Genomic DNA, 72,089 nt, shown 5'->3' on the forward strand with positions numbered 1-72,089 from the left:
ATAGCAGGGTAGCTTTCTCATGCTGCCACAAAGCAGAACAACAGACAAGCACACATCTGGTAAGGCACAATGAAAGCAATGCATAAAACTATAAACAATAAAGCAGACAATGAAGATGTACTAAAATGCAATATACTATACAATCTAATGAAAGAATTATACCCATATATCGTACAAATAATGTATTTTCTGATAGGACAGAACAGTTTATACCCCAGGAGGGTCCAAATCTGACTAATAAATCAGTATCACTGAATAAACATAATTCTAGTACATGGGCATACTTCTTCCATTTTGCTGCTTCAGTCCAATTTATATTTCTCATTTTAATTGGACAACCACAACACAACACAAGTTTATTTATGCTTGGAAGGACTTATAGAAGGGAAGGAGTTATCGAAGGCTACATCTACCTCCTCCAGTTTCAAGTCTCCACTAAGCTAAATAAACTGTCTGGAGTTAGCAACAAAAAACTAAACACACATCAAAGGACTTAAGTGTCTAAACAATTAATGGTATTGTGAAATCAAGACAAATATACCGCCAGGTCCTCATTTAAAGTCTAGGAACTGTGCAGGTAAAATACTGCTTAAAAGGGAAATAACTGTGGCCCTGGAGATGCCCTTTTCATTTCATTCTTGACATCTCATGATTTTATTCAGCTTAAGATGGGCATTTTGAACTGGAAGGGTTAGATATAGCCTTAATAAACCTTTCCAGTACAAGAGGTCTTACCTCAAGCTGAATAAACTCACATCAATATGAATAAACTAAAAAGGACATTACCTAATTTCAGAGGGTTGAGTGAGATGTACTGAGCTTTTAGCTCAAGGTAGGGTAGTGGATGTTGGAGTGGCCCTGGTGAGAGAGGATAGTGTTTGGAAACTCCCTGTACTGTTGTTTGCAGATGATACTGTGTTGTTGAGTGAAGACGAAGGGGAGCTGCAAGGCATGGTGGATGAGTTTGAGAGAGTGTGTAAGAAACGGAATCTAAAGGTGAATGTAGGGAAGAGTAAAGTGATGGTCTTTGAGAGAGGTGAAGTCAGTGAATGTACAGCGAGGTTGGATGGTGAGGAATTGGAAAATGTGAGTACGTTTAAGTACTTGGGTAGTGTGATGAGTAAGGATGGAGGTTTGGAGGGTGAAGTGCTTGAAAGGGTACAGCAGGGAAGAAAGGTTGCTGGTTCTTTGAAAGCAGTGATAAGAAACAGGGAAGTGAGCATGGAAGTGAAAAAGTTACTACATGACAGTATTGTGATACCAACTCTAACGTACGGAAGTGAAGCTTGGACGTTGTTGGAAGGACACAAGTCAAGAGTGAGAGCAGTGGAAATGAGTTATTTAAGAGGAGCCTGTGGAGTCACATGGAGAGACAGGCTGACGAATGAGGATATAAAGGAGCGTTGTGGTGTTGATGTGGATGTGATAGGAAGCGTTATGAGGAACACACTGAGGTGGTTTGGCCATGTGGAGAGGATGGAGGGTGAAAGACTGACGAAGAGAGTGTATGTGAGTGAGGTGGAGGGGGAAAGAGGGAGGGGGAGGCCGAGGATGAGATGGAGAGATGGGGTGGAGAGGTATATGAGAGAGGGGGGTGTGAGTTGGGAGCAGGGGAGTGAAATGGCAGGGGACAGGGCGACTTGGAGGCGATTTGTTTGTGGCCACCCCAAACGGGATTGAGGCGTCTGGCAATAGATAGATAGATAGGGAAAAAAAAAAAAAAAAAAAAAAAAAAAAAAAACACCTCCACAAAGACTCATAAGCAACTTTTAGGAGAAGAAAAGGTATTATTTCATCAGCAACTTAATGATAAGATGACTTTATATGAAACTACGTTAAATAAAGACTACCTGTACTTAAAATGTCATTCTCAACATGAACAAACTAATACAACACACCACATATCTATCTAATGACCTCTTCAGTTACCACTAGATGATTATTCACCTCCAGAGTGATATCTGGTAATGAATGAGTTAGAAACACTCTTTATTGACCTATTTAGTGATGGTCTCTCCTAAGATGAACACAACCATCTGGTGGTAGCAAAGCATACAATAAAATAAACAAGAAACAAAAAGATTGGTTGATATGAAACACAACAATTATTCCAGGGCATAACATAAACTACCAAGCATTCTTAACCCTCTCACTATAAGCTCTCTCCTAGGCAAAAAAAAATCACCTGGTCATAAAAATAAAATATAAAAAGATATCATACAGGGAAGGTACATATTTTTTATTTCATTCTAGTTATCTCCAGGCATTTTATTCACTTTTGGATAGATAGAGTATTTCAAAATGGAGAGGTTGAAGACAGCTGTCACAAACAACCTCACTACTAGCATGCTCTTGTAAAATAATAGCCTGGTAACAAATAAAAAAAATAAAATACATATGATGCACTCATGGTGTAGGAGCTAAAAGGATGGTTTGTTTGCATTCTCACTCAATCACTCACATTCATAATGAGTTTGGAAATCAAAGGCAAAGCTCTTTCATCCCACCAGTGATGTATACCAGAGAAAAAAAGAACTAAATACTGCCTCCCCCTGCTACACAAAGTGCTTCATGATGGTGTCATCACATCACTATCTCAATACCGCAATGGGGTGGTTTCCATTCCCACATTTTAGTTGCCATTTACAACTGAATTCTGTAATACTTGGATAGTACAGTATTCTTATTCCTAATTCCCAACGGATAAATGGAGTTAAAATCACTTTTTCTTATGATGGCTAACTTTTCTTCACATGGATTAAATTCCTAGGAAATAGGTAAGAATGCTGGACAGAGAAGCAATCTAGGTGAATGATAGAAAAAGTGGTAACTGTTAATGATCTACCTTGCATATGTAATTTTCCTAGGAAATGAGAAGTGAATATCAGAAAAACGGGTGAAAGCTTATTCTGTATTAACTGAGCAACTGATATAATAAAGATTCCAGATAGACAAAGTTTAATAGTAACACAGTAACATATGAATGTGTTTTGTACTTCACTATAAATTATCAACCTGCTAAGATATAATGGTATAGCAAAAATTAATTCAAACTTAATTCTCAGTTTATTGCAGAAACATAATTCAATGTAGACATGAATTTAGCTTTTACTTTTAAGACATGAACAATGACTAAAACTGTACAGTATTTACTGAATTATAACAGGGGCTAAAGGATAAGGTATCTGTATGGTATGAGTGATGAATGATTTTTCACTAGATGATATGAAAAAGTGTACACTGCAAGAACAATGACAGTATTTTGAACCTTACATTTACTGCTTGTATTAGGATGTAATTTTAACTTTGGGTGCAGTTTCTGGTGTTTCGTATTCAATCTCCAAACGTGCCTTTCCACGCCTCTTGACACTCTTAGGGTTAACAGGCTTCTTGGCAGCTTTCCTTTTTTGTTTTGTGGAATATGATGTCGATGGTTGTTCCCCATCAGTGATGTCACTTTCATCATCACTCTCCTCCTCATCATCATCAGGGCCAACACTACCACCTTCCACGCTGTCACTTTCATCGGAGTCAGAGTCATCTAACGAAACATTCATTTTGTCTGCTGCATCCTAGAAGAAGAATAAATAAATAAATAAATAAATAAATAAATATTATCCTTGTTCACAGAAGAATTTTACTCAACTTCGAGAGTGCCTGTATAGTGGAGATATTAATGATTGCTACATCAAACTCTTCCTGTGCCAAATACCTCCATTAACGTTACTAAAATCACATGAAGACACCAAGAACACAATAGAAATGGTGTCACTATTGTTTTTGTTGTTGTGGCCCTAGGTTCATCCAGACATACTGAATGGGTTAAACAAGAAGCCATGAAGTACAGTATCTACAAATCATCATAATTATCAAAGCCATCCTTGCCTTTTTCACCAACACACAATAAGGTGAGATTGGACCCAGAAACAAGGGCAAGAGAAGTGTGCAAGTGGGATACCTATCAACAGCAAACTCAGTGAAATGAGCCACAATCATTTCATGCTGCCCACAACCACAGAACCCATGCTCCAAGAACACACTCCTCAACCTTCAAATGTATATAATTACCGGTACTCATATTCTGAATTAAGGATGAGTCTAACACACCATTCACACAGTTGATGTACCACTGCCTTCTGGTGACTACACTGAATGAAATGCCAAATGGTTTCCTCTAAACAAGGAAACTATTCACTGTGTTGGATGGTAACTGTATAACCTAATAATGTCTGCTGGTCTAGTGGGTTAAAGCACCTCAGTCAGACTGGGCATGTAAAGGTTTTCAAATGAGGGGTGGTTGGGGTTTAATGCTCACTCGTGCTACTCGGGCAAGTGAGGCCACTCACTCTTGCCTTAAATGTCAGAACTGAGTAGCCTAGCCCTGGGTCCCAATATGCCTAATTGGAAAAAAGAAAGGAATGGATGAATGATAGAAAGATACACAGACAAAGAGACATGGAAATATGAACCACACAATAAAAAAGTATGAGAAGGAAGGATACTGCCTGACATTCAGGGAGGAATAAGAAATAAGGATGGCAGGACACAGTTGGCAGAGTACCATCAGCAAACTTTTGCTCTTGAAGGAACACTTACTTCCAAGTTCAAGTCTTCTTCGTCACTTTCATCAAAGTCTGCAACAAATTCACGCTCCACTTCCCCATCTTCTTCTTCATCATCATCATCATCATCACTATCCATCTATGTAAAAGAGTATACAATGTTAGTGTCATGCAGGAATTTCTCTTATGCATAAATACTCAAGAGGGTACATTACTATCAAGAAGATCTGACCTTTTTCTTTTCTACCTAAAGATGGGGTGGGGTTGGATCTACAGTAGAAGAAAATGAAATACAAACGTGGAACACAGACAATCATTCACACAGTATGTTCTCTTCACACAGTATGTATTCAAACTCTCACAATTCTGGCTTCACCTCACAGGCCTAACTACCTGCACATATATTTTCAGATGCACTTCACATATACATGACAGATTTACAAATTCTGAAACTGCTGAATCAATTTGGAAAATGTGAAATAAGGCCCCTCTAATTCCCAGGACCTCAAGTCTAAATCCCTCAAAAGACCAGAAACTCAATTAAAATGGTCAATCCACTTCAAATGACAGGTCCTTCTAAACATATTTTCTTTGCTTAACTCCTCTTACTCCATTTTCTTTTTTTTTTTAAGTAAATGTCATAGCAGGCCTACATACTTAGCTCTGGAGACCCCGATAATAATGAAACGGATAATGGAAGCTTTCGGGGCTGTCACTACTATCTCCAGTCTTAAAAGTTCCTCTTCAATGTATCTGAACAAAATACTGTTATCTGTATCCTGATTAATTTAAAATGATGTCCTGGGGCTGAAGGGATTAACTTAACCCCTTCAATCAAATGACATAAATTTTATTTATTCTTGTTGATTCCAGATTATTTGACCAAACTTATGAAGAACTTTTAGTACTGCAAGAACTGATGATGGCTGTGTCTACAGAAAAATAATAGCTAATAATAATAATAATAATAATAATAAATACATAAATAAATAAATAAAACTCAAAATCCTCTGGTTGGAGCAACAACAAGACATTAAACATCACAGTGAAGAGGTGAATCACTGGATCCCCCACTCCTGCTTGTCTCCCTCCCCATCCCCCTGCCTTCTCTCACTCTCACTTGTCTCCCTCCCTGCCCTCCCCCAGAAGTCCAGATGTCACTATTAACGGACTTCAGCTTTTTTTTGGAGGATGGCTTGGGCCCCCATTAGTCCATTATAGTGAGGTTTTATTGTAATCTATATATAGCACATAACCACATGGCACTCACCTCTCTTCCGTTTTCCTCTGCCACTACTTCTTTCTCCAACTGACCCTTTACATCTTCATCAGTCTCCACCTCTTCCTCCTCCCTCTCATCCTCACCTTCCTCTTCTATGTCACTTTCAATTTCCTCTTCTTCAACTCGTACATCAAAGGCCTCTTGTGGGAAGTTGTATATTCTCTCATACTATAAAAAAAATTATCATCATCATAAATTTCTTGGATGAAGAAACATCATAAAAATTACAAAGGAAGCATCAGGATCAACTTGATGCTGTATACAAAATCAAGATAAAATATACAGCTATATACTTTAATGGCAGTGTTGAGATGTAGGAAGACATCAGAAACTGGGACTTGAAAATCCTTCCCTCCTCCCCAAACCTGACTGGGCTAAAAGAAAGAACAAGAATTACATTACTTGAACTGCTGAATAAAAAAAGGGAAAATGAGATGTTGAAAAAAGTGAAGTACTGTACATATCTAGTGGCTTGTAAAGTTCTCATAAATGTCTCAAACGTGATGAAAGAGAAATAAAACTTCAAAGAAGAGTGACTGGGAAACAAAGAGCTGTTTGGGAATAGCGTGATGTAGATGGGTCAAATAATGGAGTTAACTTCTTCAATCTGATGATGTACACAATACAGTATTTTATATTTTATTATTTCTATCACCAGATTACTCACTCAATGTAGTGCTGCTCTCATGTGACTGCCCTTTACTCTCTTCCTTCCTTCCTCTTCTGTCTTTCTTTCCTTCATTCTTTCCTCTTCTTTCTGTCTCTCAGTGACTCTACACTGAGTGACAAGCCAAATAGTTTCCTCTACACCAGGAAACCATTTACTATGCTGGGTGGTAACCATATAACGAAATTATGGCACCTGGTGGTTTAGGGGGTAATTAAGGCGCTCCAATCGGACTGAACCTAGGCAGGTTTATATTCAAGGAGTGGTTGGGGTTTATTGCTCAAGTAATGCCACTCAGGCATGAGTGACGGTTGCTCTTATCCTAAATGTCAGGACTAACTTGCCTAGCCCCAGGCTCCTATGCTCCTCATGCGCGACACAGGATTAGATGATGATGGTCTTATTCAGCTTTGGTGGGATTTTTTGACTGGAAGTTAGCTAAAAATTTCATTTACTGCTTCACTAGTACAGTCTGTCTTAAGCTTGGTAGTACTGTAGCAGGAATAAGAAAACACTGTACATTCAAGAGAAAAGGATTAAGATACACCATAGGATATAAGTAACTTGAAACTATACAGAGCATGAATTTCTAGCAGTCCATAACACGTACAACAGCGGACTGGAAAACACTCAAGAAGGGCTTGAGGCAGTGGATGGATAAAACTTGAAATCTGGCCTCCTATTGGCTATGAATAAGTTCCTGTGTGTGCAACGAATCAACCTCTCACTTCCCAATCGGTGTTTAGTATTTTCATTCACTTGTGAGTACAGTATTGAACGTAAGAAATCTACCAGACAACAGATGTGACCATGAGTGTGGGGAGGTAGAAATGTCGATAATCTCAGGTGGTACACCAGCCAGACAGCCAAAGCTCATTCCCTATGATAAAAGGAAGGAGAGAAAGGTACTGGAAAAAATAAGTGGTGGGGGACAAAATGATGCTAGAAATATTACAATGTAGGTAAAACATAGTATGCATTGTATGAAATCATGTGTAGTACAGTACAAAGGACAAACAACTGCTAAATTGATAAAAACCATGGAAATAATGCATGGAAAACTCACAGTTCCATCTTTCAGTCTCTGGAGCAGCTGCTTTTCAATAGCATTATCTAGCTTGGCTGCTATAAGTGCCTTCTCTTCACGTCTCTTGATGCGCACATCAATCTTACGTTGAATAGGAATTAGCTTCTTTCTGAAATGTACAACAAGCATAGTAGCAACACTGTGGATGTACACATTAGAAGAAGTATCACATACCGCGACCTGTCCAGTATATTATAGTGCTATGCAATATCTTCTTTTCTTCTACGCTTAGCCTACATTCCAAGTCACTGATTTCAAAACTCTTGCACCTTCCTTCACACTGCATCCTTTCCTTCAATTCAATGTCCATAACACCACTGTAGTCCACAACACTACCAAAATACTTAAATCTATCTATCTATCTATCTATCTATAGCCCGACGCCCTAATCCCACAAAGGGTGGCCGCAGACAAAACGCCTCCAAGTCACTCTGTCACCCACCATTTGACTACCCTCCCCCAACTCACCCCCTCCCTCCCTCATATACCTCTCAACTCCATCCCTCCACCTCATCCTCGGTCTACCCCTCCCTCTCCCTCCCTCCACCTCATCCTCGGTCTACCCCTCCCTCTCCCTCCCTCCACCTCACCTACATACACCCTCTTAGTCAGTCTTTCATTCTCCATTCTTTCCACATGTCCAAACCACCTCAGTGTATTTCTCCTAATCTTATCAACCACATCCACATCTACCCCACAACGTTCCTTCACTTCTTCATTCGTCAACCTGTCCCTCCACGTCACTCCACATGCTCCTCTCAAGTAACTTATTTCCATTGCCCTCACTCTTGACTTGTTCCCCTCTTGCAAGGTCCACGCCTCACTTCCATACGTCAGGGTAGGGATCACAATAGTACAGTATCATGCAGTGACTTCTTAACTTCCATACTCACCTCCCTATTTCTCATCACTGCTTTCAGTGTACCAACAACCTTCCTTCCCTGTGCTACCCTTTCACACACTTCATCCCCCAAAGTCCCATCCTTACTCATCACACTACCCAAATACTTGAATGCACTCACATTCTCCGTATCCTCACCATCCAACCTCACTGCACACTCTGTGACTTCATTCCTCTCAAACACCATAACTTTACTTTTGTTTACATTAACTTTCAGATTCCTCCTCCTACACACTGTCCCAAATTCATTCACCAAACCTCGCAATTCCCATTCATCTTCACTCAACAATACTGTATCATCAGCAAACAGCAACACAGGAAGCTTCCAAATCTCACCCTCATTCACTAGGGCCTGCCCCACATCCACTGCCCTACCTTACACCTCCTTTACAACCCCATCCATGTATATATTAAACAGCCATGGAGACATCACACAACCCTGTTTCAGTCCCACACTGTGATCAAAGAACTCACTCAGCTCACCATCCACTCGCACCGTAGCCCTAGCTCCCTTGTATGTACATACTCTTCACAGCACTCAACAATTTCCCCTCCACTCCATATATTCTTAATACCTTCCACATACCTTGCCTATGTATTCTGTCATAAGCTTTCTCCAAGTCCATGAAGGCAGCATACACTTTCCTTCCCTTCTCTAGATACTTCTCCACTAAACATCTTAGAACAAATATCTGATCTACACACCCTTTTCCCTTCCTAAATCCCCCCTTGTTCTTCTCCAACTAGCTCCTCTGTCATATGCCTAACCCTATCAATGAGTATTCTACCATATATTTTACCAGTCACACTAAGAAGGCAAATACCCCTATGGTTACCACATACTTCTCTCTCCCCTTTTCCTTTGTATAAAGGAACAATTATACCTGATTTCCAGTCCTCTGGAACCCTACCCTCTTCCCAAGCCAATCTACACAACTTCCATATCCACTCCACAACGATCTCACCCCCATACCTAAGCATTTCACCACACACTCCATCAATTCCTGAGGCCTTTCCCAACTTAATCTTTTTCATCGCTTCCACTACTTCCGCCCTACTGATCTCTTCCTCCCTCCTCTCAGCTCTTCTTCTCCCAGCCATTCCCCAACCACTTATACTCACACTGCTCTCACTCTCTCCATTCAACAAATCCTCAAAGTGCTCCTTCCATCTCCTCAATTTCTCTCTCTTCTCCACCAACAATCTATTATTCCTATCTTTCACTCCCCTACTATTTCCCCTTTCACACACACAGCCTTACTTTCTTTACCTCCTTCCAAAACAATTTCTTACTCTCCCTCCATTTCACACTCAGATTCCTCCCAAATTCTTCATCCACTTTCTTCTTACTCTCCTTCACCAGTCTCGTAACCTCCCTTCTCCTGCTCACATATACCTCTCACTTCTCTCTCTCATCTTCTCCCCTACCTCTACTCGCCAACCATTCACTATATGCCTTCTTCTTTTGTTCCACAGCTTGTTTCACCTCATCATTCCACCATGCTGTCCCTTGCACACCCTTGCATCTCCTCCTCACTCCACAAACTTGAATACCTATACAAATTTCATCTGCATATCAGTATCACACAATCATGATATCCTTTTCAGCTCTACCACTTCAGCTCTTTCTTGAAGTAATTAACTACTGTCTGAGTGACATTTTCAGTAATAGTAAAACTCATAATTTTACGTATTAACTTACGTTTTGCATACTGTATGAACAGTAAAGTATCTAAGTATTGTAAAATCAGTGATGCATCTAAGTCCTCATTAATCTTAGATTAGAAAAGAATGACTTATGGGGGGAAAAACATGTGCTGCAAGGGTAATAGGATTATTTCATCACAACAAAACCAAGAAAACTCTGCCATGGTAACTTACTGTCTTCCAAGTTTTAGTTTTCTCATTCGAGTTAAATACTGAGTGATCTTCAGTAAGCGCTGTCTGCATTTTTGGCGAAAATATTTTGGCCAAAACACCAGATTCTCATCAATCTGCTGAAGGGCCTTAACAAAATTGCGGGAGAGCTTGATCTTTTCCCACTGCTTTGCCGGAAAGAAGACCCTGAAAAGCAGAAGCTAGTAAATGCTAAGAAATTTCTGATGAAGGGACAACCAGTTTACATATTAACCACTGGAAATTGTAAAACTGTACCGTATATAACCTTAAAACTTTAATAATTCATTATATACAACTCATCTAAACAGGCACCATTTAATCCAATTTCATGAACTTCTGCTGGATCAGTTTTCCTTTTTATACATCCTTAAATGAACTGGCATTCCTTCAGTGTAATCTGGTTAAATACATGCTTTAAAGCCTAGTTACAAACATGCTGTTCTAATGAAGCTTACAGCAACTGCAACATTCATAACATCCAATATCCTTCTTGACATATGATTAGGTTGTTCTGTACTGTATTTCCAGTGTACATGTACATTAAAGAAACTGGCTAGAGCTTCATCTACATTTCAACTAATCCTGTGCTGCCTCTGAAAAGAGGAGACAGAGCTAACTGTAAAAATTTCTTGTTATGAATCCTAAGAAACATAATTTCCTCTGTCTTATGCATGAAATAACTATTTATAAACAATACATCAATAACACTGGAACAAACTGATTGCTACTCAGCACTCAAGATGAACAGTGAGGGGTCAAAGAACTGAAATAACTCCCACAGCATACACACTATCCAGCATTATTTAAAGTAACTTCTGAATTTTCTGGGGACATGAATCTGACGATAAATTCGAGGTATAATCTCTCCCCCTCCTGTAGCATACATATGAGAAAGCTTGTAATGCATGTGCTGGTCAGTATGGTAGCCTCATCCTAGAGCCAGCAATTAATTACATTCAATATATGCTGCTGCTGCTGCTGCTGCTGGTGATGATGAAGACAATGACAATCATGTACTTCTAATAAACTAGCTACAGGCACTGCTCACTGAACATAAAGGATGCATTGCAGAACATCACAACATACTCAATACAACTGGTACGGTATTGTAAATTTGGAGAAACTAGATATTCAGCAGCAGAGGCAGCAATGAAACATGAAAAGTGATATTTCTGTGAGCTGCTGTGCATTTAACTGATAACAAGATTTTAAAAAGCAACTCATAATGAGGACTTATTATACAAGGGAAAATCATGTGCTACTGCACAAGATGCAAAGTCACAAGGTAAAATAACCAATAGGCAGTGTATATCTGGATTATGGAATGTGAGCAAGAACCTCTTGAAAATGAGAATGTCTCATATTCTGAACTACCAACACCAAGATGCATATGAGGTGCCTATTATAATTAAGAAACCATTTCATATTAACCCATGACTACAAACAATACCATTACCCATTCTGGCTACTGCAATTTTATGATTTTTCACTTGAGGAGGAACCTCTCACACCTATGGGGACTTAAAGGGTTCAGAACAATTAAAGAAAAATTTAACAGCAGTATCATGTGATCCCCACCTTTCAACTGTGCGTATATAAAGGTACAAGATGCCTTTCTCTTCCCTGATGGTGGCATACTGTGAGTTAGCCAGAGGGCAGGAACCACGATTACACAAGCCTGTCAAGTTGAACTCATTTCGACAGAACTGTTGAGTCTTGGTGCTAAAATAAAAGACAAATAAATAAATGTAAGAAATATATATCCATCCATCATCCAATCCTATGTTGTCCCATGGGTATCAAAAAATAGTAAAAACTGTTAATCGTCCAATCTGAGTGACAGCAACTGATTTCTATACCAGTTAGTTACATATTCATACTGATGCAAATGTCGATGGAAACAATTATTATGGTAGCTCTAACTACTGTATAATATAGTACTGTACCAAATACCCTTCAATATGGTTAAAAAATAATCAACACAGGAAGAAAGTTTATTGGATAATAATACTCACTGTATTTTAAAGGAGCAAAATGATCTGTTGATGATGCTCCACGTAATCTGAAAAGATATACCGGTAACTGTACAAGTTATACAAATGCCTAGTAAACCATCACATCAATTTCTGAAATATACTATACCATATATCATACCATGTACCATGCAGTACTAAGTCATCCTCATAAGGTAGAATGCATACCTAAAAATGAGTCAGCTGCAATGTACACAAATATCAATTTCCAACACAATACACTAAAAACATATAAAAAACTCAGGTTTCATATCCAAGAAGATTTGGAGCTGAATTTGTCCAGGTCCTAGTTTTGACTGTTATTTATCGTGTTATACTATACTAGGGTGGTAAGGTTTGGCTGAACTGGGTTGGGTTAAGTTGAACTAGTTTACATCTAGACCCTTTAGAAGATTAAAAATTTTTATAACCCTGTTTTTAGTACCAGTAGCTATGATGGAATCATTTTGACACCAACTCCCACAAAAAGAAAGACATTAATCAAACCCAGCCCGGCGTCTTCACAAAGGGTCAGTAAAACTACTTCCATGTAAGATATTATTACAATACTAAGCACATATAATCAAATATGAACACTATGAGAATTAAATGTTCATTTGTGATAAATGTTTACAGAATAAATGCTGCTCTGAGTAACAGGATAATAATGCAGGCCTACTGATTCTTTCCAATATGAGCTTGGTGGAAAAGAACAAAAATCTCATTACATTACAGTACGTTAGCACAGATTAGTTCATTTTGAAATTACAGGAAAGCTCCCATGCATATAATTTACAGCTTTATTTTTTTCTTGTTAAGCTATAACCTAATCATCATAGTGATGGATTTTGTACGTTGAGGAAATGCACAACTTTGAGGATATTAAATATACAACCTCAACAATTTTATATGCAAACCATGGCAAATGGCTGCGGGCCACGTTGGGCTTTCAAGCTGATTCAGCTCTATGGTCAATCTGTCATTAATCTAACCTTATTTAACCTAACTTACTCTAACAACCTAATAGGAACAATGTAAGTAGGAATGGGTTTTGGGTCCAATTCAACTACTTTAGGCAACTGCTCTCTGTAGGATAACACTGTTGGTATCAACAAACCTAACTTTGTGCTCTTAGTATCCTAAATGTTATTCCATGGAATTTGCATGTCATAATTGAACCAGTATAATTATGAAAATTAATTCAATAATTGCCTAGCAGATGCCCCAAAGTTATTTTTCCATGAAACCTAGACTGTTTGGATAGTTTTTGTTGTGGTTCATAAGAAATCTGACCCTCATAACCATCGGAAATGCATAGTTTATGAGTTATAGTGGACCGGCGGTTTGGTCTGTGGGATGACCATTCCAACAGTTATGACAGAATTGTTTGAATCATACCAAAAACTATCAAAACTGTCTAGGTTTCATGGTGAAAAAATTATAATAGCCTAACCAACCTAACCTAACATAACCTAACAACCTATGCTACAACTGTTATTTCTTAAATAATAACCCACAATGCCTTAGCCAACGCCGATGAGGACAGAGATTTGAAGCTCTCAATGGGAGTGGATTTCTTGGTTTTCCGCCCACCTTAAAAACAGGTACTACGCCAGGTACTGATGAAGAAAGGAGGCCCTGTACCATTGGAAAGCCACTGATGCTTATCATTCCTAAATGTACAATCGTTCCCACACTTAGGGCACTGCACGTCTAAAGGTAGAATGCCATGAGAACGAAGAAAATAAAGGCTGGCCTCATTATACTTACATCGTCACTCTGCATGATTCCTATGTACAGTAAACATGGACTTCCGTACACACGAACACATGTGCATCTGCCTGTCCGTGTTTACATATGTGATGGGAATACGAACTTAAATTATTATAAGGAATACTTATTCTTTACCTACTGCTAGAAATATAGTGAGTTTATGAAAATAATTCTTATTTATTGACATACTTTAAACACAGTTTGTGGCTCATTTCAAAAAATAACTTTTTTTGATATATTTATTGTTGTAAAGGTGTACATTTTTTTTTTTTTTTTGTGTGTAATCGATAGTCTTTTAAACGAGGTTGGATTTTTCTTAGTGTCCATGTTTCACACATGTAGAGGAGATGCTCTTGGATCATTCTTTTACTTCCTCCAAGACGTATGATATCTTAACCATCCTTATATGCACATTATAGTCCCAAAGTATTTTTAACTTTTCACTTCTTCCAGAACTTTACTCCATTATTATTCTGCAAATCACATTCTCCTTTATACTGTTTTGAAACTCAGTATGGCTTCTCACACATTAGTTGCACATCCATCCACCTTCTCAGTCTATCATGCCTCCTCCCATCTCCTATCTCACATATACTGTATCACCTACTGCGTCCACCCTCTCCATATGACCATACCAGTCCCATGCCTACTGGTCTCACAACAGTATCAACTTTAAAAACTTATGCCACACCAGTTTCTCACCCATTTGGGTATCTAACGTGGACACCAACATTCATGAAACCTCACGTAGCCTCCTTACTCAGACCCACGTTTCTTATCAAGGTCTTCATAGCACCAACCTCATATATACCCTGAGCTACTCTGTTGTCTACCGGCCTTGCATTTTTTTTTTTTCCTATTACTGAAATAAGCTATTGTACTTAAGACTCATTCACCAATTCATCTCTCCCCATTTGCCAGCACAGAACATTATCTTCAAACTGTCCTTGAAGATGGCAGAATGACCTTTAACAATTTTTACTATTTTCCATTCCCTCCAAAATCTTCAGGTGTGCCAAAAGTTAAGCAATAACTAGAAATGATTATCAGGGATTCAAAATAGACTACTCTGAAAAAAAAAAAAAAAAAAATGACTGGGATGATGGTGATGATTACCAGTACCATTTTGGGGAGAGACAGTAGAACAGGGCTAGTATACCCGTCCAGATCATTTAAGGCCAGGAGGGTGCTGGAGAGATTTGGAGAAATTCCTTCATACACTGACAATGATATAACCAGGTAGCATTGCTCCTGTTATACAAACATCCCTCACCTCTCTACTTGCAAAAAGGGGATGGCAGACTGTAGGACAACTTCAACTAACAGTCCAACCAGATAATATCCAGATGAAACTGGGAGCCACATCAGCAAAGACAAGAGAGACTTACCTCAACAATATCATTTTAGAATAATCTTCCGTCACCTCATGCAACCACAGCAAAAGGTTAGCAGTGTTCAGAAACCGTGACACCCGTAAAATTGTGTTGTGACTATTTTATTGTTCACAGCATATTGAGGCCGCTACATATTGCATGTAACAGAAGACAAGATGCTCTATACACAGGGATAGTAACATCAAGCTTTGGGTATGATGGGGTTTACATGGTTGTCAAGGAGGGTGCTTCATATGCTAGGGTTATTTTATCCAGGAATGATAAGTTGGTGTAGCAGGTGCTTTTGTTACAAATCAGTGGGTCTTGTGGAAGACTGCTTATGTTTTATTCTGTTCAGTGCAGTTTATGTCATAAAGTATTTTATTCAGCACTAGCTTTTGTTAAGAGAAATTGTAGCAGTCATCACAACACTTTCAACACCAATACCACACTCCCTCCCGGGAAGTCCTCCCTCAAACAGGAGATGGCTGTGATAGAACCTTCTATTGTACATACTACTTTATCATGACATACCTCCCGCACTCATGATATTCCTCTTCTTTTTCCTACCAATATAATGTACTGTGACATGCTCATCTTCCATACCACATAAAGCACCACTTCTAAAATTACCCTCAATCTCAGTTTTCAAAGACTTTCTTTGGCACACATTTTGTGTGTACCACTACAATGGACTTCTAGATATTCACTTTTTCTTTCATTACAAAATACCATCCATCCATCATCCAATCCTATGTTGCCCCATAAGGAGCGTAAGAGCCTGGGGCTAGGCAAGTTGGTCCTGACATTTAAGATGAAACTGACCAGCCTCACTCATCCCTGAGTGGCATTATGTGAGCAACAACCCCAACCACCCCTTGGATGTAAACCTTCACCGGCTCAATCCGATTGGAGTGCTGCAATTACCCACTAAACCACCAGGTGCCATAATTTGGTTATATGGTTACCACCCAGAGTAGTAAATGGTTTCCTGGTGAACAGGAAACCATTTGGCTTGTCATTCAGTGTAGTCACCCATAGGCAGAAGGAACAGGAATAAATGAAGGAAAGAAAGACAAAAGAGGGAGTGTAAAGTCACCCATAGGCAGAAGGATGAGGAAAGCATGAAGTAAAGAAAGACAGAAGAGGAAGGAAGGAAAAGAGGGAGGAGAGGAAAGGGCAGACACCTGAGAGCAGCACTACACTGAGTAGGTGGATAGTGAGCGCCCCCACCTACCACGTTCCATACTCATAATTTCCATTACTTATACCATCCTCCCTGCTTATGCCATCCATTGTTCTGAAAACGTTTCTACATCTTGCAGCATAGAAAGTTCTAATCATTCAATGGACAAATTTCATTCCAAAATTGTTGGCAGTTGGAAGCTTATGAAGCTACAGTATCTTGTGTGATCCTTTCTTGGTTACTGATAAACCTAGGAATTTTACCTGGGTTAACGCCCCAATACGCTCAGTTGTGCAAAAAACTAGCAATTAAAGGGTAAAATAATTCACACCGACAAACTGTTCCTGCCTTAGCTGGGTTCACTATAATTCTCAACTCCTTCACTATGATAAATGCCTATTCTATTAAATTCTTGCCGTACTCAGTTTAGAAGTTTTTGCAATGAAGCAGTTATATATAGCCTTCCTTTACATCGTCAACACAATACCTCTCTCCTAAATTGAAGGAAGTTGATTAGGGAGCAAGAATTACATAAATCATCACACAGAAGGAGCTAACATAAGCATTCCACTTGTCTTACTGTTTAATTATAAAGGTTGTTGCTGTTGTTCTTTTTCTTGCTGTAACCTCAGGCTCATATGGACATAAACCCAGTAGACTGCAGGCTGAAGTTGCTCTTTTGCAGCCTACCATCCTCCTTTCAGGAGATGGGAAGGGAGTAGAGGGACATTTGTACAGCTGGGAACTGAAGCTGCCATGTTAGCCTGTTTCAGATGGCATCCCTCTCCAGCATCAATCATAAAGGTGCACGTGAAATACTGTACATGGATGGGGTAATAAAAGAGGTACAAGGTAGGGTAGTGGATGTTGGAGTGGCCCTGGTGAGAGAGGATAGTGTTTGGAAACTCCCTGTACTGTTGTTTGCAGATGATACTGTGTTGTTGAGTGCAGACGAAAGGGAGCTGCAAGGCTTGGTGGATGAGTTTGAGAGAGTGTGTAAGAAACGGAACCTAAAGGTGAATGTAGGGAAGAGTAAAGTGATGGTCTTTGAGAGAGGTGAAGTTAGTGAATGTACAGCGAGGTTGGATGGTGAGGAATTGGAAAATGTGAGTACGTTTAAGTATTCGGGTAGTGTGATGAGTAAGGATGGAGGTTTGGAGGGTGAAGTGCTTGAAAGGGTACAGCAGGGAAGAAAGGTTGCTGGTTCCTTGAAAGCAGTGATAAGAAACAGGGAAGTGAGCATGGAAGTGAAAAAGTTACATGACAGTATTGTGATACCAACTCTAACGTACAGAAGTGAAGCTTGGACATTGTTGGAAGGACACAAGTCAAGAGTGAGAGCAGTGGAAATGAGTTATTTAAGAGGAGCCTGTGGAGTCACGTGGAGAGACAGGCTGACGAATGAGGATATAAAGAAGCGTTGTGGTGTGGATGTGGATGTGATAGGAAGCGTTATGAGGAACACACTGAGGTGGTTTGGCCATGTGGAGAGGATGGAGGGTGAAAGACTGACGAAGAGAGTGTATGTGAGTGAGGTGGAGGGGGGAAGAGGGAGGGGGAGGCCGAGGATGAGATGGAGGGATGGGGTGGAAAGGTATATGAGAGAGGGGGGTGTGAGTTGGGAGCAGGGCAGTGAAATGGCGGGGGACAGGGCGACTTGGAGGCGATTTGTTTGTGGCCACCCCAAACGGGATTGAGGCGTCTGGCAATAGATAGATAGATAGATAGAAATACTGTGTAACTGTATATACAAAAGATTCAGATGATTAAAAATATACTGTAATGCTGTATCTTCATATTCTCATATCTGTATTCTTCAAAGACAAAAATAATCAACAGAGTACATCGGATATTCAAGACTTGTCAAGTAAACAGGGCATGGTAAATCTATTAATCTGTATCCATACATCCAGTGCTGTTTACTTTTCTAGGCAATTTTAATCATGTAATGATGCAATCATTTATATATACCATACTACAAAACATCCATTAGTGCAACCAATGTGCAGTTCCTTGGAGTCCAATTTGGATGACAGTGTTACCAAATTACTGTACTAAATATGTACCTATATCAAAATTCAGCAAAAAAAAAATGTTGTGATAAATACTGAATAAATAATGCCATCTGACCATACATGTACATATACATAAACTCAGCAAAGAAAAATACTGTGGTATACATACTGTATGTACAGGTATACCTTGGTTTAACAATGTTACCGGTTAGGTAAAACCCCATCATCAGGTGGGTATCATATATCAGGGTACTTTTAACGTGTAAAGTAGTGAGAAGAATTTATCAGCATTGAGTTTCCCTCCAAACCAAGTCCAAAACACACCCAAATGAGCTCAGAAACAAGTTTAAAGCCAATCTAAATGGCCTAACAACCATAAAGGAAGCTACCCTAAGCTTAACACCTGTAAATAGCTCACTGAAACCAACAAATAAAATCTGAAAATCGTCAAATATAAGTCTGGAAAAAATCTAGCTAAGTAAACTGTACTCTACAATGACAATGTTCATCCCATCTATGGCTAAAACACATTAATCCAAGTCAAAAAACAGTTTATATATCAACCTAAACACACAATTTTAGCCTAAAATATCATCAATCAGCAAAAAAAAAATAAAAACCCATCATTAAACCAAGGTTTGGCCATTGTTAGGCGGGGTATGGTGGTACTGTATTTCTACCCCCATTGCTAAGCCGGGGAATTGCATCTAGGGGTATCGTATATCGGGGTATTACTGCACATAATATCCTGATACATTCAGATTCTTTAGGCCAAGTACATCATTTTCATTTTTACACATTATCTCCTGATGACTTCATTCAGCTTATGATGATTTTGAAATGGAGGGGTTATCTGTAGCCTTCCCTAACCCCTTTAATTACTCATGGACTCCCCTAAGCAGGAAGATAATATATTTGTATGACAGAGCATGAATAAGCTAAGAAAAAAAACATATCACCATGGTGAAGTTAAAAACAGTATCAAAACCTGCTTCAGGAAAATCTTACTGCTGACTGACAAGGTGTACTGTGGTAAAGTAAGTGCTGATCAGAGTAAACTGAAATAAATTAGTTACTATGCCACATACTGTCAATACATTTTTAACTGTACTGTCTGCATATATATATATATATATATATATATATATATATATATATATATATATATATATATATATACACACACACACAATTTTTTTTTTTTTTTTAAGTAGCATCATGAAGGATAGAAAACTGATAAAAGTAGGCTTACAATTTGTGTCTTTCCTGTTCTAAGTTAAAAAAAAAAAAAAAATCCTTGGAACATACACTTAGGAGTAATAAGAGGTAAATCGAATGGATTATGCATAATGTATGTTAGAGAGAGAGAGAGAGAGAGAGAACTTCTTGAACAAGAGAACACATGAATGGAGTGGGCATACTATAATCATCAAAGTAACAGAGCAGAAATGGATAGGCTTACACATGAATGGAGTGGGCATACTATAACCATCAAAGTAACAGAGCACAAATGGATAGGCTTAGGTTTTGTCATGTCCTTCACAGAAAAGAAAATGACTGAACAACCATGGTAATGGAGTACCAATCAGAGCCAAAGAGAGCGGAAGAGGTAGTCTGAGAAAAGGATGGAGAGACAAACTCACAGATATGCTACTCCTGAATGGATGATGCTAATTGTCAATAGGTTATAGTGGAGAAAGGCAGGAGAGGATTTTGTCCTTCAGTGGACTGCCTTAGACTGTTGCTGATTACAATGGTCCATAATTTATTACTAAACTACAGAAATCACAAAGCACATTCAAGTGAATACCCAGGTTTTATCTTTGTAAGGCAGCACTGTAAAACATACTCTCACAAGCATTCACAAATGACAACTCAAACTGTGCCTCACTGAATCTGTCAACAGAGTTCCTAGCAGCGGTGCGAATCCTATCCCTAACATCAGCCGGAGACTCCAGTATTGTCTTCATAGCCTGTGCATAAGATTCTGCATCAGTAGCCCTGTAACCAGTCTGCTGGCCTTCAAACTCTGTCACAATATCCAGTTTAGGTCCACCAGAGTCATGAGCGACCATGATCAGTCCCCCAGCCATGCATTCCACTACACAAATCCCAAAATGCTCACACCACATTGTGTGCAAGCCAATGGTGCCATATTGAACATTTTCTAACACATCAGAGAATGGTGCATTCAACTTCCATATCACCTTATCCTCAATACCAAGTGATGCAGCAAGAGTCTTTAATTCTTGAACCCTCTGTTGGTCTTCTTCATTGCGACAACCACCAATCAGAATCAACTGCACTGTTTCTACTATATCTGGACTAACAATTTCACACAACCTTTGGAAAGCCCTCAGTTGCAGAGGATGATCTTTCTCAGGGCGGAACTGGCCAATGGACACTATTGTCTTTATTTTTTTTTGCCAGTCAGGAATCAGAGGCAAACTTTTGAACTTCTCAGTGTCACATGGAGGATAGACAACATGCGTTCTTTGAGCTTGGCCCCAAAGAGCAGTAATGTGGCTGTAAGTCCAAGAAGAATTCACTATCACAACATTTGGAAAGCGACCAACTACAGAATAAAAGAAGGCAAAGATATGGTAGTAGCACAGTTTGCCTATTGTCAACACAATATTTCGAGCTATAACTCCCCTGTTGTTGTGCGCCTCAACCCTCTCCATTACAAGGTTCAACATATCAGTGGTAATGGTAGGGTAGTGAGTGTAGCAGCCCACCAGGCAGCCTCCAACAAAACGAAATAGTGGGTAGGTGAAAGCACAACCTGTTGTGTCAATATAGATATCCGGCCTGAATTTTGATAAAGCTTCAGCAGCAACAACAAAAGAGCCAACACTCTGCATTAGTAGGGTGAGAACTGGATAATGTCGAGCCTCCAGCACAGAGCGGGTGCGCAGGAATATCAGCTCCACGGGTTCTGGAAGCTCAATGTTGAACCTCACATGGGCCTTACGCAGTATCTCCTCAGATGTGGCATCAGTGTCTCCCGTGTATACATAGCATTTGACATTCTTGTATCTGTCAAAACAATATCACTGCAATCATTATTTTGATAATAAACCAAGTAAGGTCTACATGCCAGATAATTATATAGATATCTAGTCTGTTGCTGTAGTCCCAGGTTCATCTGGACATGAGCCTGATGAACTGCAGGAAACAGGCCACTTCAGCTGGGTGCTCTGAAGGTATGATGAAAAATTGTCTACACTGTGAAACTAAAGTGCATGAGTTGAGGAAGTGTGTTGCAGTTTGAAGGGCTGCATTACAGTGAGGACATAGTGGATCCAGCCTTGCATTACGATTGAAAGAAATGAAGTCCTGGGACTCAAAAGGTCAAGAATGAATGTGCCCCACCTCATCTCCATGAACTTAGTTCTAGGGGTAAGAAGGTGGCGATGCCACCTTGCTTATGAGGTGATGCAATGCTTTGCAGGTGTGCAGCTTTGCTAGATAGCATGAGTGCTACTGGCATGAAGTCTACACTAAAGGGGAGAGAACATTCCCCACATAAAATTTTGCATAAAATGGTGCATTTTGGTGCAATTCCAAGTGCTAAAATGGAGATCTTCATCATACAATTTTACTGATTTTTGTGAAGTGAAGCAAAATAAATCTAACACTTGTTCATGTTTTGAAGCTTTAACAGTTTCTGGTTCAAGTTACTATTTGCCTGGCTCAAGTTTGTTGTGCATCCATGGCCGACGAGTCCAAGGTGCACTGAAGTGGCCCCTAACAATAATCAGACGAAATACAGATAATCACACATGATTATGAATTACAAAATAATATTCCCTTACACATTAGGGGCACAATTTTAGGTTGGCTGGTTTCTACTTTATTACCACTTGAATAATGAGGTTAATGAACTTACTTTCGTTGCAGTGCTCTGATGGCACACCAGAGGACTCTCTCTCCACCTCCGCCAGCATTGCAATAGGGATGGAAGAAGGCAACATGGACGTAGCCAGGTTCGCCATGCCGCACCAGAGACACACACTGAAAAAATCTGAATTAATCACTAAATACAATGTACGTTATCATCATCATCATCCTTTTCTCACCACCCCCACCAACACTGCACTGCAATAAGGCTACACATATGCAGCGTGGCTCTCAACACTGCACCAGAGACACACTGAATATTTTGAATTATACCCTTCACTCCAATATAATATATATATATATATATATATATATATATATATATATATATATATAAAGCAACGTTGGGTCTGGTTAGTACTTGGATGGGTGACCGCCTGGGAACACCAGATGCTGTTGGCATCCCTACGTGTCAAGTGGGGTTGGTGGAGGATTAGTGCCCCTCCCTGTAAAACAATTAACTCTAAGCCCTTGGCCACCCCGTCTGGGATACATGGCGTCTGGCAATGAATGAATGATGAATATATACATATATACAGTATATATATACTGTATGTTACCTCCAAGCAATTTTCTTTTGCTCTGATGAGTTTTATCAGACTAGGAAAGGTAGACCTTGCCTTTCTTAACTTCTGCCCAACTACAAGTCTTCCCCAACTGAAGAAAAATATCTGAAGAGATGATTTAAAAAGAAAAAAAAGGGGGAGGGAGGGGGGAGAAGATTTTTACTGTATATGGTACTCTATTACGATCATTACGTACAGAACACTGAATATTTATTTCAGGGAACCAGGAAGAAAGAATGGAGTGCAGTAGTATATATTACTTCTAATGACAGTATTCATCACTGGCACTAATAAAAAATGTTTATCTGACCTCTACTATTGGTGCCGGTGCATATTCTTATGCTTACTTTATTACATACATTAACATCTTTCTATTATTTTCAGCTATTCCTTACTAATAAATGGGGCACACACTGCAGGATCCAGAATGAGACGTAGGAATGCATAAGAGCAAGTACCCTATACACAAAATCCCAGCGAAATAGGTTACACAACTGCTTACTCATACGGGCCAATTAAATTAACCACAAAAAACAATGTCAATACTAGATATACAAATTTCTGAATCAAGCAAAACTGGCTGAGTATGACTACTTATGGACTGTGAAGGCAAGAAGACATTCAGTCTTCATTATATATAAGGGCCATTTTCCTATATACCATACTATTCATACTGAATATCATAACTAGCACTTGCAGTGGTAAGTTCATCTGAATTTGATCCACCATCATCCTTTAGGGGATAAAAGAAGAACCAGGCAGTTTCATTATCCAAAAATATTGGTGCCATGAAGCACTGGAAGAGCTAGTAAATTTCCTAAATACAAAGAATCAGCCTGAAGTAGGAAAATTTTCTTTAATTTTCTTTGAATTCCTCTACATAATTACCATGTAAAGCTGTACTATATTACCCACAAGTCAACAAAATGTACTAGAATACAGTACAGTATCTGCAAGAAGTTAATGCAAAAGTACCCCAAAATTGACAAGGGAGACCTAAATTACTAAAAACTAATCCATGAATTAGTTGTAATAAAGCATACTTACAAACTTCACCAAAAACCAACAAATGCAGAGTTGTATCAGTAACACAATCAGTAGCTGGAGAAGTATTGTTAGTGACAGGGACAGGATCCTCACACACAGCGATAACATTGTGGATGTCAATGTGAAGAGCTCTCCCAATGAATCATCAAGACGATCAATACCAGCCATTTCTTATCCTGCAAAAGCAATCATTACAGTAACATATGTAGGTACAACAGTAACATATGTGGGTACAATATTTTAACATAATTTTTTTTAATCCATGAAAAATGACAATCAAAGTTAAGTTTTGACAAAACATGCCACTGATTTGAAAAGATTTTTAGACCTGATCAATCTGAGAAAACCTATCATCAGTCATAATCTTGGTCCAGTACTGTCTGTCATTTATGGGTGTTTACTAAACCTAGTGGGACTTAACCTCACTGAAACAGCCAAATCATTTCAGCATTTGGGCATTCTTTGAAGTAAAACCTATACTGTAAATTCATCTGCATGTAATTAAATTTCTGAATACCTAGCTCAAAGTTTTTTTTTTTTTTTTTTTTTTAACTCATACCTGAGGGCAATAATATAATGGTTTTTCCTTTGTTAATTTGTGATTTTTACTTTGCTTTCTGATGTAATTGGCCAGTTTTTTTAAATATCAGTCTGTCCCACCCAACAACAGGAATGAATAACATGCCATTTTCAGCATTAACCTATCCAGACTGCATTTACCCTAACCAAGACCCATGCAACTTAATCCTCACTAAAAACAAATTCCAACTTTACTTAGTTATTGTTCTTACATTCTTACTAAAAAAAAAAAAAAAAAATGAGTGGGAGAGTGCCTGTTACTCTCAGACATCAAGGCAAAACTGGGCTGCAAACTCAAATCAAACAATATACCAACTGGGATGAAACTGCAAGATATAAACAAGCCAAGGAAAATCTCTATCTCAATCATTTATATTTCTCTTGATACTTTTTTTTTCTGATGTGCTTCCACATGTTTTGAATATCTTTGATGCTAATTTCTATCAGAAATGCCCTCCAGTAACCATTTGGCCATTTTCTTCCCTCACTATCGCAAAAGAAGGCACTGCTTACAAAGCTGATCATAAACAAACAAACAAATAAAATTAAAAACAATTAGTAAAGCCATGTACCTGTACAGTACTTACCTGGATTAGTAAAACCATGTACCTGTACCTATCTGGGTGGGGTTATGTACCCCTAGATATTCCCCATAACATTAACCATCCAGACTGCCACTAAACCCAACCAAGAAGGCTGCTCAAACTTTCCATATGCTTACCACCATGGACCTTACATAATTTTAAGCTGAAAATAACACCAAAGAAAGATGTAATTACAAAGGAAATGCCATAGAGAAGACCCCCATACTTTGATGAGAAAATGTCATAGAACACATTGAAAATACCATGGAGTAATGATAAGTTAAAGTTTAAAAAAAAAAAAAAGTACACCCTTGATATAGCGAACAAATTGGTACCAAACCTTTGACATTAAAGCCGAACACCATGCTGTTCGGTATAGTCTCCCAGGTACGTGGCTTTTACTGAACAAAAATCGTTAAATACAGAGCGTCATTTAGCCATATAGTCGTACACAATAACATACAGCTAGATGATTTTTTCTCAATAAATGTTCTATTTATGGCTCCTTTCATGATGCTGGTCACCCAGAGACTGATGCAGTGTTCTGCATGATGCAGAGGAGCCCCGGTGTGTGTAATTCACCGGGTCGGTCAGGATCACCTGATGGTCGTGATCGTCGGCTTTTACCCTCCTGGAAGGGAGCTGAGAGCTCATATAGTCCGATCTAAGGGCAAGGCTGTGACCTTCACACACGCACACACCCGTCCCCTTGCTCAAGGGGGACAGTAACCACCCACTTCGTCAGTGAAACTTTTCACAACCTGAGCGAGGCGCGAACTCCCGTCTACCAGATGGCAAGCGAGAATGTTACCACTGCACCAGCGAGCGGTGTGTGTGTGTGTGTGTGTGTGTGTGTGTGTGTGTGTGTGTGTGTGTGTGTGTGTGTGTGTGTGTGTGTGTGTGTGTGTGTGTGTGTGTGCACATGCACGCATGTAGGGATGCCACGCTGGTCAGTGTTTACCGTGCCTTCGTTCTTTTACCAAATTAAAGGTTGCTAAATGAACATAACAGTCAGCCAGATCAAGGTGGTCGTTAAATCTGAATTTCGTTAAGAGGGTTCTGTATGTACCTATTGGGTTTATTGTACTGAAGTCAAAACAGAAAGCCATGCATACAGCTACATGTATTAAATGATAAAACAAAACTAACATATGACAACAGTGATGCAGTATTTCCAGATTTCCTACTGGCATGAAGTGCTGACAGGATCCTTTGTTATGGTTTATAGATTAACATAGTTTTCTCTATTATGTTTATTTTTTAGAATGTTTGAGGATAAAGGGTTCCATTATTGTACTTCCCACTGTGTATATCTTGATTTTACGGAATATGAAGTTTTAATTTAATTGTAGAGCATTATTTTGCTATTCTGTATCATATTTTTAAGGATGTCTCCTGCATGCTGTGTAAATATTTGCTTTACATTCGCACCTGCAGTCATGTGGGGATTACCAAACATGCCATGACTAATGAATACTCAATGCACGATACTTATTGGGTGCAAGTTTTACCTAATGCATATTCAACTGTGCATGTTGTGAAGTAGGTTACAATCACTGGGGGCTTTGGTGGGCAAAGCATCCCAATTAGGATTCAACACCTCCAGCTTCCACTGTTTATGGTTTTTAAATTGTGCACATTTGAGTTTGGTGTGCTGACATCATGTCTACTCAGCAGAATCAGCAGTACAGTAGTGCACCAACTTTCGTTACAGCAGGATTCGGGCAATCCACTTTCGCGGCATGCACCAAATATTCCCTAACTTCCACTTTCGCTTGAAAAAAATCGATTTTCGCGCACAAATTTTGGGTTTGGGACAATATTTTGAACTTTGAATTTCCTGCACCGCCTGCCCGCAATCCACCGCCATCTTGAATGACGTCATGTCAACACTCTGTCCACCCATTCCCGCCATTGTGTATGAGCGTGCTAGCTCCATTGTGTTGGATTCTCATGGTTCAATGGCCTCTACTATACCTGGTAGTGTGGGGAAAGGGCCTGGTGGTGTGGGGGAAGAGCCTGGTGGTATGGGGGGAGGGCCGGGAGGCAGTGGTGGTGATAAAAAGTGGCCGGGACATTCAAAGTCAGGAGGAAAGGCCAAGGCTAAAAGAGAGTATCGTGTTGGAGTGAAGAAACGGCAGTATAATAATGAAATGAAAAGGAAGATAGTTGTTTGTATCTCACAATGCAATGTACAATAGTGATTTGATGTACTGTACTGCAAGTGAAAATGAAAATCTGATGTTACTTTAGGATAACCGGGAACCAATTAGCCTTTTTGCCATAAAGACAATGCCCCAACTTTCGCTAATTCCACTTTCGCGCATTATTTTTGGACCCAATTAGGCGCGAAAATTGGTGCCCCACTGTAAACACACTGTCTGGGGCATTCAGGTGGCCTTCTGTAATATCACAAAGTAGGTACTGTACTGAGTATATTTTGCTTGTAGCCTACTCTCCAATACTTTTTGTCTGAAAATCACGTGAATCATCTGTGATGTATCTAGTACTAAATTTTCTTTAAGAATGTGGATCTATAAGAAAACAATAAAAACAACTCGGATCACTGCAACATTGTAATCTTGTTATATCAAAAGAAATAATGTTACACAATGTGAAGATTAATTAATGCTTTCAGAATTTCTTGTAACAAGTTTTAAAAACTAAATGCAACTTAAGTGACATTACTCTCCTCGTCATTAGGTTACAAATACCTAGAGTTATACTTTTCTCCACTTTTTTTTTTTTTTTGTTAATGCTTAGTGAACCAAGTGAGCTAGTCTTGGCAATTTGACAGCCATCCTTTTCTGCTGACAGCAAATTGTATATCCCTGGGATTTTTTGTCAAATTATTCCTGTTTTGAAACGGCAAAGAACCAAGTGGAACAAAAAGGCTAACTCACACTAATCCGTTTCACCGCCAGTATCTGTTGTAAAGGCTGTTTCATCAGCCCCCATCAAGGTAGCAACACCTCACCAGTTCCCCGTCACAACAAAAACAAAACAAATCCCCGACGGGAAGGTTCCCCGTCACGAGAAACACTATTCCCTGTTCGCCGTCATGAGGACAATTATTCCCCGTCATATATTTACATATCAGTTTATTTGTCAAATATGTAGTTCTTGAGTTATGATTTATAAACGTGATGCTGGTTGATAATTTGAAAAATAAAAATAAAATCGCTGTCAACTAATGTTTTCTATGCGTTTCCTTCATCACGTTTTGGGCGAGGTACTTCACTTTTTGTAGATATGCAAACGCTTTATATTATCTTATGTAAATTATCCTTATTAGGGTCGACAGGTGACGTATATGGAATGGTTCCTGACTCCCCTGGTTCTTTCATATATTAAAGTTCTCTATGTTAGTTTGTGCCTCGACTGACAGTCAACAGGTGACTGATGAGTGCAGCTATGTATTGTAGAAAGGCATTACAGTACATATCTGCAGTCGATGGTATCTTCTTGGTCGAGGTATATGTCCCATTAGTGTAGGTCTAGCTATTTGTATCTTAGGCTTTAGTATAGGTTAGCGATTTGTCTGTTAGGTTTAATAGTTTTAGGGGTTTTAGGCTAGGTATTTTTTTTATAAATAATGTAATATTGACTCAACCGGATACATTTGTGTGAAGCTGCAGAATGTGGTGAATGTTTTATGGCGTATCCGGTAGAGCCAGGATTCCGGGGGCTTGAATGATGAGTGAATGGAAGTGTGGCCTATTTGGATTGGGCAAGTTTGTGCTGCCTGGACACTGTTACTCTTCACCCTGCCCTTGGGTGGGAAAGGAGGAGGAGGTCCGGATGATGATGATGATAATGATGTATATAAAAAAAAGAAGTAAAATGATAGTTTTATAAAATTATATACATATATATATATATATACAGTATATATAACATTTAGTCCTACGTTGCCCCATAAGAAGCGTAGGAGCCCGGGGCTATGCAAGTTGGTCCTGATATTTAACACGAGTGACCAGCCTCACTCATCCCTGAGTGGCATTACGTGAGCAATAACCCCAGTCATCCCTTGGATTAAACCTTCACCAGCTCAATCCGACTGGAGCGCCGCAATTACCCACTAAACCATCAGGCGCCATAATTTGGTAATATGCTTACCACCCAGTCGTATTAAAATAAGGAAATTGTAGTACCAATACATGTAATGAAGGCAGCTATGGGTGAAATATAATTCTGAGTCGATTACACTGTTAACGATATAAAAAATGACGGGGAATTGTCTCGACGGGGAATTGTCTATGATCCCCAGTCAGTCAATCTCCCTCAAAGTGATAAGCAGTAAGATTTTTATTCCACATATTTTAGTAACTTTAAAGCTTTTTTTTTTTTTTAAGAAAACAATATGGTACATGGGAGCAAATACAAATTAGTGGAATATACGTAACTGCGAATGCGTTGTGTTATGGTGCGATCTGCTGGCTGTCGTGAGTTTCCAAAAAGTAATGTATAATACCGAAATGTAATTATCTGTATAGTTTTTACCGTAATATACGCTGTGAACACTTAAGAAGTGTCTAGTTAGTGATCTCTGTAATGGACAACTCGTAAGGTAACGCAGGGAAGATAATAATTCGGTAAGTATGTTAAATATTCAGAAATTAGTGACAATTAGCCCACTTTCCAGCCTTACTTCAGAAGAGCTAATTGACGCTTGTCACTTGTCCTAGCAGCGTTAGACCCATAGGGAATCTTAGAGTAGGGATTTAATATTAGTAGGCATGGCCAGATGGAAATACAACTAGATGTCTGAGGTAGAGGGGAGGAGCTAGTGTTCACACTAGCTTCTCCCCTAGATTCTTACTAAACTGTTTGCTAATAAACACTGGAAAATGAAACATGGAAGGATTTACGAAATATCATTGCTAAATGCCCTTGGGTTTATATATAAAGGAGAACCGTGATGCAGTTTTTCAGTTTTTCCTCTGGTTTCACACTATTTTTATTTTTTCTGAGTTAGAAATGGCTTTTTGTAGTGCATCTTAATTTATTGATGTTTCTTGAATATACCAGAATGTTTAACATCCTATTCAGAAAGGCTATCCAACATAAGTCTCTTCTCTGAGTGGGAGGATGTTGAGGAGTGACCTAATTCAGTGTAATACAATATTCCATAACCTTTCTTCTATTAAATCCCATAATTTATTTATACTTCTCCCCTTGTTGGAATAAGAGTTCATAAATTTAAATCTTTTTCCGAACTGCAGAAACTGAGGTACTGTACGTAAACAATTCTACTCCTGTCATAATTTGCCATTGGAATTAGTTTCCTGCTGGTGTAATTAACACTCCCTATCTCATTTTGAAATTGAACTTACTCAGACGTGTGTGATATCCTTAATGCTTTTTTCCCCCAACCCAGTCTAAGTCATTATACAGCTATTGTTTATTGACTAGTTATATCTCCATATCAAACTTCATGCGTGACACACTCAACCAGTCACCCATATGCAGATATAAGCTACACAGTAAGCCCACCTTGACTGGCTTGTAATTTTAGCAAAGTGAGCCCACTTGATCCCCAGCATGTCATGTGCTTCTGACTGGTGGCCCTACCAGGTACCGTAAGTGAATAAACCAGTAAAGTATAACTTGTAACAAGAGGGTAAGTGAGAGGATCATGCTTGGAGTACTTTTTCTCCCATGTAGATGAGTGTTAATATTGTTTCTGTTGCAGTTGTTGTACTCTGTATTAATGCCATCTTTACCATGTAACATGACATTCCTTCTAAAAAGGGCATTTTGTTTTCGTTTTGTTTTCATTTTCGTTTTTGAAGGCTCCAGCATGCTTGCATGCGTTGGATATGGTTATTGCAGTTTTCCCAACAGTACTGGTAGATTTTCTCAGTGCTGATCTTATAACGCAGCAGAACACCTTCAGTATAGTAGTCTCATGTAGACTGTTAGAGACTTTCATGGAGGAATCTTAATTGTAACGGGATATATAGAGCTGCATTATCTTGCATCACCTTTACAGTTCTTTTGTTTGCAGATCTTCAGCCTTCCATGGTCTTTCTATTTTACATTAAAATGCAAGCAGCATTGGTACGGTAAATGTTTATTATTGCAGCACATTATTGAAAGGGAGTTTGCACTGTATTTCCCTTAATGCACATTCAGAATACATTTGGTTCTCTAAAAAAATATCGTGTAATTTTTCACTGTTTTGAGTGATTGTTTAAGTATAGCAATCTACTTGATTTTTTTGTGCTGTTGGTATAAAATGATAAACTATACTTAATTCAGAAATGGAGCAGACAGTGTTGGCAGGTAGTAACAGATACGGTATTGTTAAAAGTCAGTCATGATTAATCCTCTGGGAAACCTTGAGTATTTTTTAATAATAATGACATCATAATCTGTGATAACTAAATGATAACTAAAAATATATTTTCTGTTTCAGGATAGTGATGCTCCAGATTATGCAGAACATGCATATGGACCCTGAGTAGTACCACTAATATTGTCAGTAGTAATGCCAGAGGGAGCAGTGTCTTGAGTGTACAACTAGGCAGTACAGAAATGGATATATTGAGTAAAACTGAAGAACTTAATATAAAAAATATGCCTGACAGTAAATCCAGTGAAGTTAATTCTGAGACAGCAGACCAAGAAACCATAGTTAAAACTGTAGAGAAAGTAGATGTTAAGGGTTGTATAGAAAACACTGAAGAAAACATCAGCGGAGTGGAAACATCCAAAGAAGAGCTAGTGGAAGAAAATAGTAAGGAACCCATAAAGAGAAGTGGAGAAGCAGATGTAAATGATAAGAAGGAAGAAAGCACGAAGGATAAGGAGCGATGGAGTGGACGGCAGCATGTAGAGGCACTGTCGGGTTCCTCATCATCAGAAGACACACCTTCATCTACTGTATGTTACAACTCTTTTGTGCAAAGCCATTGCTGTAAATGCTAGTCTTGAAAATTTTCTGTCTTTTAATGATCAGCTGTCATTTCTGTATTTTCATTCTATTTTCTTCACCTTGAAATCTGTACTTTTGGAATACAGTACCATTTTTTTTTTTTTTTTTAATATTACTTTTTTTCATGAAGTGATTTCACATCCACCTCTAACTCTGTTCTCCCTTCATAACTTTTTTATTGATATTAACTATAACAGTTGGTTTTCATGCTCTTCAAGGACAAGAAATACCTCTCCTAAAGTTTTGACATTGTTAGAATTGTAGTGTTTCAGTATTTTGATTTCAGATACTATACAGTTATTTCAAATGGTTTACCCTGTTTTGGTAGGAAACAGGGTTAGAATGTTTATGATGGAATGGTCATAGACATATGGTACTGAAATAGTATGGTATTCTAAAGTGTTGTTGAAATAATTTGATGATATTTTGTACTCTGCATTAAGTATACCCGGTATGTATAGTATGCAGTAAGGTCATATACCATTATATTTAACAAGTATTCAACTCTTTTTCCTTTTCCACATAACTCTACCAATACAGAAAGCAATCAAGAGGAGGAAGAAGAAACCCAAAGACACGAGTGAAGCAGCAGTCAGCCGACAAAAAAAGATCAGCCAGATCCAGGCAGTGTTGTCATCCAGCCCTCTTGACCTGGAAGCATTAAGGGAGCTTGCTATCAGTGAGGGTGGCCTGGTGAAAGGTAAATGTGACTTGAGATCATAGGATTGTATTATGGTGGGGGTTAGGAGGCTGACTAGCACTTCTTTACCAGTTTAATTTATGGATATGACCTGTAAAAATCCCATTGTAAATTTTATAGACGCTCCTATGTCAGTGTCAAAAAAGACCAACAACATTTGAGAGGCACTGAAGGAAGAAGAAAACTTGAAGGTTAATGCCTGTTGACAGCTGGGGGGTCACTAAAAGAAATAATTTTATTATTATTTCACAATCATCTTTAAGGATATGACATGAAGCAGCCAAATATATATCCAAATCCCCAGTTGCAAGCCTGCTGCATAGTGAACAAGGACATGTGGGAAACAGTCCATGTTCAGGGATGACAAGTTTAGGACTCAAACATCTGTTATTTCAGTTGCAGGTTGGATGTGCTAATCATTTTAAAGTAAGGGTGTAATGTGCAATATAAACTGTATAACAGGAAAGAGGTGCAGTTAAGCCTCCAATCCTACATCGTCGTTGGCTTAGGGGGCTTTTTAATACCTTTGCAAACCATTTTCTGTATAGAGTACCGTATACTAATCTTTTGGCTGTCAGTTGGGGTGGTATAGTCAGTGAATGTGGCGATGGGTCATATTCTCAGACTTATGAGGCTTCTGGTCTCTTAGTGATTAATTTGGATACTTCATATTATCACAGTCTTTGAACTATTCATGTATAATTTGGATACTTCACAGTACCATTATTTATAAGTTATTCATGTCTGTTTAATATTGACACAGATTGCAAAAATGACATATGAGAGAATATTAATGCCACATGCAGAAGTAAACCTGTAAGGAAGAGGGGGCATCCATAACTTACAAGAATATGGTTGTAAGTGCCAGTATACCATTATTCAGCATAAGCTAAGTGGAGCATGATTTGCAGGTAACATGAAGAGTTTATTACTAATCACATTACTTTCACAAAATTGCTCAAAGCTACTTAGGTACTATACTGGTAATGTAATGACGCAAGTGAAGGTGGTAAGTGAATGTGATATGCTTCTTAAAACTGATCACTCAGAATCTTCCACGCTTATCATCCACTCTCATTGTGGCTTCTTCTATCACCTTGCCTTTACATTTTCATGCTTCTTTCTCTGTTTCTTTCACTGTCAGTTCTCATCATAAATTTTTATGAAGCATCCTTTGTCTCTCTCTCCTTTTTTTTTTTTTTTTTTTTTTTTTTTTTCCTGGTATCTACCAGATCCTGCATTAGCTACTTCTATTACACGCTTTTTCACATCATCCCACACTTCATGTACTGTATATTATTCTCTTCATTACTTGCCAAACTTGATGTTATATTTGTCTGAGCCTTAACTAATAACTTTCAACAATTTCACTGTAGTGCATTCCCTTAAATGTGTTTTTGTCATCCAGTATTAACTTCTCCCTTCTTTAATACTACAATTTCTTCCTCTTTCTCATCCTTGGTAATACAATACTGCAAAACTGAAACTGTTGATAACTATCTAGGTGCCTTTGCTTCCAAAATCATCATCATCAATTTCTCCCATAATTACTAATTCCATGACAATTTTTTGTTCATTTTCATCTTTTCTGCCAAGTAAATTTCAAGAAATAAATAGTAAGCATCAGGTCTCAGCATTACAGTATATCAAAGATATTACTGAATATTGACAGGTGTTGTATTCTCTTGGCAGATGAGATGCGTCGTAGAGCTTGGCCAAGTCTAATGATGATGGAGCAAGTAGAGTCTGCCCCTAAACCACCACTAGAGGTTGTTAAAGCTCATAAGGACTATCATCAGGTGTGGCGAAAATGACTAACTGGTTATTAAAATGCATGAAACCTGTCTCATGGGATGGGAAAGAAGAGCAGTCTCACTGTTTTTGGCATTAAGAGCATAAAACTGAAGCACCTTAAATTTGAACTTCACATTCATTACATGATGTTTGGTAAACTGTAGCAGATTTTTCTTTAACCTGCTTTGATTTTTATTTATCATTATTATTATTACCATGTTATTATTATTACAGTGCACGCACTAGTTTCACGCCTAATTGGTACCACAATCATATCGTGAAACCAAACTTTGCAAAACTCATGCATATACTTTACATGTAATAAGTGGTACTGTAATTGGCTCTGGGGTTAACCACGCCATTCCCCCTTAGCTACCCATTAATGACACAATACCCTTACTATAAATTACATACAGTTAGTCAGACATACAGGTTTATTATATTACTGAACTGTAATGCTAAAGACTTTACTAACATTGACACATTGGCTGAACTGCTTGATGAGGCGCTGTCATCGCTCATTACGTAATCATGAAACTCGTTACACAGCACGCAAACTAGAGACTCAAGAAAGTCTTGTGAGCATGAGATCACAACAATACAAAGTGTTGTGGGATATGACGTCACAAACATGGCAGCGGTGACTATGAACAAGTGACTGAGGAGATGCGTATGTGTGCGATCACTTGCTGCTGGGACTTGTGAAGCTCTCAGTAAAATCACAAGACTCCTTGCAGAGGAATGTTCCTTTGTGTCGCAAAACTGTCATTCGTGAAAGTATATTTTGCGAAACTAGTGAGTGCACTGTAGTAGTATTATTATTTCTGACAACCATAGTACCTTTGAGGCAAAGGAGTGCAATAGCTGGTTTGCTGGTACCAGTGTAAGCCTGCTTCTAGAGCAGTTTAACTCAGTTTAGAGCAGATGCCTCAGTTTTTCCACTACTGTACTTTACTCCAAAAATACCTTTTACAAACCAGCAATATACAATTTACATAGCTGCTGGTACAGTATAGTATAAAAGTACTGTACAGTACAGGTAGTCACCTACAGGTATTTACAGCAGAGTTAAGCTTGTGAAGACATTTAAAATATTTTTTATGTAAAGAGAACTGGTCAGAACCTGTAAAAAATTATGCTAACACACCTAAGTACTCCAGCATCCCTGTCTTGTTTGGCCTATTAAAAAAAAAAAAAAGAAAAAAAAAAAATTCATTGTTTATATTTTGGAAATAGGTGGTTCTGGATGTACAGCGATCATTGAAGCGCTTCCCACCGGGTATTGATGACAACTACAGACTGGTGTTGATGGACCAGCTAACAGTGCTCATCATCAGAGTCCTCATGAAGCACCCACATCTACATTACTACCAGGCATGAACTCTCCTCTTTCTCATAGCAAGAGTGGTAGGTTCATCAGGGTTCTCATCAAAACACCCACACAGCAGGCGGTAGGTTCTCTTAAGTCACTCATTTGCCCTGCCATTAGATTTCAACTCTCTTCAGCAAGAGTAGTATGTTTTCAAAAAACACTCATCTGCATTTTCTACAGGCATGAATTCTCATCTTTCTCACAGCAAGACTGGTAGGTTCTCGTATGACACTAAAGTACTTTCCTACAATGCATAAACTCCTCTTTCTTATAGCAATTGTGGTAGCAATTATGCCTAGCCGCCAGGCATAAACTCTTCTCGTAAGGTATGCTGCATATGATTTGTCAGTCTGTCCATCCATCCATCCATCCAATCCTATGTTGCCTCATGAGGAGCATAGGAGCCCGGGGCTAGGCAAGTTGGTCCTGGCATTTAAGATAAGAGTGACCAGCCTCACTCATCCCTGAGTGGCATTACGTGAGCAATAAACCCCAACTACCCCTTGGATATAAACCTACACAGGCTCAATCCGATTGGAGTGCCTTAATTACCCACTAAACCACCAGGTGCCATAATTTGGCTATATGGTTACCACCCAGCATAATAAGTGGTTTCCTGGTGTACAGGAAACCATTTGTCTTGCCACTCAGTATAGAGTTATCCATAGGCAGAAGGAAGAGTAAAGAATGTAGGAAAGAAAGACAGAAGAGGGAGTGCAAAGTCACCCATAGGCAGAAGGAAGAGGAAAGAATGAAGGAAAGAAAGACAGAAGAGGAAGGATGACAGGAAAGGGTAGACACCCAAAGCAGCACTACATCGAGTGAGTGGATGGTGAATGCCCCCCACCTACCACCTCGTATAAATTTTTAAAAATAATTGTTTTACTCTTGCTATCAGCAGATGATTTTATTGGTATCTAGCTAAGTGAGGGGCTGAACTGTGCAATCATGTGTGGGGAGGCGGTGGCTGAATCGGTAGAGAGGCGGCCTGCAGTCCTAATGGACCCAGGATCGAATCTCGCCTGGGGCAGGGAACAGTTTAAAGATTTGAATTTCCTAAAAAGCAGACTTTCCTGATCTACCAGATTACCCGCCGACATGTCGTAAAAATACCCCCGCTAATACCAGTACACCAGTCCTGTATGAGACAAGCCCTAGCATATACTCAGTATGAACGGTGGGTGTTAGCGCCGAAGTGGTGGCATGTGGAGGTGTGGGACTACTGGGCCTTGGGATAGGTGACTGCCCCTAAGAAATAGTCCCTGAGCCTTTGCCCAGAGTCAGACACGTACAAAAAAAAAAAAAAAAAAAAAAAAAAAAAAAAAAAAAATCTGCCTTCTTTTGAGGAATAGCTATTTTGCCACAAGGCTTCATACTACATTTACAGTGTTATTTTATGTGAGTTTTCCTCTTGTAAGACATTGTTGTTTACTAAGTTGCAGGGTGATGCATCTCATCTCTCTTGAGTTCTTTAATGAAACTTTTAAATATTTCTGATATTTTGCTTAATGGGCTCAGAGAAGGTATGGCAGTTAATGCTTTGGTTTACCTGAATACTCTTAATTTGAATGACTGCACTTGTGAAAGCTGAGTATGTAAAGAAAACAAAAACAGTTCCTGATTCTGACTATTAAAATGAGAATCAATTGACTTTGTGATATGTATAGGAAGTTCTACCCCAGACTGTGGTAGGTAATGGGTTTTCCCCACATTCAGGGTTACCATGATGTAGCTATAACATTCCTGCTGGTGATGGGTGAGGACATTGGGTATGAAATGATGGAGAAGCTGTCAGTTACTCATCTGTGTGAGTTTATGCGACCTACCATGGAGCGGACCACTTACTACCTCACTTATCTCTACCCCATCCTACACCGAGCAGACCCACAGCTGTACATGTTCATTAACAAGTAAGTTTTTCTAAGGCTTCAGTGACTTAATCACACTTGATTGAAATCATATGGCATTAGCTGGAATATAACATAGAGTTTCAAATAGAGTTATCCTAACTATGAGAGGGATAATGGTACCAGTATTAACATTCAGGTTCCAGTGACTTGCTTTGCTGAATAGAATCATGTGGCATTAGCTAGAACAGAATACTTGAGTTGTCCCAACAATGAGAAAGTTAATAGTTCTTTGTGTGTGTGGTTACTTTTCATGTTTCCAGATCTTACCTACCCAGTACCAGGTACATCATTTGTTATTAGGAAATACTGCAGTACTGATGATTAGAGAGGCTAACGCAAATAAATACAATTACTGCATATTCTTTCTTTGTGCAGGTCAGGTGTAGGTACAATGTTTTGCTTACCCTGGCTGATCACCTGGTTCGCCCATACTCTAGCAGACTACCGAAACGTTGTTCGTCTCTATGATTTTTTCCTGGCCTCTCCTTACCTCATGCCCATGTACATTGCAACAGCCATTGTGCTCCAGAAAAAGGAGGATGTGTTGGCTGGTGAATGTGAGATGGCCATGCAACATTTCATTCTTTCTCAGGTCAGTATTTTTTTTTCTGTCGTTTTAATTTTCTCTGAAATATTTTAGTAAGGAAGGTCTTCCCTCCTCATATAATTCCTATTTTGCCACCTCTGCTGTTCAAGACTTCTTTGTTAGATGAGCCCTAGAATTCCTGTCATCTTCTTGTGTTCCATTTTATATAAACTTTGATTCATTTTGCATTGTAATATAATTAAGATGTGCTTGCACTGAAAATAATATGACCATGTTGTTAATATATTCCTTATATCCTTATCTGTGCAGCTCAGATAGATTTTCATTTAGTAGTACGTAACATTAAAAGCTTTTCTGTAAAAAACTCAAGATGATCATCATTATTAGAGGTAACAACTATTTTCCATTATTTGGGAATAGGGGGCTTCATCTTTCATAGCATGCAATTAGTTTTGCTGTAAAATTTTATACATAACTAGACAGAGGATGTATGGAAGAGGAAATATTTTTGGCATGAAGCATGTTGAAAAGTAAAGAAGATTTGTCTTAATCTGTCTAGCTTAAAGAAGATAGACTATTAATCATATTATCCTGTTTGAAAGCAGGTGCCGGATACTTTGCCATTCGAGGACATTTTAGTAGAAGCACGACATCTTTATCAAGCCTATCCCCCAGACACCCTCACTCAAGAGGTGGAGGAACACTTAAAGAAAAAGTGAGTATACAAAGTTAAAAAGAAGAATTGGGGGAACTATTTTTATTTTTTTAACCCCTTCAGTCTGATGATGCATTATTTTTTTTTATTTCACTAACCTCTAGACAGTTTGATTCACCTTAGGAGGATGCCTCTTGTGAAAGGGGTAAGTGAAGGCTGTATTTGATCCCATTAGTGTGAGTGTCTGTGATTAATCACACTGTCTAGTTGCATTAAGAGTCTAATTAAAAAGTACATTTAGGATCTAATTTAAAAAAAATCTTTGAGCTGAAGGGTTTAACAAATGATGTCAGTCTTAATGATGGTGTTGGAAAGGGATGCTGTCACTTGGCACAGATATAATTGAGCATTTAAATACTTGTCCATCAGCTTTCTTATCCCCAAATGGTGAATTGTAGACTGCAGGAAAAGGACAGTCCACTAGGTTTACATCTTCATGATTTGGGGGGTCACAGTAGCTACCGGTATGTCTTTCATCTCTTTGCCTACTATCATCTCATGTCCAGTTTGTCACTTACTGTGGTCTCCACCAAATGGGGACCATACTGTATATGCTTAGTTTCATATTCTTTCATTCTTTCTTTCAAAACACCTATTAAACCTGGTGCCATATCTTTATTTCTTCGCCAGTTTACCTCAGACATGATACACCTGTTCCTTGACACCTTCCTTATTTTTTTTCACTTAGTCCTTTTAACAGGTTTTATGGAGTTTTGTGAAGTACAGTATGTGTGTATAATGACTGCTTGGATATATGGCCCATTGCACTGGAAACAGTTAATAGTTTTCTTATTTTATGCTTTCCTGTCCTATTTCAGAGTCCTACCTATCCTGTTTATAATGACAGTGATGATCTGTCTGTCTGTGTGTAGTGAGATGCTTTACTCCTGGAAGCATTGACCACAAACAGATGATGAGTGATGATTATGACATGATGAGTGATGATAATGCTTGATGGGGGTGATTGTTGATGATAATGACACTGATGATAATGATGATGATGATTATTTTTCTTCCCCTTCATTAATAATCCTTATCACTCCCAACAGAGCTGAGGAAGAGAAACTGGAGAAACAACGCTTGATAGAGCGGAAGAATAAATTCTTAGCCCGGAATAACTACAAGAACCTGATGACTACTGTGTTAAACTTCATTCCAGTCGCACCAGCTCACAGAGGCCGATTGCTCAAGATTGCCCTGTTTGCCGCATCTGTGTTTGTCGCCCGAAGTATCTACAGCTACTACTCTACCTCGGGTATATACGTGAGGCCAGATTCATAACCAGATGATAATAACTTAGATGACGTATGAATTTGTAAATGCCTTAGAATTTACTCTATTATTTAATTCTGATTGAAAAATTTAAGGGGATGACACAGAACTTGTAAATGCCCTAGGGTATATTCTATGACTGTATTTAACTTGACTTTGATATATAGATGCGAAATGAATTTTACCATAATTTTTTTTAAGCAGATAACACCAGACTTGCAATTGCCTTAGGATATATTATTTGTTTAAAAATTCAGTTATGCCAGTCAAATGGTGAAGGTAGTGTACGTAACGAACATTTGGTGTAATTAAACATTCACAGTGTAACCCCAGTGCAGTGACATATTTTGTTTTATTCTTGCAATCCTCTAACAACTGTATTTAGTTTAAGAGATGCTTAGAATTGAAAAGGTTATACAGTATATAGTCTTCATTAACTTCCTTCTCTACTAGGGATGCCCCTGAACTGAATAAAATAATCTGATTGCAGCAGTAATAAACTACAAAAACATGTCCCTGTATTGAAAGGGTTAAGTAGATATCTTCCAAAGATCATGCCAAATGTTTAGGAATCACAGTTATGATATTCCATTCTGCACTAAAATAAGAGGAAGCTTAACATGCACCACTCTTTAATACCTGGTGTATAAAGACACAGGTAATAATTGTCAGGTTTTTCTAATCTTTGGTTAATAATATATTCTCCTCTTGATTTCTGTACAGTATTCTCTTTTTATTTCAGTAGTTTGGTAGTATTTTATTTACTGGTATATAGCTTGTTGCACCAGTCATTCTGCTAACTTTAAAGTCATTTAATACAAGAGGCATAGAGACAGCAGTACTGTATAACAGTTTTCACTTTACTGTGCAACAAAATGGTTATTACACAAAGAGTATACACACAGTAGTTAAAAGGTACTAAACATCAGCATTCTGCATTCTGCATCATGTAGTCAGCTTGAGTACTGACACAAAATGAATGTGCTGTTTTATACAATATACAGCACCTGTCGTAACTAAAATAACCAAACAGTTTTCATTTACAAGTGTAGAACATCATTAGCATAACAGAAAAGTAAATAAAAAAAAATATTTCTCTGGAAACCAAGCTTAAAAAGGAATTCCACTTATGCTTTAAGGTACAATTATTGCACAGATATTAGTACAGTACCTTGTAACAGATTAAATACACTGTATTACAGCTAAGTAGAAATGTTAGTGATAATTGTTGGAAAATATTTTTATTCCCTCTGTATCATAATTTTGTTACATTATGTAATTACTCAGAATTTACCAATGTCATAAAATGTACAATATCTGCAAAAAACAGTTGATTGCTTTTGCACACTAAAATTTGTGAAGTTTAACTGTATATGACTGATATTACTACTGTACAGCATAATGCAAATATTCAGTTAACAAACATGTAGGTTGTAAGTTAACCCATTCAGTTCAGTGACATATTTTTCTATTCTTGTTACTACATGTTGATTCTGTTACACTTAGGAGAAACCTCTAGTTGTGAAGGGGTTATTGAAGGCTATATGTAATCCCTTCAACTGAAGTTATACGGAAAAGAATAAAATTATGTGCAGGCAGCATGAATAAAATACCAATTACAGTGGTCCTTTGGGTACCATCCCATTTGTTGCATGAATGCAAGTGCCACAGTATATATGTAAAACTGCAGCTCTTCTCACAAGTGACATGGTCAGTTCAGGGGTAGTGCAGTCCCTTCACATCATGCTCACATCGTGTGTGTGTGTGTGTGTGTGTGTGTGTGTGTGTGTGTGTGTGTGTGTGTGTGTGTGTGTGTGTGTGTGTGTGTGTGTGTGTGTGTGTGTGTGTGTGTGTGTGTGTGTGTGTGTGTGTGTGTGTGTGTGTGTGTGTGTGTGTGTGTGTGTGTGTGTGTGTGTGTGTGTGTGTGTGTGTGTGTGTGTGTGTGTGTGTGTGTGTGTGTGTGTGTGTGTGTGTGTGTGTGTGTGTGTGTGTGTGTGTGTGTGTGTGTGTGTGTGTGTGTGTGTGTGTGTGTGTGTGTGTGTGTGTGTGTGTGTGTGTGTGTGTGTGTGTGTGTGTGTGTGTGTGTGTGTGTGTGTGTGTGTGTGTGTGTGTGTGTGTGTGTGTGTGTGTGTGTGTGTGTGTGTGTGTGTGTGTGTGTGTGTGTGTGTGTGTGTGTGTGTGTGTGTGTGTGTGTGTGTGTGTGTGTGTGTGTGTGTGTGTGTGTGTGTGTGTGTGTGTGCAGTAAATTTAAAAAACATACTGCATTGACAAGGTATGTAGGATACTGCCAGAAGCAGCTAGGCATTTGCAGTATACTGGTTTTCCAACAACTGTATAGCTTAATTTTATGTAGCACAGTGGCTTGCCAGTATCAGTTAGGTTAGATATCTAAGGGGACACTGTTCAGTATGTCACTGGATTCAAGGGGTTAACAAGACTATTTCCATGGCTGGCTTCCATCTTGACCATGTGCTACTCAGTATAAATTTGTCTTCATTGATTCCCCCCACTCCCATATTGTTTTGACTGGCATAAAACTTATAACTTTGACATTATGTAACATAAGCCCCTTCCAGAAACAATTGAGCCAACAAATGTCTGTGACTTCATTTTTGTAGTCAAGAAAAAGAAGAAATTGTAAATAACTTCCCAGTCATGATCCTGCAGAGTTTAAGTTGGCTTTAAAAAAGTTCAGCACTTACCTAGAATCAGAATGTTAAGAATTATGCTACTACATTCTTGGATTTTTTTTTTTTTTTTTTAAGTTCTCAAGGACTTGGATGAAAACTAAGAAGTGACCCTTTCTCATAATCTTTGTGCTGAGTCTCTTCTGTGACCTCATAAGAATATGGAGTTCCTAGTTGTTTAATAATATTAAACTTATGACAAACTATGATGCACCAAAGTTTGAATATTTGGCAGTTATTTTAAAGATCAATTAACATGACTGAATACCTTTTACAGGGAGCCAGATAAGATTCAGTCTGCAGCATCAAAATGCCTGAAAGACTTAAGCAGCTAATACTCAGTTCCACTTAAAGTGACCATTGACTGGATGTAATTTTACTGTGGCAGTGTAGTGCACAGTAGGCAGTACATTTGAAAACAACACAGATGATTGCAGTGTGTAATGAAAATAGAACTTCTTCATTACTACAGCAGTGTTGATAACTGCATTTCAAAATCTGATTATCTAGAAAGCTTATCTGGCATTATTTACTGACTGTATTTGTTCATGTATCATAAAAACTTGTGAACAGATATAAATTTTAATGATGGTATAAAAACAGTTGTTTATTTTATCTCTTCTAAGTTCATTATTATCAGTTTCCTATATAAAGTATTCAGTTTTGGTTAGATTAGGAAAAGAAATGGTGATGGTCAAGTGTTATGCTGTATGTTCCATTCATGCAAACCACAAAGCCTAAGGAGCACTCCTACCATGTCCCGTACATGTACTGATAACTGGAGCTGTTACGGATTAGGCTAAGTGTTCTTTCCTTCCTTCCTCTTCTGTCATTCTTTCCTTCATTCTTTCCTCCTCCTCTTGTATTTGGGTGACTCTACACTGAGTGACATGCCAAATCGTTCCCTGTACACCAGGAAACCATTTATTGGACTGTGTGGTAACCATATAACCAAATTATGGTGCCTGGTGGTTTAGTGGGTAATCAAGATGCTCAAGCTGGATTAAGCTTGTGTAGGTTTATATCCAAAGGGTGGTTGGGGTTTATTGCTCACGTAATGCCACTCAGGGACAAGTGAGGCTGGTCACTCTCATCGTAAATGTCAGGACCAACTTGTCTAGTCCCAGGCTCCTACTTTCCACATGAGATAATGCTGAACTGGATGGTGATGATGATATTTACTGTGGTAATTTTATTTAGCTTATTTACATATAACACTTACATTTAACCCCTCAAGGTTTAACTTATTTACAGTATATACCACTTATATTTAACCCCTAAATGTATGCAGGGATACCAGTATTTTATATGGGCTACCACCAGATTTTTTTTTTTTTTTTTTTTTTCAGTTCAGGGAAGGCTTTTCCCCTTAGTGGGTTAAGCATTTGTTCATTTATAAATACTATACAGTGAGACCATTACAGAATAATTCACAGTTGCCTTTAGCGAGTTAAGCAGTAATTCAATTATAAGTACTGTACAGTTAAACCTTTGCAGTATAATTCAGTTATCAAAAAGCCTGTGTCTCCCTAAAAACAGTGACTTTACAAAAAATGTTTAAACTTTGCACATGACAAGGCAATGGCCCCATGTTCTTAGCTTTCTCCCAGTTTCGTGCAGTCCTGCTCGGTCCTCCCCAATTTGTAATGTAGTGAATCAGTTTATGCTTGAACTCTCTGGTTATAAAATATAATCTCTTTTGGGATCAAAGCTTTCAAGGGAATGCCAGTGAAAGTGTTTGGGAGGCCGAAGATTATCATTATCATCTGGGTGAAACCCTTTAATGGTCCTTGCAATGGTTTAGCTTGAGGGAGGGGCAGGGGGGCAGGAAGTTTAACCAAACACCTGCTGATTGTTGGACGAAATATGCAATGAGTATTAAGAGTTAATGGTGCAGGAGCCTTAACTCAAATTTTGACTACTTGTAGCCAAGTCCTCTGTCAAAGATTGACAATTGGCTAAATACCAAGGTTAGGCAGATGTCAACTTAGATTTTTGGTGAATAAATCCGTGGACATGCTTACGATATTTTTTTTAGCTTATACACAATGGGCAAAGGCAAAAAGCAAAATATACTGAGTGCTTTGTGCTTTCATATCATAAAAGAATCCTCAGGTAAGCCTTAGAAAAGCTTAAACCCCTTCTCTGTATTGGCATGGGAATAAATAAACCAGACCAACTGGCATTTGTTCTGCAAGAGGCTTAAATATACATCCAGAACTGCAGAAGGCTTGATGAGTAATCCTTTGAGTATAAAACTTCTTTTTTTTAGCATGTTCTCTTAGTGATGGATTATTTCAATTAACTTCAAAGGAACTCCTCATAGTGATGGGGTTAATGAAGACTATTTCTAATGTCTTCTCTATGAGGGGTTATTATATAAGCTAAAGGAAGTTATCTGGTGCCCAGAACAAACTATAAAAATACATCACCAGAATCAAAGGGTTAAGTTTAGAATGACAACTGCTGATAAATGAAAGACGACTATAACTTGAAGTCAGAATTGTGTTGGATGAAAAAAAAAAAAAAAAAAAAAAAAAAAAAAATAGTACCGTACTACTAATAACAAATAAACGAACAAACAAGTGAATGGCCAGAGTGATGTGCATACATGTATGAGTAATTTTGCAGCTTGCTAGTCAAATTGTTTGCCAGGTCTTTCACTTCCATCATACAGGTATCCCTCACTTAATGATGTTCTGATTATAGCTATTACCCATTAATGATTAATTTTCAGACACTTCTTCAGTTAATGATATCCAGTTTTTTGCTTTAATGATGAACTGGAGGCAAGACTATGATAACTTATGTTTTTAGCTGTAAAATAAGAATGATATGTGCTGAAAATGGCAGACAGCAGTGTTACTGGAAATATGAGTGCAGCTTGGCTAAATGGCTTTATCATCATCATATTACTGGAAATGTATTACTTGACTGTCATTTTTCATTGTGTTTTACAATATATATATTCAACTACAAGGACTTACTGTACAGTGGAAGAATGTGGTGTGTTAGGTGGTGATGAACTTCACTCAGATTGTTTCTGGACTTGGGTTAGGTAAAAGTATCCTCCACAAAGTCAACATTGGGAATCCAAACAATGAACCTCCACTGAACCCATGTTATAACACATTCATTTAATGATAGTTTTTGGCAATGAAACCCCATCATTAAGCAAGGGCTACCTGTATTGTACTATATCATTTTAGACACTGTAGAAACCTGTAGCATGTTACTGTATAGTATATTGTTTATTGGGATAGTCTTATTTTTCATATACATTATACAGTATATATATATGTGCTGCTGATTCTATAAAATGATGTACAGATTTTATAGAAACTGAATTCACTATGGTACTTTATAACAGAAGTTTAATGCATGTTCAGGTGTTATGTAGCATAGTGTCTTTGCTTCAGAAATTTTGTAAAAGTTTAATAAAACAAAAATAAAGTTTGTTGTTATTTGATTATAAATTACTGTGCTTTATTTATAGCCTTGCACATCTTAATCTGTCCATCTATCTATTTATATCCATGTGCCATAATCCTGTAAGGGCTGGCCACAAACAAATTGCCTCTGTGTTGCCCTGTCCCCTGCCATTTTGCTGCCCTGCCCCAGCGCACACCCCCCTCTCTCATCTTAATCACTGACAGTAATTATTCCATCACGTTACCTCCATTCGTGAGCAGTTATTTTGAAAATACCGGTATTCTGAGATGGCCAATACACATTTTCACAGTTCAGTTACTCATAAGCACTATTGCACGTTAATTCAGTATTGCAACAATCATTCTCTCCATTTATATGCTATGCTGAACTCTGTAATCAAAACACAGTGTATTCTACTTATGTTCAAAACATGAAGAGTGTGCTATTAATGCAGACTTCAGATCTGTTCATCCGATACAGTTTGTCATGGTATGTTTATCCCTATGCAATAAAATGGGAAAGAAAGCCTGTGCCTGAAGAAGTTAATCATTTCACTGGTATGATGGACTTAAGCACTGTACTTTATGTGGGCAAATGCAGACAATCAGTTTTGCTAAAGGAAACCTTCAGTAGGTATACAGGCCAAGTCTAAATGCCATTAGGACTGAAAGCACAGTACAGTGCCAGTATCAACATAAAAACTGGCTAACTTACTGGCAAAAATTAAGAACCTTAATGCCACAATTTTAATTATGCTCTTGTGATCATAAGTAAAAATATTTTAGTGGCATGGGTAACACAAGTCAATATGACTTCAGTTTAGAAAGAATGACTAGAACAAACAAAACATACAAACTTTGGAATATCAAAAGAAATTGCTTAAGAGCCATCAGCAGTGTATTAATTTTTGGCCTCAGCACCTAGCCATAACAACTCAAATCAGTGGGCAAAACATATTCAAAGGTACATATCGGTATCAGTGAGTGGAGTGGAAATGAGTTATTTGAAAGAAGCATGTGGAGTTACACAAAGAGAAAGACAAACAGATGAAGAAGCAAAGAATCATTGTGGTACTGATATAGATGTGACCAAGAATGAGATACTGTATGGGGACAGAGTTGAGAGATGACGGAAGGGCATGTGAGTTGCAGGGAAAGCAGCCTAATGGCAGAGGAGAGGACAACATGGAGGCAATTTGTTTGTCGCCACCTCGTGTGGGATTAAGGTATCTGACTATAGATAAACAAACAGACATAATTTAGAAAAAAATTAACCAACCAACCCTATAAACCCCAACCTAATATGACACTAGGTAAGCCACCTGAAGGAGGCGCTCAAACTAAAATATGCCTTAAAAGCGTTCAGTGGTGACTCCTTGGGCATGCACTAGGGTTCGTTTCCATCTATCTATCTATCTATCTATCTATATACCTAGGCTGCTTCCCCCAAGGAAAGGGAGGTATCCGAGACAGGACGACACACTCCCCATTTACTCATCCATTCAAACACATTCATTCGCACCTTAGCCCCAAAGGGGAGAACGGACAGATCCTCACCGCACAAGGGTCAACTGCGCAATGCAATCAGTGACATCCACAGCAGGGCCCGACAGCAGAACTGGTTTACCCCTGCCACATCATAACAGACCCATCCCCTTAACCGCACCTGACCTGACTAGCTGATCAGACCAAATGCGGCAGAATATCCCCTCAGGGCTGCATCATCACTTATTCATTCACAATTTCTCTCCATTTATTTCTGTCATGCACAGAAAATACTTGTATGTGTCGGAGAAAAAGAAAAAAAAAGTTATATTGTAAAATAATGCTTTGTATATCTAGGGAAGCAAATAATACCGGTACTCCTTAAGAAACAAATTAATAAACATTACCAAGCAGAATGTTCTAATCCCCACAGTACAGTAGAAACAAACCAAAAAATAAACAGGAAACTTTTGACTGACAGTACCCCAAGATAAAAAGTTCTCTCTGAAAGCTTTCTGACTCCTTTGTCCTCATACTGGATAACCCTAAATACTGTATACAGTGCACATACCTTGTATTAACACAAAGATTAATATTATGCAATCAAAGAAAATGAAAACCAAAATGCAACAGAACACAATAAAAACAAAATAATTCCAAACATCTGAACTTACCAGTTCTTTACTGTTGCCAACATGACGATATACACCAGTTCTGCTGGAGACATAGTCTACTTACCACAACTCTGCAGGGCTTATGACACACTTATAAGTGGTCTGACTCACTGAGTCAGACTTTGCTGCAATCCCGACTAAGTCAAGTCCTGCTTGGCAAGCTTTAACTATCTATTCTAATGACTAGTAAACAATAACTTCAAATAACCTTGGTTATGTATCTGAAAATGTGAAAAGACCACATGGTGATGCTTAAATATTTATTACTTACTTATCTGTAACCCTACTTTCCCTTCACAAACCTGGGATGGGAGAAATCCGATACAGGAACAGAAATGTACAATGGTAGGACTGAACTGAATAACCCCCTACATGGTCAGTCAGTACTGCCATTCACTAATCGTTGCAGCCTTAAAATGTCGTGGCTCCACCTCACTGATTTAATAATAATTCACACAAAATGCTATGCTTTTAAATTCGATGCCCCACTAACTTACCTATTACCCAGTTCTACGGTACATAATTTTCTTTACCTACTATATTTTTGCTCACCGTACGTACCTGCATTGTCTATAATAACATTCTGGGGCTGGCTTCCATTAATTTTGTGGCAGCACAACAAAACCTAATCACAGTCTAATACGACAGTATTTGTCAAAATCAGCTGATTTTTGTTTTGATCCTGACAGACACCGCGACACCGCTCAGCTGATCAAATATTTTCGTCTTCAGCGAGGCATGTAGTAAGCACCAATATATAAAACCTATTCGACATGAAAAATTAAAAAAAAGATATTTATCAACGTTTTTATACTGGCAGAACCATAATCAGTGCACAATAGCAGCAAAACATGGTTGCTATGGTAACTAAGGACGCTACTCTGACGCTCAAGACTGATAAACAAAACTGATTAACATACGAGTGAGATTCAAGCATTGCCATTGTTAAGGAAGTAAAGCAGGGAGTGTCTGAAGTGATACACTGGTGACACGCAAAAGGTACTATTACATATGCATCGGCAAGGGACCATTATATATTTTACAAGAACAAAGTATGAGCTCGGGGGTTTAATGCAGAATAAGCTATGTCCTACCTTAGCCTACTGCTGAAAAATTGACTTCCACAAAACATCACAGACACTTCAGCTGTTAATGAAGTTAAGAATCAAACACGACCCTCATCAACACAGAAACACTTACTGTACAGTATATGCACAGACTCAGCATCCCTGATTCTTAATTCTTTTTCCTTACTCATACCGCTCCACCAACGTACATTTTGTGAATGATAAGTGCTAATTTACTCCACTCTACGTGTTATAAAAGAGCCCCAAATGCAGAGGGTGGTGATGTAGTGTCACTGACAGTCTTTGTCACGCACACCTATAGTGGGAGGTTGTGTCTTTTAGAATCGTTTCCCATATAATGCGTATATTTCGTTTTCTCTGATTAAAGTAACAACTAGTGATAACATAAATATTTTAGGTTAAATTTAACCGTGGCGTAATGACGATGATGATGGCTGTGTGTGTGTGTGTGTGTGTGTGTGTGTGTGTGTGTGTGTGTGTAAAGAACAGGGTTAGGATAATGATTAAAACATATTTAAACTCCTATCTCACCAGCATGCCAAGCGAAGAGGATGAAAATGCTGAGGATGGCAACAAGGGAGAGGAGGGTCAGAGGAAGAAGGAAGAAGGCCTACCTGCAGCCGGCAAAGAAAAGCCCGGAGCGGCTCTGGATTTCCCTGGCGTTCGCTTCGCCGACCAAAACATCATCACAAAACCACAACAGGTTCCATACTTACAGACTTTCTTGGGTTTAAGTTGTGAATAAGACTGGCTTAATTTTTTGTCGTCACTCATACAGCCACCAAACAATTCAAAATCAAACTAGGTCGAATATTATAACTATCCATTTATCTGTTTATCGCCAGACTCTATATTCCCGTAATGGGGTGACCTCAAACGAATCGCTTTCACGTCACCTTGTCATGCACCATCTGGCTGCCCTCTCTGCAACTTATACTCCTCTCTCTCATATACCTCTCATCCCCATCCTTCCACTCTATCCTCGGTCTTCCTTCCACTTCCCACATCCATCTCACTTAGACACACCCTCCTAGTCAGTCTCTCACTTTCTATCCTCTCCACGTGACCAAATCATCTTAAACTATTTCTTCTAATGGTTTCTAGCACATTCACATCAACATCACAGCCATGCTTGACGTCATTGTCTGTCTCCCTACGTAACTCTACATGTTCCTCTTAGATAACTCAGATAACGATTTTGATGATCATTTAACTGATACGGAAACATGCTTGACTAGTAATTCTGATGTTTTCTTCTTTACTCCAGGAGACTCAGGTGGTCATCGAGAATCTGAAGGACAACAAAATGGAGGATGTGAGGCCAAATGAGGTTGAGGAGGAGATGGTGGAGGTGGACTGGCTCGGAGTACCACTTTCAAATTCCACTCTACCGGACTACACCTCCATGTATCGTCACCACTACCCACACTACCCACCCACTATCACCTCAGAGTCCACCGAACGGGGATCGAGTGCCAGCAGAAGCAGGGAAGGGCGTGAACTTCATGAGCAGGTACGAAATAATAACGAAAACCACAGGGGATAAGTCGGACGGGAAGGAAACGCAAGAAAGTGCTTAAATTTCTTCAGTCCCATCGTGGCGTCTCTTTTGTTTTGCTCTTTTGATATTCTCGTCAGGTAAGAAGGCACCCTAGCACCTCTTCTTTAATTATTCATATTCCAAACTACCCATTAATATCCCATGGTTTGCTTCTCATTTCTTTTTCATATCGACACAGATTACATGAGCAGCACACAAGGATATAGTGACGAAGCAGAATCAGAAATAAATCGGTAAAGAAGAGGTGTTCCTAACTCTATGAAAATACTGCCCTTTGATGTGAACGTCGCCTTAGATGGTCTGACCGTCTGCCTTAACTCTCATGCAGGTGAAAGGCACTGGTCTAAGCCTTCTTTTGTATCAAGTCTGTCTTGATGAACCTCGTGCTGTCGATAAACATTAATCTGAGTTTCTTTTTCTTTTCCATTTTTTTCTCAAGTTCCATGGTGTGGGATGGGTGAAACGTGACACAGCTCCAAGAGGGCTGGGAGGCGGGTATGTGAAGATGGGCGGTGAGGTGGGTCGGGCTCTGCTACACCCACAGGGCAATCGATGGAACACCCCTGCCCCTGTGGTGGAGCATCTCAGGAGGACGCACCCCACGGAGTTCTTCAACCTCTGTGACCCCAATAACCAGATGCCGTACGTGGTGGCCATTTTACTTGCGGTTAGATCAAAGTATTAAATTTCGTCAAGTAACTGTCTTTAAAAAAAATTGAAAACAGGAAGAAAAATACGGTCATATTCGATTTTCATTCATTTCGACATGCCTTGACACCGCTTTTGAGACTGAATTCCAAAAGGGAGTCGAACAACACAATTAACCTAAACATCTCTTGGTTAATGGACCCGTAAAATCGAATGCAATTTTTAAACTAATCAACAACCTTTGCTGTTACATGTTCTACTCTGTCTGGTAATGTATAAGCTCGGAATGTACATTGTATAAGGTTTCAAAAGTCCCTTTTTTTGTAACTGAGTCAGTCCACTAATTTTCAGATATTTTATTATTCATGCTTCTGCGAATCCACTCCTCTTGTTTCCTATAGTACTTTTGCAATAGGAGAACTAATACAGTAGAAAACGACTCTCTCTCTCTCTCTCTCTCTCTCTCTCTCTTAGGAAATAGATTTTTACCAACTAAACACCAACCTTCCATACGTAGCGTCGAGCGGATGGTGTACCAGTGGACGCTCCGGGACCAGGCAGCATCGGACGAGAGGGCCACGGTGGGTCGCTGTGCCAGGTCCTCAGGCTTCACCAGGAACTCCACCCCTCACCTGCCACCTGGGGAGGACAGGGACTTCGCATCAGTGTACGCCATCAGGTAGGTCGGCGGCGGTACGAAGGGGAAAAATGAGTACAGGGCCGTTCGTTAATCAATCTCCACCTGAATCTTACTTATTGATATATTTTGCGTGGTGGGGACGGCTAAATCTGCTGGAGTGGGGAAGGCAGGGACTTTGCTTCGGGTGGGTCGGTGGTGGTACATGGGAAAACAAAGGAGTATGTAAGGGGAAGGGTTGCTTGTCCTGTTGTGGCCCAGGGTTCTCTCTGGCCAGCTGTCTAAATGGCTGACATGCATCCTTGGCCGCCTCATAGACATTCGAACTAAACTCTCTCTCTCTCTCTCTCTCTCTCTCAGCTACAGTGGTAAGGCCCCGTGTAATGACGTCGAGGGGCTACATCCATCCCTGGCCACCCACCCCTCCCTCGAGTACCCAGGATATGGCGGGTCCTCTACCATGGACGACACACCTAACACGTTCCTCAGGTAAATTTTAAAGTTTCTCATTTTCTTATTTTTCTTAATTTTCTTTTATTTTCATTGCTGCCTTCACGAGATTTTATTCAAGGCTGTAGTGAAGGGATTACAAGCAATATCAATTAATTTTTTTAGTACTGAGATGCGTTTTCATTTTATTAATTTTACATCTCGGCGATATTCTTCAGTTTAGGAGAGAGATCTGACTATGAAAAGGGTTATACTTCTTTCACCTTAAATTTACCCAGATCTTAGCTCTTTTGTACATTAATTTACGGAGTTCAGTGGTAGAAAGATACAGTGCTATGGCTCTGTAACCTCTCCATATCACTTCTTCGTGACTATATTCTAGTGTTTATCTGTTATTACAATTGAGCTATCAAGATGGCGAGATGGCAGTTTTAGGTTAAGTTAGAGTAAAAAGGGTATAGTAGAGATGATTTCGGCGTTTACTGATGCCAAATTTGACAAGACAATACTGTTATATATTTTCAGGTGCTTATAGGATCTTAGAAGCCCAGTAGTTCAAAAATATATGTCACTAATCTATGACTATCTAGTGAGGAAGAGCTGAGAATATTGAAGATGACGTAATGTATGGATGGTACTTGAAGGGCTAGTCTACGCTCAGAGCTTGAAGGATATACATAAAAAAATTTATATATGATATGTTCCGTTCACATTTTCTACCATTTCTGAGTCTCTTATTCCCTTCTCCATCTTTCCTCTTTTCCTCCCCTTTTTCCCATTTCATCCTCATTTCCTCTCTCCCTTCCCGCATCATCTCTTTCCTCTCTCTGCGTCCCTCCTCTCTCCCCCTCTCCCTTCTCCACCTCTCCACCCCGCCTGCTCGCCCTCACTCACCCCTCCATCCCCTCCTCGTTCCTCTCTCTCCGTCTCTCCCTTCTTCCTCTCTCCCGTCTCCATCTTTCCACCCTCCCTACTCCTCCTCACATACCCCTTCATCCTCTCCTCGTTCCTCTCCGTCCCTCCTCTCTCCCTTCTCCATCTCTCCACTCTCCCTACTCTCCCTCACTCACCCTTCCATTCTCCCCACAGATGGACTCCCCACCTCCTCAAGACAGAGACTGAGTTAATGAGTCGTCCTCCGTCCCACGCCCTTCGTCAGGCACACAAGGACTTCACTAACTTCTAAACCTGCCATGAGACACTGAAATATAACCATCTAACCTGCCATAGGACACTGAAATATAACCATCTAACCTGCCATAGGACACTGAAATATAACCATCTAACCTGCCATGGGACACTGAAATATAACCATCTAACCTGCCATGGGACACTGAAATATAACCATCTAACCTGCCATGGGACACTGTAATATAACCATCTAACCTGCCATGGGACACTGAAATATAACCATCTAACCTGCCATGGGACACTGTAATATAACCATCTAACCTGCCATGGGACACTGAAATATAACCATCTAACCTGCCATGGGACACTGAAATATAACCATCTAACCTGCCATGGGACACTGAAATATAACCATCTAACCTGCCATGGGACACTGTAATATAACCATCTAACCTCCTGTCCTATTTCACCCACCACTGCCAAACTTCTCGAGCGTGAAGGGTACAAAATGATATCGATGCAACCCCTTAAACCTCCGGGACAACTCAAAATTCCCTACTGAGCCACCTTTCAAAGTCTGTGCGTTAATGAGAAGGAAATACAGTATATAAGCATGGCCATCGTAGAACAAAAATATGAGAGGAAATGGGTGTTCTTGCAATGGCGGAGTTCAACCGGTCGTACATATTACAAGCGCGAACTCTTTTTTTTTTTTTTTTTTTTTTTTTTTTAATACTGCTTCGATGAGTGGCAGATGCAACACTATGAAGAAGATGTCTAGTCTGTATTTACTGTAGGATCTCTGGTGACTCTGACTTGGAAATGTTTTGCATGATCATATGTTTACGTGGCTTACGGGATTATTACAAAATTTTTCTTTATATATCAGATTGTTTCAGACCAAGTACTAAGGAAGATTATTGATGTCACTGATCCCTGCTGAGAGGGTACGTGCAAATGTAATGTATGTACAGGTTGTATCTCTAAGCCTTAGGACGATTATCATACCATTACCGCAGAACATGTAATGATATGCAATACAGGCAATCTTTCATCTTGATAAATAAACTGTTTTTATGTCTATCTACAGGATTATTGGCCAGTTTTATCAAAGGTAATCAAATGGTGTAACGGCGTGTGTTATTTGTACTCAGACTACACAGGATTTTTCATGGCCCTAATACGATAAATAAATATACTTCTTGCAGTCAGTGAAGTGTAGGACTGATAAGAAACACTTCAGAGAGGCTCCAGAACAGAGAAACCGAAGTCACTACAGAAAACAAGAAACTTTTAAATATTTCACCAGCGGCAGAGGGATGAGTTCGTTCACACGGGCTTATATAAACACTGCACCACTCCTGAGTCCAGTTTTGCTAGCCTTTTTTTTTTTTTTTTTTTTTTTTTTTTTAAGAATATACTCCCCGAGGTTCAGTAAAGTGTAAAGCATGCCTGGGCAGAATCTTTAGGGTTGACGGAATCCAATATATATATATATATATATATATATATAAACTCCGACATATTGCAAGAGCGACAGAGGAGACGAATTTGTAACGAGGAAGGGAAGGCAGAAACAACTATCTCTGAACTCTCTCCAACAAGCCTGCTTTTTTTTTTTTTTTCCAGGTATGTTTCTCAAAAATCTGTAAAGACTGAAACAGAAAATAAATCCTTAAAAGTTATTTAGGACAAATGAATCTGAAAGTACAACACAGAGAGGAAATCCACTAGCGACAGAAAGGACGAGCTTGTATGGATGGGGTAGGACAGTTAGAAATGCACAGTGTACTACTCGAACCAACTTTTACGCGTTTAATTAGCAGCAAAACATACTCCCTATAGTTATGCAATACTTTAAGTTTACTTAGAACAGATGAATCCAGCGTTAAAAAAAAAATGATATTCACAACCACCAGTCGGACGAGATTGCACAGAGGTCGCAGCAAACATCCTGCCCAAGGATCTCGCCCTCCCTGGAACCTCGCCAAAACAGCAGCCACACGAAAGGGAAAATAGCCAAGGAGAAAGGTCATTATCCTGGAGTAACGCAGATTTTAAAGTTAGTCCGATAGCTTGAGTGGACGGGTACCTTTAGCGTTAAATTATATTTATGCAAAAAGTTTAGGAAGTTATACTACCTTGGATTATAAGACAAAATATGAAATGTCCGATAAAAAAAAAAGGACAGAAATACAGCCAATCATAAATGTTTCCCCCATCCTAGTCTATGATAAAATATACACAAAATAGCCTTTTTTTTTTTTTTTAAATTGCATCTACAGTATACAGAAATGGAAAACGTGTCCTACGTCATGAGTGAATAAAGTGCATACAAGTCTACCTTAGCCTATGATAGAATGATACTGCCAAAAAGTTACCTCCTACTTTAGGCTATATATATATAAAAAAAAAAAGTGTATTCCAGGATAAAAGTGTACAGGAAATGCCGTAAAGGGAGGGGAACCCCATCACTTTTATATATATATATATATATATATATATATATATATATATATACAGTATATATATATATATATATATATATATATATATATATATATATATATATATACAGTATATATATTTTCACTGAGCTGTAACGAGAAGGTAAGGGTAAACCATTCACAGTTCATTATTTTTCATTCACCACTTTCTCTACATATCACGACAATAACAATGTCCCTCAATAACTAGAAAATAATTTTAGCTTTAAATTATCATATAAGAACGTACTACTTGACCGCCTTTAAGAGGGATTCAAAAACTTTCTTAAGTTGGGGTTACGATAGTGCATACTGGACGAAAGAATGCGACTCACACCGACAGCCCTTAGCAATAACGGCAATAGAACACTTAATATATCTTTCAAATTTTCAAGTTCCTTTATAAATTCTTGCCAAACAGACGTGAAAGAAGGGACAGGAAGGTATTTTTGGAGAAGGAGTGTGAAGGTTCGGCGTGTGAGGCTCAGTTCGGCATTGACTTGTGAGGAGAGTGGAGTGTGTGTGAGGTATTCCCCGTGGCATTTTTTTTTCTATCCTGTGGTGGTTTGACTGTGACTGGAGACATATTATTGATATTATTATTTTCATTATTATTACCGACATATTTACTGTACTTTGCAATTAGGATTATCAGCAGTCACTAACTCCATTCACTCTCACCACTACCACACTCACTATTATCATTACCACTACCACACTCACTATTATCATTACCACTACCACACTCACTATTATCATTACCACTCATGATTACCACTACCACACTCACCAGCACCATTACCATTCACTGTTACAATTATTATAATCACTACCACTCCGTCACCACCCATCACCACTATCACCTCTGCCACACTCTCGCCATCATTACCACTGACCATTACCATCACTATCACTCACTGTCACCATTATTAAAACCACTATCACCATCACCTTCATGCACCATCAACACACGCATCATAGCAAACGCTCCTCCTACCCCTGCCTATCCCCCGAAAGGAGGGTGTTGGACTTGTGGAAGGATGATAACTTTGATCTGCAGGTCACGAGGTTCACGTTCAGATGAGCCAAGGGTTGCAATCACCACCACCACCGTCACCAACATCACTAACATCACCCCTGACATCACCAACCCACCACCGCCACAACCCTAATCAACATCTCTACCATCAGTCCCTCCACTAATACCGCCATCACTATCATCACCATCATCACCACCACCACTACCACCATCATCACCACCGTCACCATCACCACCACCACCACCACCACCACCACCATCATCATCATCACTCACTAGCCCCATATACCAAAGCAACCTCTTCTTACCGCAAGCTTTGAGATTCACAGATACAACACAGCAGGCTAATACGACTGCCAACACGGACTACAAGCAAGATCGTAACTCCACTACGTCTGTCTGGATTCTCATTCTATTGTGTGATCTGACAATGATTTTCTTCCGCCTTCAGACAGGGTAAGTTTCTCTCTCTCTCTCTCTCTCTCTCTCTCTCTCTCTCTCTCTCAAGTCGCTAAGCAAGAGGTGTTTACGGTATTTCCAAAGCCAGTCAAAACCCAGACCAAAGTATTTTCAGTTAATTTCGGACGATATATATTGTTCGGCTGAGAGACTCTTGGTAACTAAAACATGAACAGAAACACCCTAGCAAAGTAATAATAATAAATGAATACAGAAATAAACAGATGTGTAAAGATATAGATAAATAAAAAGATGAGTAGAAATAAAGATAGATAAAAAATGATGAGTGAAAAAAAAGACAGATAAAGAAAAAAATGAGTGGAGATAATGACAGATAAATAAAAAGATGAGTAAATAAATGAAACTGAAAATGGAAAATACATAAAAAGTCTGATAAATATAAAAAAATAATTGAGGATTGCGGTGGGTGGAGGAAGGAGGAGCGAGGGGTCCCTTGGGTGGGTGGTGGGAGGTCAAGCAAGGTCATTACTGAGAGAGAGAGAGAGAGAGAGTGGAAAGTGTGTGTGTGTGTGTGTGTGTGTGTGTGTGTGTGTGTGTGTGTGTGTGTGTGTGTGTGTGTGTGTGTGTGTGTGTGTGTTTTAGGGCGGTTAAGGCTGTGTTTGTGCCCTGACCCCAACAAGTTTGAGAAAGGTCACTGCCTGCCTCTGATAAGTAAATAAATAAATAAATAAATACATCGACTGACACTATGGGCCGTATTCTAGGTCGCACTGGAGGCTCTTAACACCTCTTCCTAAGCGATTCATTTTGTATATTACGCCTTAACATTCATTTGCATGCTGCTTATTTTGTTTAACCGGAGCATGTCTGACCTCCTCCTCCCCCTCCTCCTCCTTCTCCTCCTCCTCCTCCTCCTCCTCCATCTTTTTTGAGTGGATGCGTGCGTGTTATTGCCTACCATTAAAGTTTTTCAGTTTATCCCCCCCCAAAAAAAAAAAATGGTGAATCTTCAATCTCTAATCATAAGACGTGATGGTACTGACCGTTCTTTCACAACCGGTTTCTTTCTTTTCTCTCTTTCTTTCTTTCTTTTCTTCTTACTTCCTCTTCTTTTTCAGGATGACATCTTTGGTAGCGGTAATATTGGCTCTTCTCTCCGCACTCGCTGCCCCTCTTCCCACCCACACCGCTCAACTACCCGCCCACATCGCCCAGTTTCCCGCCCACCAAGACCCTTCGGCGTATGTAGCATATTCCTATAGTTTATTTACTTTAACTTGGTACAAGTTTTCGTCCTATTGTAGCTTATTTCTCATAGCTCAGTAGCAGAATAAGAGAATGGTACAGCTTACATCCTCTCCCTATCGCTTCTTCGTGACTAGCTTCGTTGTGTTAGTCTCTTGGTACACTTCAGCATTCAAGATGGAGAGGAGGCAATTTTAGGCTATGGTAGGTGGTGGCGACCATCATCCACTCACTTGATGTAGAGCTGCCTACTTCTTCCTTAGCCTTCATCATTCTTTTTCTATGTCTGCCCTCCTCTCTTCATATTTCTCCCATCTTTCCTGTCACTTCTTATTGCTTTTCTTTTCTTTACAGGTGGCTTTACATTGAGTGACAAGCCAAATGGTTTCCTGTAAGCCAAGAAACCATTTACTGCGCTGGGTGGTAACCATATAACCAAACCATATGTGCTCCCTACGTGTCAACAAGTGGGTTGGTGGAGGATGAGTGCCCCTCTCCATAAAACAAATAACTCAAAGTCAAATGGCCACCCCTTACGGGATTGTGGCGTCTGGCAATAGACAGATAGATTAAAGCGCAGAGAGTATTGTTGAAGTAACTTATATACCCGTATCATTGATTTGTACGATCTTAGTTCAGGAACTCCTGCATATATAATCATCAACATCATCATCATCATCATCATCATCATCATCAATTCACTTCTCATCTCCACCTACTTCCATAAAATAGCTTTCGTGGTGCAGCAATAATATTAGTAACTTTTAAAACCCAACTTATCAATTAATTCATTTCTCAGAGTCTCCCACCCACTCTCCGAGACAGTGGTTGAAGAGCGTATATTCGACCCTGGGACCTGCGTGTGCCAGCCAGCAGCCTCCCCGTGCGGCTTGGAGATCACACATAGCTCCGTACCACACCATAATGTAAGTCAAAAGACGGAGTCATGTCCCTTTACACATCTATGGTTAGTAATGAAGCGGGATCCCGATAAGCCTCATTAATGTCGACTAGCAAGATCTCATTACATTATATATCGCAACCTTCGTAGGGCAGAATGTACTGGTAACCTAAGTTTTTCAATCTTTTACTAGCAAACGACTAGCTTTAGCTACCGTACACACTCCCACGCCTTTTATCTCGAACTCTAATGCAGCAGTCAAACAGCACTCTGTCCTTCATGTACAAAGTTGCACAGATCCGGAACTGTTTTCCTCATTCTGTCTCTCCTACTGCCTATGACCACCAGTCTTTTACACGTAATTTTTCCAGGCATCCCGGAAAGAACAGATTTTTAACCTGGCCTGTTTTTTGCTAACCTTTGGACAAGGCTAAGTTCAGCAGGCTCTAAGCTTCGGTTCTCTCTTTGTTGCGTTAAAAAAAAAAAAAAATTAACTGAAGGAACTTTCGATCATATAATTTTCGTGATTCTAACTTTAAAGAGTACGTTCTGGATATGAGAGGGTTAATATCTGAAACGTTCTGGCCAGGGTGTGTGGTGTCCCAGCAACGCCCGGTACTGCTGCCACAGACGGGTGACACTGACCATCACCTCGCCAACACAGTCTCAAGTTCACGGTGCCTTCAGTCAGCCCGGGGAGGAGGCCAGGCTCGAAGGTCCATCCTCTGCCATCACCACTACGATTATGACTATTACCACTCCTGGGACTGCCAGTACTACTATTACCGCTCCCAAAACTATTAATACTACCTCTCCTACCGTTACTACAACTTCAAACATCATCTCTGTTACTAACACAACTACTGCAACTATCACTCCTAAAACAACCAATGATATTATTACTAACATCAGTACTACTAAAAATGCCATCTATACTAACATCGCCACTACCAATACCTCCACTAACACTGTCAACACCACTACTAGCATCAGCACTCCTACCTCAATCTCTCCTTCCAATCAGACCACCACTACCACGACCCCTAGTAAACCCACCAGCACTACCACCACCAATGTCACCACAACTCCTACCAATACCACCACTGCTACCACAACCAGCATCAATCTTACCACAATCTCTCCTTCCACCTTCACAGCCCCCTCGGCGTCAACGTCCGGTCATCGTCACACCCCTTCCACTGACCCACATTTCACGCCGCGTCGCTCCTTGGTATTTCCCTCCGCCACAAAAACGAGATCCGAATTGACCAAACCGTTTACACTCGAGCAAAAATCCTCCAGTTTGCAGTTCGCCCTTATGGATGACCAGACAATAAATAAGAACTCAAACAGCCATAATAAGAATCTAAGCATACCACAGAATTCAAATATAAGGGCGAATAACCATGAAGAGAAAATACTTAAGCCGTTTGAACCCCAACAAGAATTTTCTAACACACAATTTGCCCTTAAAGATAACCAGGGCACTAATATATTTTCAAATAATCAGGATGTGGCGCTAAAAATACCAAAACACATGAATTTACAAGGAAACATTCAAGACAAGACTCCAAAAAACTTATTACAAGGAAACATTCAAGACAAGACTCCAAAAAACTTAAAACATTCAAATTTACGAATAATCAATCGAAATGATGCACCGAAACTTCCAGGACACCCAAATTTACGACCCACGATCTCAAATTTTCCAGTGAATAACCAAAATCAGGCAACAAAAATCCCAGTACACCCAAATTTACAATCAGATCACTCAAATTTACACATGAACCAACAAAACGAAGCCCTCCAAACTTACGAACTCTCAAATTTACGTGGAAATCAATCGGCTCCCCCCCAAAGGCCCAAAGCTTGCTCCTGCCTGACCCGCCAAGCATGCAGGAACACATGGGCCTCCTACCCTGACCTCCCAAACGTAAATATAAGGACCAGCCTGCAGTGTGAGAGGTCAGGGGAGGTCAGGTGCTGCTTCGGGAAGGTGGTCTGGTCACGGAGGGAAGAGGAGGATGTCATGAAGGAGGTACTCCATTGGTTTATCACTTCTTAACGTTAATTTATAATAATCGCTTACTAGTATTTAATAACAGCCCTTTTTAATAACAGTAGTCCCTTTCCTTGTTATTATCACCTATCCAACCATCCATCTAACTAACCATCCATCTTCTTATAAATCTACCTATCTATCTATCTACCATTGCCTGACACTGCATCCTGTGAGGGATGGTCTTGACAAAAATGGACCTCGGGCATTTCCGTCCTTACTTAGTAACGATTCACATTCCAACCAAACCCATCCTCCCTCATACCCCTCATTAATAGCTCCTTCAGTAATTAAATTCTAAATGTTATCGCACTGAAACAATAAGAAGTATTAAAAAAAAAGGCGTTAATGAAATAAGTGGCATTATTGATAAGGGCATTAAAAGGGCATTGATGAATCACAACGTTCAATGGACAGTGGTGAAGATGGCAACTCCTTCATACTCGGGACAACTTTAGTATCTATTTCTGTTAACGCCAGTTGACTTTATACAGCTGGGGGAGTCAGAGGAGCCTGAAAGTATATAGCAAGACATGTAGGATTGGATTATTTAAAGAACATTTTCATGAGCTGTATTTTAATAATGACAAAATATGTGACTTTCATTCTGAGTGCATATATATATATATATATATATATATATATATATAAAGAGCATGAACATATCAGTGAAATGTGAAATAAATGTGAGATTTAATTATTCAATAATTTATTTCATCCCACATCCTAGATTATTGTTATCCAGGTATAGTCCGCGTCAAGAATATTGCTTAAGGACGCTCCATAATACCTTTTCCCAAGCGATTTATTTTGCTTATTACACCTTCGTGTCCCCTTCTGAATAAACTTAAAGATACCGTATGTCAGCAAGAGATGGAGTGAAGAAGAGGCAGTGTTAAAAATGGACAGGTGTTGTTCGTAAAAATTCTGGGACAGGATGGAACAACAGGTAAACATCGACAGGAGAGAGTAGAGAAGAATGGACAGAGGTAACCTATTCGTCCTGCAGTGGGGTGTCTCAGGTTGATGATGATGATGATGATGATGATGATGATGATGAAGAAGAAGAAGAAGAAGAAGATGAAGAAGAAGAAGACGATGAAGAGGATGAAGAAGATTTTTCCTATTGCATAACCTTCCTCCTACTTCTCCCAGCTGGCTCCCATCCTGGATCCGCTTAATACGCAACACAGGCCGCCATAGGGACGCGACTTCGCTGGACCTGACTCCTCCTCTCTCGTTATCGCATTCCAGCATCAACACATACTCAGGACGATGCTCTTTTGTCACCGCGCCAACTCGGTCACACTCCCTACACCAAGATTTATTGCTGCAGACTTTATACTCTGACTTGGCCTAAAACTGATGGGAGCTACGAGTCGTGTGGGAGACGGGTGGGATTTATGAGTCAGGTTAGATTTACAAGTAAGATTTACGAGTCGGATAGGACTTACGAGTCAGATCGGATTTACGAGTCTGATCAGATTTACGGGTCAGAGTTACGAGTCGCACCGGATTTACGAGTGAGATTTAAGAGTCGGATAGGATTTACGAGTGAGATTTACGAGTCGGTAACCGCGGCTTGTGGTAACTCGGTTTTGTTAATATCTTGTATAACATTTACAGTCCGCTAACGTTTGCTTTACAGTCCGCTAACACTGCCTTTATTTGCATAGCGGGTCTGGAGATGCTAACTCTTGACTGGCTGAAATTATGAAGGTTTTTAACTCATTCTATACAAAAGGTCTTTCCAAAAATAAAACTGTATGTGGAAGCGAGTGTAAAGTTAATTAGATTTTACTGTACCGGAGACTACAAGCCTGCGATAGCGTCTTAGGCCCAGATTCTCGTCGGTTAAAGATACTCCCAAACACCTTTTCCTAAGTGGCTAATTTTGCTTATTACACCTTACTGTCTTCTGTGTTGGATAAATCCTTCCAATACCACTTTACCCTCCAAAAATAACGTACAAAAGGATATTAACCAGCCATATACAGAAGTAAATCGCGAAGGAAGAGGTGTTAGGGAGCTTCCTTAATCGATGAGAATACGAGCCCTAGAGTTTAAGGAGTTGCAAAAGTTCTCTCAGGCTTTGTGGCAATAATTCCTCTGAGGTTGGACTGGGTGGGTATGTGACTCCCTCTCCCCCCCCCTCCCTTGAGTGACTAGAGGCGATGTGGACCCGGGGTGGAGAGTAACGGGATAAGGTGGATACGAACGAGACTGGCATCGTGTGTGTGTGTGTGTGTGTGTGTGTGTGTGTGTGTGTGTGTGTGTGTGTGTGTGTGTGTGTGTGTGGCGCAGAGATGTTAATGGATAGCGTCGACAATAGCTAAAGGGCTGCATGCTGAGACTGTGGGAAGGCAAACTTTCAGCGGCGATGTGGTTGGAGAGAGGATTTTGGTGTGGTAGGAAGTGGTGAAGAAGACTGTGGTTTGGTTTTATATGAGTGTCATGGAATAGAGTAATTTAGTGTGGCAGTGTGGTGTGGAGAGCAAGACAGTAACGTGGTAGGTTGTGGTGTGGTTTGAGGTATGACTGTGGTGTGGTTGTGAGTGAGACTGTGGTGTGGTAATCTGGTGTGTCTAGAAGGAAGATTTTGGTGTGGTAGAGCGGTGTGGTGCGGAGGTTGCGGTGTGGTTCCAATGATAGGTTGCTGTGTGGTTTGAGGCATGACTGGTGTGGTTGGAGGTGACATTGTGGTGTGGTAGCCTGGAGGGATTACAATGAAGATTCTGATGTGGTAGTGTGGTGATGGTGTGGTTGTGGTGTGGTAAGAGTTAAGACTGAGAAAGGGATGGGACTGGAACTGTGTGTGGTACTGGAGAGTTTGTGTTTTGCTTTGACAATAACTGTGGTAGAGATTTGCATGCTGGGAAGGTGTGGGAAAGAACTGTGGCGCGTGATGTAGTTGGGGGCGAGAATGAAGTGTAGTACTCTGGTGTAACTGGTGTTGGAGGGAAGACTGGTGTGGTAGGTCGTGGTGTGGTTGGAGGTGCCAGTGAGGGTTGTAAGGGTGTTTTGTGGTCTGGCAGACATGTTCTCAGTGTGGCGGTAGTGGTGTTGGTGTGGTCGGAAGTCAGATTGTGACATGGGAAGTAAGAGCGTGGTGTGGCAAGGTGTGGTATGCTTGGAAATATGATTATGGTGTGGTTAGAGGTTGTTGTTGCTGTTGTTGGTCTTATCCCAATCTGTCTGGTCGTGCAAACCCAACGGCCGCAAGCAAACAGCCGCCCTCTTGTGGTAAACAGTGCCTTGCCAGGGTCGGAACAGGGTCTTTTCACATGGCGAGGTGCAAGGAAAATGGAGAGGGCATAGCCAACAAGAGGATGAGCTGTTTACAGATATTTATGAGCAGTAGTCTCAGCCAGGACTTTGACTAGCCTACTTGGTAAATGTGGTTGAGTTCCCCGCCTGGGAGTGTTGTGCCAGGCTAGTTACCAGGCCTTGACCACACGTCATTCCCAATGTAGTATCTCCCGAAACGATGGTACTCACCCACCTTCTATCTTTTTGGTGGGCTAACGGGCGCTACACCTTGCCCAAGGTGACCCGGGCCTATGCAGGGCAGGGGCGTCCATCTTCCTTGAGCCGGGCATATACTTCGGCTGCAAACCCCGTGTGGTTGGAGGTAATATTGTCATGTGGTAGTGTGGTGTGGAGAGGAAGATTCTGATGTGACAGTGTGATGAGGGAAGGAAGACCAAGATGTGGTAGGTGGTGGTATGGTTTGAGGTAAAGGTGGGAGGGGCAAGACTGGTTTTGTGTGTGGGGCCAGGGAGTCACTGGACAGAACTGACGATAGCTGTGGAAAAAGTATGCAGGCTGCGGCTGTGGGAATGCAAACTATGGTGTGGTTGTGGTGTGGCTGGAGGTGAGACTATGATGTTGCTGGAGGTGAGGCTGTGTTGTGGGTGATGCGATATTGTTGTGTGGGGGAAAATTGTGGTGTGATTGTGGTATGGCTGGAGGTGAGACTGTGGTGTGGGAGTGTGATGTGAGAAGGAAGACTGTGGTGTGGTAGTGGCAGTGGTGTGGGTGGAATGAAGACTGTGATGTAGTGGAGTGGCGTGGGAAGAAAGACTGTGGTGTGGTGGTAGTGGTGATGTGATTGGAGATGAGGAAATGGTGTCACTGAAGCATGACTGTGGTGTGGCTGGAGGAGATACAGAAGTGTGGCAGAGCAACAGTGAAGCAAAAACTGTAGTATGGTAGGTGGTGGTGTGGTATGACTGACGTGTGGTAGTGTGGTGTGGTGGGGAACTGTGGTGTGATGTAGGAAACTAGAGATTATGGTTAGTTAAGTAAATTAGGTTCGGCTTGGTTAAATTATGCTAGATTAGGATATGTTAGGCTAGGTTAAATTAGATTAAGTTTGATATGAGAGTAACCATGAAGAAACGAGGAAGTAAGGAAGGCATGAGGAAGTAAACTTAGCAGACGATGTGGAACCCCATCCCCCCTCCACACACACACAAACACACACACACACACACACACACACACACACACACACACACACACACACACACACACACCACCCACACCCACCCCTAATCAACTTCTCAGAGCAGGTTATGGGGAGGACAGCATGCCAACTCAACCCTTGCACACCCAGCAATTGCGAGTCCTACTCGGGTTCAATGTAATGTTGCAAAAAGGGAGAGTAGAGGGCTGGAAGGGGTGGGGGGAGGCAGCTGGTGATGGTGGGAAGGAAGACGATTTTTGTGGTTTATTATTGTTACTACCACACGATTTTATTCAGCAGGGTAAGAGAAAGGTTGAGAGAAGGGTTGCCGCTCGTGGGGAGAAAGACGATTATTTACTGCTTATTCACGTTGGAGGCAGACGATTTTATTCAACCTGGGATGATATGTGGTGCTGATGGGAAGGTAGACGATTTATTTTTTTTTTTGGGGGGGGGTATTTTCTCTGTTCCTACCAAACGATTTTACCTGTGAAGGAGCTGTAGTAGTGAAGGGATTAAAAAGGGGGATTAAAAAGGGGATTTAAAAAGGCTGTACATAACCTCTTAATCTTAAAAAAAATCACCCGACGATGGAAAAAAAAAAAGTTTCACATGACAGAAAGGGTGAATGAACTTATCTGGTTTCTGATAACAGTGGCGTGTTGGTTGTTATCCTTTCTGATATATATCCTTATCCTGTTTTTCTGTTTTTTTTTTTCGGGGGGGGGGGGGAGGTCGAGGTTCTGGGTAGAGTTTTTATTTTTTTAATGCAAGTAACAGAAAACCAGTCATCTTCCTCTTCAAATAAGAAAGAACCAGTCATCCTTCTCATACATACATACATACATCGACATACATACATACATAATCCAGCCCACTGTCTCGGGTAACCAGCTGCTCATCTCAAAGCGAGATTATGTGACTAGTAAATCCCAGCCACCCCTCGGAATCAAACCAATATGGGCCAGTAGGAGAGCCTGAATCCACTAAGCCACTGGATACCATAAACTAAAAAAAAAAGACGTACTGATGAGGTTTTGACTATAATAAAGAAAAATGACAGTCCACTGGTAAATTTTAAACCCTTTCATAATACAGGATTTCGCTAAGTACAGACGCTTACCAGTAGCAAGGATGAAGAGGCGTCAAGGCAATGAAGATATTAATGGAGAGTGTTTTTAACGATCCCTGAATAAAACTGTGTATAAACAGTACCGGGAAAAATACAAAAGACTTGGTGAAGATGTTAAATAAAGTTCTCTGCTTATCTGTTTACAATTTTTCGCGGTAGCAAAACAAACTGCAAATTTCATCAAACTGAAATGGATAAAGGCTGATATTTACAGGTGGAAACTGTAAACAGGTAGCAAAAATTTACACATGACTCCTCGTTATGAAGGGGTGAACGCACTGCCTTTCCTTGGAACAGGTTTAGTTAATACACAGGACATCAGTAAGTAAGGTATTATTAGGTTTAAGTTTACGACACGTATTGATGTAAACTTGCTTTCACACACACTCTCCCCCTCCTTTATATCTATCTATCTAAAAACTAGGCATATACTTATTTATGACTTTTATGAATAGTTTTTGAAGAAGAGAGGGGAGAGGTCCGCAAAAAAGGAAAACAAATAATAAAGAAACTTGACACCAGCCATGATTCGATGTGTTGAGCAAGAGAGGTGGAGTCGGGGTAGGTCTGAGTGCTATGGTATGGTGGACTCTTTTTTCTGCTGCTAGTGATCGAGTCTGCCCCAGGCCCCCCCTCCCGTTACTCTGCCAACCTCTGATGCTGATGCCCTACTCTGTATTCCCTCCCTTTCCCCCTCCTCCCTTCCCTCTTGGCCATCCCTTTGCCTATACCATATCTAACTTTTTGATTCCACTGACACAATGCCGAGCTCCTGTGACACCCTTAACACCGTCCCTAGTTGCTCTAACACCACTGATACTATATATAATTCTTCCTACTAACACCATTAACACCACATCTAGCCCCCTAACATTACTGATACCATACCTAGCCCACCTTACACCACTATAATCTTGCTCCTAACTCTGACTTCACACTTTATCATAGCACCACAACTTTCTAAATATTATGCCAACTTCTCGTACAGTCAATACCATATCTAGATCATGTGGCACAATTTGCACATGTCTTGCTTACTTTCTGTCATTTGCACCATCAACACAATATGATGGTGATGATGATGATGATGATGATGATGATGATGATGATGATGATGATGACAGTAGGTGTGAATCATAGGTTATCTGAGCCAAACGGTTGATGATGATGATGATGATGATGATGATGATGATGATGATGATGATGATGATGATGGTGATGATGATGATGATGATGATGATGATGATGATTATGAAGGTAGCAGTGAATCATAGGTCATCTGAACCAATGGATTAAAAACGCATATTCAGAGCCACCCAGTCAACTTTATATTATTTTTGGCGATGCAACTTTTTTATAAACTCGTATTACATAAGAAACCAGCTCAGTGGCCAAAAGCTGCTCCAGGCTTATTAATTATGCTCTCCAGATAATAAAATTTGAGAATCCTGCAAACAAGCATAACCTCTTCAGTTCGGTGACGTATTACATATCTATCTATCTATCTATAGATATATTTATTTATTTATTGCTGTCTTCAGATGGTTTTATTGTCATCAGGAAAAAATATCGAATTGAACAAATCTTCTGGAGGACCGAAGAGTACACTGAATTAATATATCATTGTAGTGAAGTGGTTATTTTATTATTCAGTACCCACCATCCGCTCATTTGATGTAGTGCTAGCTTTAAGGGGCTCTTCACTGAATGGCAAGCCAAATGGTTTCTTGTAGACCTGTGGCCTAGTGGGTTAAGGTGCTCCAACCGGATGTGGCTCAAAGGTTTTATACATAGACAGGTAGATAGGTAGATAGATAGACAGATAGATAGACAGACAGACAGATATACATCACAATGTGAACAATCTATTCCTCACTTTCCTCCCCATGGACAGATAAATAAAAGTAAATAGATAGAAAGATAGATACAGAGACAAGAAGACAGGCAGATAGAGACAGACATATAGTTACAGATGAAAACGTAGATAAACAGACAGACAGACAGACAATCTAACAATAATAGGTACCGGTATTCCTGCAAGAGCAAATATCGAGGGACAGACAGATAGATACATACACACAGACAGGTAGATAAACAGACAAATAGATACACAGACAGATGCAGATACAGAGAGAGATAAACAGAGATAATGAGATAGATAAACAAACATAATATCTAGAAAGCACTCACAAAGCGCATACCTCCGCCAATGCCAAAATAATTTATGCTTTATTACCAAGTCTCCGTCAAACGTCGCTGGAGGAGGTAATTAATTCTACTGTCTAAATCTGCCCTCGATACAGTCTCAGAGAAGGCATACCCTCCGCCGACACCAATAAAATTTAGGATTTATTAAAGCAGTCGTGTCCAGATTCACCTCAAAATCAAACGAATTTTTCCTTGACCTAATGCCCATCTACTCATCATATTTTCACCAAAACCCGATACCAACTTTTTGAGATATCTTGTGCTGAGACAGACAGACAGACACACAGACAGACAGACAGACGGACAAACAGGCAGACAGACAGGCAGACAAACAGACAGACAGACAGAAAAACAGACGGACGGACTGAATCGGTAGAGAGGCGGCCTGCAGTCCTAATGGACCCAGGATCGAATCTCGGCTGGGGCAGGGAACAGTTTAAGGATTTGAATTTCCTAAAAGCAGACTTTCCTGATCTACCAGATGACCCGCCGACATGTCGTAAAAGTACCCCCGCTAATACCAATACACCAGTCCTGAATGAGACAGCCCTAGCATGTATTCAATATGGACGGTGGGTGTTAGCGCCGAAGTGGTGACATGTGGAGGTGTAGGAGGACTACTGGGCCTTGGGATAGGCAACTGCCCCCAAGAAATAGGCCCTGAGCCTTTGCCCAGAGTCGGACACATAAAAAAAAAAAAAAAAAAAAAAAAGACAAAGACGAGGGTGCATACATAACCTTCTGCACGAGTACATACTCTTCTTTCACTCCCTATTGTTCTGCTCACTGCTCTCCCCTCCTCCCTCGTTCTGACTGCTCTCTCTCTCTCTCTCTCTCTCTCTCCCTTCCGCTGTCAAGCAAATACTCCTCTTTTTCTTCCTATTGTTCTGCTCATTGTTCTCCGCTCCCCTCCTCCCTTTCTGACTGCTTTCCCCCCCCCCTCCTGACGTCTCTCTCTCTCTCTCTCTCTCTCTCTCTCTCTCGCAGTCAGGTTTCCGAGTGACCGCTGCCGACCCCGCCATCCCTGGACCGGTTTGGGCAGGGTTGCAGCGCCATCCACCGCCCGCAGTGTTACCTCACGCCCATTCCTTTACGTCAACCCATTTCTCACTACCTCTTTACACCCACCCACTCCTGTCCTCCTACCCACTTCCTAATGCCAACTCCTATCCATCCACCCACTCCTGTCCACCCAGTCCCTTGCACACGCCCTCTCATTACCTTTTTCTTCCCGGCCGCCCACTCCTGCCACCTTCCACCCACATTCCTCTACCCCGGCCGCCCTCTGTCTCATCTTCTCCCACCCGTTCACATCAATCTACCTGTTTAATTACCCCCGTCCGCCCACTCCTTTCCGCCGTCATACGCACCGGGTGATTGAGGGTCGCGTTTCCACTCATTGCGCATGCGTCAGGTGAATGAAAATGGTTTGCACGTGGCTTCCTTGCTGGATAAAAATGAAGACTGGGGTTGAAAGGGTTAACAAGCAGTAGACTACAGTATTCTCTCTCTCTCTCTCTCTCTCTCTCTCTCTCTCTCTCTCTCTCTCTCTCTCTCACACACACACACACACACACACACACACACACACACACACACACACAACATTCAGGACATTAACACGTCGCGTATGTGTGGTTGGAAGACCGATGG

At 39.9% G+C, this 72,089-nt stretch overlaps 4 protein-coding genes across 6 annotated transcripts; 2 read left to right on the forward strand and 2 right to left on the reverse strand.

Annotated features, from left to right (window-relative positions):
- Positions 1-3,066: 3,066 nt before the first annotated feature.
- Positions 3,067-14,246, reverse strand: LOC145411188 (protein MAK16 homolog). Of its 2 annotated transcripts, none has more exons than XM_080281243.1 (8): positions 14,181-14,246; positions 12,414-12,460; positions 11,977-12,120; positions 10,381-10,563; positions 7,578-7,707; positions 5,833-6,012; positions 4,597-4,701; positions 3,067-3,572 (listed from the first exon to the last, which is right to left on the reverse strand). In XM_080281243.1, exons 1-8 carry the CDS (start codon positions 14,193-14,195, stop codon positions 3,288-3,290), a joined length of 1,089 nt encoding a protein of 362 aa, XP_080137369.1. In that variant the 5' UTR covers positions 14,196-14,246; the 3' UTR covers positions 3,067-3,287. The 2 variants fall into 2 exon arrangements, with proteins under 2 accessions (XP_080137369.1, XP_080137368.1); XM_080281242.1 differs by having other exon boundaries at positions 4,597-4,693; positions 5,822-6,012.
- Positions 14,247-19,882: 5,636 nt separating this feature from the next.
- On the reverse strand, positions 19,883-28,397 carry Alg11 (ALG11 alpha-1,2-mannosyltransferase). Its single transcript, XM_080281192.1, has 4 exons — positions 28,340-28,397; positions 24,274-24,449; positions 22,650-22,774; positions 19,883-21,796 (listed from the first exon to the last, which is right to left on the reverse strand). Exons 2-4 carry the CDS (start codon positions 24,439-24,441, stop codon positions 20,575-20,577), a joined length of 1,515 nt encoding a protein of 504 aa, XP_080137318.1. The 5' UTR covers positions 24,442-24,449; positions 28,340-28,397; the 3' UTR covers positions 19,883-20,574.
- Positions 28,398-29,837: 1,440 nt separating this feature from the next.
- On the forward strand, positions 29,838-41,849 carry LOC145411197 (TBC1 domain family member 20). 2 transcript variants are annotated; one of them, XM_080281258.1, is made up of 9 exons: positions 29,838-29,896; positions 31,858-32,324; positions 32,917-33,076; positions 34,769-34,875; positions 36,107-36,244; positions 37,959-38,152; positions 38,528-38,744; positions 39,305-39,414; positions 40,464-41,849. In XM_080281258.1, exons 2-9 carry the CDS (start codon positions 31,977-31,979, stop codon positions 40,693-40,695), a joined length of 1,506 nt encoding a protein of 501 aa, XP_080137384.1. In that variant the 5' UTR covers positions 29,838-29,896; positions 31,858-31,976; the 3' UTR covers positions 40,696-41,849. The 2 variants fall into 2 exon arrangements, with proteins under 2 accessions (XP_080137384.1, XP_080137385.1); XM_080281259.1 differs by lacking the exon at positions 29,838-29,896 and adding an exon at positions 29,979-30,031.
- Positions 41,850-50,586: 8,737 nt separating this feature from the next.
- On the forward strand, positions 50,587-54,533 carry LOC145411161 (uncharacterized). Its single transcript, XM_080281216.1, has 6 exons — positions 50,587-50,754; positions 51,319-51,564; positions 52,052-52,254; positions 52,778-52,939; positions 53,258-53,386; positions 54,437-54,533. The coding sequence occupies exons 1-6, from the start codon at positions 50,587-50,589 to the stop codon at positions 54,531-54,533; spliced, it is 1,005 nt and encodes a 334-aa protein (XP_080137342.1).
- The last annotated feature ends 17,556 nt before the right edge of the window (positions 54,534-72,089 follow it).

This window comes from Coenobita brevimanus, chromosome 88 (assembly GCF_032717465.1).
Source record: "Coenobita brevimanus isolate Jiangsu-jjx chromosome 88, ASM3271746v2, whole genome shotgun sequence".
In the NCBI taxonomy this organism is placed as follows: domain Eukaryota; kingdom Metazoa; phylum Arthropoda; class Malacostraca; order Decapoda; family Coenobitidae; genus Coenobita; species Coenobita brevimanus.

Coding starts and splice junctions, on each gene's coding strand:
- LOC145411197 (XM_080281258.1), top strand. CDS start 31,977: ATGGATATATTGAGTAAAACTGAAGAACTTAATATAAAAAATATGCCT. Junction 36,245..37,958: donor CACATCTACATTACTACCAG/GCATGAACTCTC, acceptor CCCCACATTCAG/GGTTACCATGATGTAGCTAT. Junction 38,745..39,304: donor AACATTTCATTCTTTCTCAG/GTCAGTATTTTT, acceptor GTTTGAAAGCAG/GTGCCGGATACTTTGCCATT.
- Alg11 (XM_080281192.1), bottom strand. CDS start 24,441: ATGGCTGGTATTGATCGTCTTGATGATTCATTGGGAGAGCTCTTCACA. Junction 22,775..24,273: donor GTTGGTTTTTGGTGAAGTTT/GTAAGTATGCTT, acceptor AGATTTTTTCAG/TGTGTGTCTCTGGTGCGGCA. Junction 21,797..22,649: donor ATCAGAGCACTGCAACGAAA/GTAAGTTCATTA, acceptor TTGTTTTGACAG/ATACAAGAATGTCAAATGCT.
- LOC145411161 (XM_080281216.1), top strand. CDS start 50,587: ATGCCAAGCGAAGAGGATGAAAATGCTGAGGATGGCAACAAGGGAGAG. Junction 50,755..51,318: donor TCATCACAAAACCACAACAG/GTTCCATACTTA, acceptor TCTTTACTCCAG/GAGACTCAGGTGGTCATCGA. Junction 51,565..52,051: donor GGCGTGAACTTCATGAGCAG/GTACGAAATAAT, acceptor TTTTTTCTCAAG/TTCCATGGTGTGGGATGGGT.
- LOC145411188 (XM_080281242.1), bottom strand. Junction 12,121..12,413: donor TTTTGCTCCTTTAAAATACA/GTGAGTATTATT, acceptor CTTTTATTTTAG/CACCAAGACTCAACAGTTCT. Junction 10,564..11,976: donor TATATACGCACAGTTGAAAG/GTGGGGATCACA, acceptor TCTGCTTTTCAG/GGTCTTCTTTCCGGCAAAGC.